This window comes from Chamaea fasciata, unplaced genomic scaffold, assembly GCF_029207755.1.
Source record: "Chamaea fasciata isolate MVZ Bird 193981 ecotype frontalis unplaced genomic scaffold, bChaFas1.0.hap1 SCAF_8, whole genome shotgun sequence".
Classification (NCBI taxonomy): domain Eukaryota; kingdom Metazoa; phylum Chordata; class Aves; order Passeriformes; family Sylviidae; genus Chamaea; species Chamaea fasciata.
Window position 1 is genome coordinate 9,890,340 of NW_027094093.1, and position 60,948 is coordinate 9,951,287.

The 60,948-nt window shown below is 38.8% G+C and overlaps 1 long non-coding RNA gene across 1 annotated transcript; it reads left to right on the top strand.

Moving 5' to 3' along the window:
* Positions 1 to 32,275: 32,275 nt before the first annotated feature.
* On the top strand, positions 32,276 to 60,504 carry LOC136292954 (uncharacterized). Its single transcript, XR_010722018.1, has 3 exons — positions 32,276 to 32,360; positions 32,567 to 32,681; positions 60,097 to 60,504. It is a non-coding gene; the product is annotated as an uncharacterized lncRNA (long non-coding RNA).
* Positions 60,505 to 60,948: the final 444 nt, after the last annotated feature.

Sequence of the window (60,948 nt, forward strand, 5' to 3'; positions counted from 1 at the left end):
GTTATTGTATCACAACATGGAATTTGGCATATTCCAAAGTTATTCCTGGCAAGTTACTTCTCAGTCTCAATCCTTTCCAGCCTGGCACTCCATAACTTGATAAATACTTTAGCACTTGGTCTCCCAACCCAATATCCTAATTCCGCCTTCGCCTGCTGTAAGCTCAGTACCTCAAAAGGAGGCCAAGGGTCCCCAACAGAACAACCAATTAATTGCAAGGAAACAGAGGACAGGGCTGACCAGTGCAAGAAATAACTGAGCACTGAAAAGGTCAAAGCAGTCTGATTTACAGTACTGTCATGTTGTGCAGGATGCATGAGGCATTTCAGTGCTCATTTCACATTCTACAGTGACAATGTCTGTAATGAATAGGAAATGACATATTATGAATTCATTCTTGTGATGATAATTGTAATGAGAATAGTGAATTGTACAACAAATCTAATCCATCTTCATGACAATTTAAAAACTGTAATCTGATTGCCATTCTGGGGTATTCTTCAGACACTTTCTAGAAGAAAACTAAATATGATAAAGAGGCAAAAAAAAATATATTGTCTTTCCTGGATATGTTAAACCCATGTATCTTGGAAAGGTGTGCGATCTGTGTGAAACTTACACAAAAAAACTCCTTCCTTTAATTACATGGAAACTTTGATTTTCCTTTTATTTCAGCATAATACCTTGTAACTTTATTAACAGAATCTTAAAGGTCATCGACTCTAAATCGTGCATTAACAGAGGATAAAGAAAAGAATTGAAAAACCTTGAGTTATTCCAATAATAATCAGATGTTCTGTATGTAAGATAATAGGACAGAGTGATGCATTGCATTTAATAAACCTAAGTGTATAGGAAAATCAAATTCAACATAAAGCTCAGTTACCTTGCAGATTTCAGAACCTTTTTCTTGGCAGGAGGAAAACAATCTTTCAGTTCAAGATACAGCAGTGCACTCACTGAAACTTCAAAAGCAATAATTTCTGTCCCCACAGTTTTACTGGAAACAGGAACCACAATATTTGCTTATGCCAAGCTAATAAAAATGTTAAGCCCTCCCTCTCCCAAGCATGCTACCATCTGATTTCAATGCTCAGAATTAAGTACTGTCTCCAGAGCAGGCCCTTACAAAAATGAGATTGTGACCCTGCAGGGACCAGGACATCAGCATTGCTTGCTCATGGCTTCTGTCATCCCCTCTGTCTACCACTGATGACACACAACACAGCTGGCCTAAAGTTCCCCAAACCACCCCCAAAAATCTGAAATTCAGTCTAAGAAATGCTGCTCTGAGGTATCCTTCCTCTTATTCCCCATAACACAAACATCATTGTTTTAATTTTATTGTTGTCTTAGTGTCTGGGTAATTGAATCAAGTGTGGGTCATAGCATCGCTCCTAAGCCAGGCTTGAAATCACGTAGAGGAGGGCTCATTTAATGGATCATTGCTTGCTAACTTTATATAGCATTGCTTGGACTGCAAACCAGTTGTGTATCTTGTTACACAGCTGATGGTCTTGTAACCATGCTGCTGTATCAACTGAAATTTATGGTTCTGCTTAAGATTTACTTTGGGAGTGATTTATTTTGTTTTCAAGAGTAATTTGTATTCTAAGAGGGCCTGTTCTAGTAGAGGCTGAAATCATTCTCCAAGAGGTTTACATAAGCAAAAATAAAAATTATAATGACAGTCTGTAATTTTCATGGATGAAGTTTTAATAGAAGTGCTCTGGTAAACGGCGACAATTTGTGTTCGCTTGTAGAAGTAAATCACTTGATATGTTGATTGTATTGAATTAGTCACCTGTAGAAGTCATGGGTGTTGACTATTGAATTTTTTTAAAAGGTCTTTATTGACTTTTAAGGAGAAAATGTATTGAATATGTGGCCCACTGTTGTAATTCTGCTCATTATAAAGTGCTAAATAGTTGAAGGGGACTAAAATAGTATTTGGGAAAAGAGAATCTATTTTTAACTAATTAGCTTTGAATCATTTGTCTAGCTAATCCATGTTCTCAATCTACAGCAGTGTTTGGAAGGTAATTGAAAACCAGTCTTCTAATAAATGTGGTGAGTGCCCTAACTAGAAGAGATTCCAGCACTCAGGAAAGAGAACAGAAACAGCTGCAAATGGCAACTGCAGGACCAGGACATGACTGGTGTCTGAATGGTCACTTAGAGTGTGTGCACATCAGATCAGTGTTCACACTGCAACAGCCTCTTAAAATCACAATTCACTGACCATAGGGTCACAGTCATTAAACACCTTGAACTGAAAATATACACCTAGTCAATGTAGTCAATACAAAAATCCTTGATGCCCCCCCAAATATTTTTTCTAATTTGAATTAATATTTATCTTGTTCAGTGTTAGTAATTAGAAGATTTTTATAATGATCTAAATGTTATTGGAGTTTCAACACTTAACTTCCTTCTTTAGTTTGCCTATGTATTTAAGGTGTGTAAGAGGAAGCAGAGGAGATTCCTAGTGGGGGGGGGGGGATTGTTTGGGGTTTTTGTTTGGTTTGTTTTTGTTTGTTTTCTTTTTTATTTGAAGACCAGTCAATATTGCAGTCCTGGGACAGAATGAATAACGTATGGCTCTTAGAAATAGTGTGGTACAGAGAACATGATGCACTAACTAGCACTGAACAAATGTAAGCAAACAGGCAACACAAAACCCTTTATTGAGTTAAAGCAACTAAATGGACAATGTTCAAAAAAAGAAGTTATTCAACAGAGAGCCAAGAATTGAACAGAAATTTAGAAAAATATCATGGTCTGCCAAATTTCATTTGGGTCAAAACAGGAAGACAGTGCTAAGGAGATGAGGCAAACCTACCTGCAAACAAGGCTCTGAAAGAACCCAGCATATTTCTTTCAAGTTTTATGTTATCAAACTACTTTATTTAGATTCCTGAGCTTTTCCTCTGCCATTTCTTTGTTCCTTGAAAATCCTTAAAATTTTTTTATTATAGTAGATTTTTTTCCTAAGAATCTGGTGAGTTAATTGCTTTCCAGCATGACTTTTATACCCTTATCAAATGTACTTGGAAAGTGGGCCTGTTGTAAATTGTAATGTGCAGTTTCTGGCGGATTGTGCAATTTCTATAGTCAGATCTCACTTCCTCTTAGATCGCTGTTATCTGAAACCTTGTCTTGATGAACCCACCAAGTTGGCGTGTTTCTGAAAAGCCACAGCTGAGCAACGGTTTGTTTTCAGCACCAGGGGATACAGCCTGCAAACAGAGATAATGTCCAAATGCACTGGATCCCCTTCACATAGAAAAATCTCTCTCACTCTGTATTTCTCTGTTCCAATGTGAGTGCAGTCTCTTTATCCTTTCAAAAAAAGGCAGGAACATAACAGCAATTATTTTTGGAGCTTTGGATCTTGTAATTGTGGTTGGAATCTCCACAAAAATTGCTGTGCAATTTCCTGATTAGAAGCATTTTATAAAAGATTCTAATTGTTGTTTTCTTCCACAAAGAAAAAGAAAACTGAGTGGATATACTTTTAATTATCTGCTAAGATGAAGGAAATGTTTTTGAGAAAGAGTATCAAATCAACTCTGCATTAACATGAGAAGACAGAAAACAAACAAATAGCATTTACTTAATTTTATTTGTATTTCTGTACATCTTGCAGACTAGACAGTCCTATTTTAAGTCACCTCACTTAACATAAATGTGCAGTTCCTGTAAATAATTCACTAAGTTCCACAAGCCCAATAAAATAAAGCTGTACAGCAGTAAATGAAACAAAGTAAACACTCCAAGACTTTTGTTCTAGCTCCATTTCTCCATGACAATTTCCACCCCAATTTTCAAATAGGAGAATTTTAATGTTTACACACCCCTTACTTTCATCTACTGTTCTGCTGCTTCTCCAGAACTACGGATTTCTACAGAACTACACACTTATTATACCACTGAATTAAACAGAAGTCAGGACCACAAAGAAAGGAGTAGCTGAAATACTGAAATGCTTTTTGTCTCCTTCCTGTAACTTTCCCCCAAATAAATATTTGTCTTCCTCATTATTTGAAAGATGCTGATGCTTGGAAAATTAGCTCCTACAATCTAAGCTGCAATGAACAAGACTGAAAAATCCATGCTGGTCATGATCTATTTTGATCAAGCCCCACTGAAGTTAATGGAATTATGCTTGTTAGGGTATTTCAATGAAAAATGTTTCACCAGATACCCTGAAAGAAAAACTACTTTATTGCAAGGCATTAGTGTTGATATATTTAGCAATCTATTTTTCTTGGAGTGAAGTGACTAGTATTACATTATTCTGTGTATTCCCCAGGAATGCAATTTTTTTCCTTTTAGGTCCTAAGGAATCCATTCACATACAGAAAAGTAAGCAGCAGTGGGGCTTTAAATTAAGGTCTAAAGTAATTGGGTGGTGAGCACAACCTCCCAAGCAGAGGCTGTAAGGAGACCTTCTCCTTTGGGCATGCTCCTGCCACAATTCTGGTTTTCCCCTGGGAGTTATTTCTATTCCAACACCTGCAAGGACATAGCAGGGCAAAAGAATGCTGCAGTACTTCTGAAGACCAAATGTTATGTGAAATTCTTCCATTTAAAAGTTCTCTCAAGTTCTCTCTTTGAGAGCAGAAAACAAGACATTTTAGTGTCTTAGGAACTTCCAAGAGGGCTGGGCAGTTCTTCTTCCATGTTCAAGTTCATATAATATTCCTTTTCTTTCTGCCTCCATGGTGAAACTGCTCATAGTGAGAGCTTCAGTTTTAAGTTTGAGTTTGGGATTTGTTTTGGGTTTTTTTAATCTTCTTCAAGTAGTTGTTAATTGTTTAATCATTATTTGGTTGGTCGGTTTGTTATCTGGTCTGGGTTTTTTGTTTGTTTGTTTTATTCAGAAAAGACTGTCAGTCGCATCATTAACCCTGTAATTCAGGAGCCACTTGAATAATAAGAGGTTGTATTGTTTTGTCATTTTTATTGAACAGGATCTCTCAGCACGCAGCAGGCAGATTAATGTCACTGGCCATCATTTAACTACTCGTGCCCTCTTTGATTCATTCCCCGAAGTTGTAGAATTGATATTAACTTTTAAGAACTGGACAGTAAGATAAATGATTTTGGTTTTGTTTTACCTTGAAATAAGAAAAAGGTCAGAAATAATTTATCTTTGCATGACAGAATCTGACCGAGGAAACAGAACTTTTTGACAGTTTGCTTAGGGAAAACTCTCACTGCCTCCAAGCTGAAACACCTGGATGTTGACCCTTCAAGCCCTCTCCCCAGCTCTGCTTTTTAAATTCTCTTTGGTATGCACTGATTTAAAGGGAGTAAAAGGTGATTGAGCACAATGCTATTTTTGACAGAGGCAGAGACATTGGCTATTTCCCTCTGGTTCAGTCTTCCCATCCTTTGCAGTGTGGGGAGGACTTGGATCTGCTCTGATGTTTGGACTTATTGGACAAACTACAAAGCAACACTAAAAGCTACCTCAATAAAATTAGCCTCAGTAAAATCTGCAGGCCTGTGTTTTGCCATGCTCCACCACAACAGCCTGTGCACTGCAGGAACACACTCTCCAGATCTCCCATCCTGTGCTCAAATATGACAGTCTACTTCCGTTCAGATTTTTTTGTTTGTCTGTTTATTTGTTTGTTTTGCTTTTCCATTAAAATTTGCCTGAGAATTGCTATGAATGAGTCTGGTTTTGTGAGAAGAGTCACAGTACACTCCCAACTTTTTAATGATTTCAATTATTTACTAGAACTGGGGGAAAACCTGACAGCCTGTCACAGACAATGCTAGCGAAGTTGTTTAAATCATCTCTAGGCATGTTCTAATTTAGCTCATTATTAATTTCCTGCCAGGAAATCACTGCCCTAAACCTCTCTAATTCAGACATAAGTCATTCTAAACTCTCACACAGACAGCTGATTGAACCCAAGACTTTTGTCTCATTACAAAGCCCAGACGCTTTCAGGCAGAAGACTGTTCTAGGCATTTAATATTTTGAAACAAAATGTACTGTATAATTAATTGAGTATGAAATGCGTTGTTCATCACAGAATTAGTTTATCTTTTCAAGAGTTTTCTGGCTGTATGCAATCATTCACATTTCACAAACTGCTGTAGGTTTATGAATTTTCACTTTTGATACAATTGAGTTCTAACTGTGTTTGCAAAATGAATACAAAATGTTATCTGGAGGCAAACTGAGTGAAACCCCTCTTGTTCTATCCGGTAAAATAGAATGTTAGGTCATTAATCACCTTCTTCTTCATCACTTCTCATTTTTTCCAGTGAATGCTTTGTATTCCAGCCATGTGGGGGATACTAGCTGAGAACAAATAAATCTGAACTGACAAAGCAGGAAATATTTCCTAATTATTTAGACTGCTGAAGAGAGATAGAAAGCAGAGACAAAGAATCCACGAAAGGATTATTTTGTGAATCATTTCCTTTGCTGGGCATGAGATGTGCCTGTCATGTTAACTTTAGTTACCAACTTTCTTCAAAAGACAAGGAGATGGAGACAAGGGTGCCACCAAAGGGGAGGTACCCAAGTGCCCACTCATTGCACCTGAGAAGAGTGAGCCTCTCCTTGCCCAGTGTCAGGCTGTTTGATTTGGCCTCATTTGAAATAGAAGGAAATTTGGTCAAATTCTCACCCTTTCCTGCTTTCTTGTATTGGCCAAATAGACTGAGAAAACACTGCTTTATGACACGGCTTTCTGTTTCAACCCTCTTTTTGAATTACTAGAAAAATAACTGACCACAGCTAGAATTGGATTATGCTTTCCAGCATTCAGTCTGTCCTCCCAGACCATGTGGATGTGTGGGGCATTTAGACACCTTTTTTCCCCCTTCCCTAATACCTCCTTTATTAAAAATGTGTCCCCTCATCAATACCAAAAGAGCAAAGGATACCCAAAAGTGTATCAGCAGTCCCCTCCTGAGGACTGTATTCCTGTACTAGCACTTGGTATCACACATATTAAAAAATACCCTGTGCCAGCTACTGAGGTATGATGACAATATGAATTTGTCTCTGCTGTTACTTTATACAAGAAATACTGAAGAACTTTCTTTAACCAGGACTGCCATGCCCTAGAGAAACCGTGTGCTCTTCTTTCAGACAGATCCTTTGTTACAGAAGGAGTGACGGCTGTAGGAAAAATGCCTGCAGAATAAATAACATTTTATACTCCACTAGGTGCTATAATAACACCCTATAGTCTTTCAGGAGATCTTGCTGGTGGATTTATGCTGTTTTGATGATAGCTGTCGATTCACAGTTCCTCAGACCAATTGACAATAGGGCCCCTACTGTGTTATATAAAGCATGCACTTTAGCTTTAAAAGCTCAAACCTTTAATCAAATTCAAAATGCCAGAGTAGAAATTTCAAATCACTGTCAGTGACTTCGCTCACATCTTCAAGTCTGGCAGTCTCAAAAATACTTTCTCAGCTATACAGTATCAAATGGAAGTTGCTTAAACACAGTGGTGAGAATTTTTAATAAGGAACAACTTGTGGTTTTGTGTTGCTTTATTTCTCTGTTCAAATGAAGAGCAGTATGTTGAGTCATGTTTTCATTGGTTTTGCTTTTTTCAGTTAAAGCCTTAAACCATCTTAATCTTCACTATTCTGTTTTCACTGTCAGAACAGCCTTTTTTAGAATTTTTTAAATGAAATAGACTGACTGATAAAATTATACTAAAAATACTGAAAACTGCTATCTGACATTCAGCTTTTGAGTTCCTCATGACTAACACTGTATTGTATGACAAAATCATTAATGGCCAATCTTTTACACTTTTCCCCAACAAATAAATGCAAAACAGATTTCATCAAGCAAAAAAACAGATTTCCAAATTCCACATTTCCACTTTTCATTCAGGACCCAAACCCCACAAGATAATTAAGGTTCCTATCATCATTATCAATCAGAGAGGAATCCAGCTAGTATTGAGCCAATGGACGTTGGTGTTTAGAGTTCATTTTCTTTGCACTGCTGTTGCAATACTCTGCCAGAGAGGAGGACATGATGCACATGGCAATAAATTCTCTTGCAAGTGTTACCAATTTCTGAGTAACAGCCATAAAATCATTATCCTGAAAATATGATGTAAAACCACTATGGCCACAGACCTGGAATAACTAGGTTTGTAGATCAGCCTGATTTCAGAAGTGGCCCCAAGTCTTCATCAAAACTCTTTCTTTTCCCTCAGCATTCCAATTCCCATGATGAAATCAGGAACCTCTGAGAGACTTAAGGAGATCAGCTAAAGGGAGCAACAACCAGTTCAGGTGCAACATCCAGTCTCAGAGGCTTCCCATTGAAATCCACATAGTCATTCATCTATATTCCTTACTGTGCCTGGGATAAATAACTCATCCCATTCTTTACATCCATGCAAAAGAGTAAACTCCCAAGCTGAAATTCCTGCCTGGGTTCAGCGCTAGATTTTTGCAGTCGGGACAGGGTGTTATATTATAGCTGCCAGAGTCCAGCTAGGGTGACTCCTCTGAAATACAGTTTCAAGCAAAAACTTAAATCCACTGCTCACCTAAAGTACAAACCTCTCATAACAGCATTATATAACAAACATAAACCTCTCAGTGCACCAATGAAATTCACAGGTGGTGCTAAATTAACAATTCTAAACACTGTGAGGGTAGAGACAACACAACTGAGTACCCTAGATTAAAATTTTCAGAAAATAATTAAAGGAAGAACATCAAAGAATGCAAACAAACCATAAGAGGAAAGAAACTGAAAGATGAAAATCCAAGATGTGATATTGAAAGATAGAAAGGAATAATATATGTAGACAGGAATTAATGATGTAGCCTGAGGAGAAAAAAAAAAAAAAAAAAAAAAAAAAAAAAAAAAAAAAAAAAAAAAAAAAAAAAAGGGTGGATACACCTTTTAAGCTGCAAAAAAGGGATATGGAAATGCAATGGTGAAATCCTGTTTTCCAAAGTTACAAAATAGAGTTTCAAAAAAAAGTGTTTACATAAAAAAAAAAACACTGAAAGAACCACAGCAATGGATTCACCAAAAAAGCAATTACCTAGTAAAAGCACAGTAGCAACCCACAATAAAGTCAAAGAAGGCTAATGCAAGGAATAATCATCATTTACTGTATTACACAGAAATTAATGAAATTAAACCAGAATCAGCTTTCAGTGAAGGCTGGATTTTAGGAAACAACTCTGAAAGTGAGTTTACTAGAAAGCTTAGCAATGCTGCAAAGGGCACATTGAAATCAGCCCAGCAACTGGGACTTAAATGTGAAATATACACGTGTCAGTGGCTTTTCCAGTACATTACTGAGTCTATTTTGAAAGCTGTATGCAAATATCTGGTGAACAAGTGAATCTATATCCCATTTAATGAATTTTATCTTTAAGTGAATAGTCAAGAATCAATTATTTCTCAACAATTTGTAGGTAAAGATAACTTAATGAATATGCATGGCAATATAGAGTGGCAAATACTCTGATGAATATGCAAAACACATGAAGTGTTCACAAGTATTCCCTGAAAACTTTTAATTAGGTACTCATCCAATCAAAGAACAGAAATATCACTTAGTTATGTGATCCCAAACTGCAAATCATGATCACAATATGGAATAATCCCTGCACTCCTTCTGTAGGTTAAAATAAAATAATTTAGAGAAAAGTTACACCAAATTGAGATCTGGTTACAGATAACTGTGGTATTTGATAGACTGATGATTTCCAGAAAAATTATGTTTGCTTCTCTCTCTCTCTCTCTTTTTTTTTTTTTTTTTTTTTTTTTTTTTTTTTTTTTTTTTTTCCCCTTTACTGGCAAAAAATACCCCATCCTTTTTCTTTGTGTCAAAGCTCCTTAGTACTTCCTGAGCCTGACTACCTCAGCAGAAAGCCATGTCCAGCTCCAGGTCAGCCCACACAGACCAGGTGTTGCCTGGCATTTCTGAGCCCAGGAAACCCAAAGCTGCTCCCCGGCAGCACTCGGGAGACAGCACGTATGCAGGGCCCCAGTGAGGTCCTGCTCTGGCTGCCACTCCAGTAAATTTGAGACAGATTATGTCACTTGGTCTGTTAGAGCAAAATCAACTTAAAACGTTTATTTCAGGGGACAAACTAATAAATCACAGTAGCTTCAGATGACCATTAAACTTGTCAAGATTTCACTTTCCGACTTACATTTCTTGTGACTTGACTCCACACAGGAATTTTAATGATGGCCACATAATGTAATGCCAGGCTGACCTTTCCAGTCAGGAAGGGCTCACCAGTAAACATTGTGATGACCTAACCTCTAGAAAGGACACCAAAAAAAAAAAGAGTATGAGCTCAGGCCAGGTGATGGGTGCTGTGGAACAGGATCCAGGCAATGCTGTGTGCACTGCCCAAGCTGGGGATCTGACTGAAAGCTGGCACTGCAGTTTATTGCCATTTTCCATGAAATTACATGGTTTACTCATGCTTCATCCTGACATGGGTTCAGAGGGCTGGCAGAGGAGCACTGAGATAACCTTTTAATGAGCAACACAACCATCAGGAAAAGAATGATAAACTGAGCTCTTATAATTGCTAGTTTCATGGTGTATAAGATACGAAACACGAGATAAGAAGGATAACAGGATAAACCTTTTAAAAACTAGACCCTCTCACTGGGACTTTGGTGGAACGGTTCTGCAGAAGGTGAACTCACACTTCAGCTCCCAAACCATTGTGGGACAAGGAACTGCAGCAGTGAGAAAAAATAGAAGGTGACAATGCTCCCGTGGCAGGGCTGGGCCAGCCCCTCCTTGTTAGTTCCTGGGGGCCCTTCCCTTTCCTGGGAAGAGCAGAGCCAGACAGCCTCTCTCCAGAGCAGTGAGTGTACTGGGACCCAGGGCAGGCCATAGCCAGGTAAAGGATGCATTCCAGGAAATGCTAAATTGGCCATTTGTCAGAGATTTCTTGTCTGAATAGGTAAATTGCAGTGAAATTCATTGTATGACAGTGATGAGTGAAGAAAAGAATACCATGTTCTTTCTGAGGAGGGATTTAAGGTCAGTCCTGGTACACTGCATTCAGTGATATGTGCTAGGAAGTCTTAATAAAGTAAGAGCAAAAGTGAAGTCCTGTAACATCCAAAGCCATCCTGCCTGGATTGAAAACCGTGCAAGGCCTCGTTTGCTCTTTACATCCCTCCTCCCACATTCTTACCCAGGAAAAGTAGCACACAGCCACTAAAACCATCAATTGGAACAGGGAAAACTAATTTTCCTCATGAACCCCAGGACTTCCCATGGCTTCCATGAAACAGGAAAAAATTAGTGATGTTGTTTTCACTCTTACATAGAAAAATAATTATCTTAATGAATATTGTGCATTTATATTATAACTATCTTTGACTATCACTTAATGATCTTTCTGTAGTCTAAAAAAACCCTGGTGATTGAGTTTGGATTTGTCTGGTTTTGTTTCTATTTACACAGGAAAAAGCAGTTGCCAAGCAGAACATAATAAATCGAAATTCTGACATAATAAATAGATAATGTATTGTAATTGGATTATTTGTAGGCTGTCTCAGCAGAAATTTGCATAACACTCAGAAAGATTGCTGCAAATATCGAAAATAAGCAGCAGAGCTAATTAGGGGTTTGTTTACACGCATCTTCCTGAAAACACAGTAAAGAAGGAATTAAAAATATACTCTCTCAGTTTTCAGGGTGAGATTGCCACAAGATTAAAGAATTGATCATTCTCATAACTTTGCTTTTCCATCAAACCCAAAATTTAAACCTCCATCACTAGCATGAAAAAGATAATGCACCCAATTCCATCAGCAAGGACTGAAACTTATTGTAGTGGATAGACATGTAGCAACAGATCAATAGACATCTGAGTTCACGCAGATAATCACTGAATTAAAACAGGGAAGTCTATTATGTAGTCATCCTGGCACATACCAAAGAGGTATGGGTCTTTGTGCCTTCAAATGCTCATGGTCTGTAACCTAAAGTGTGATTTCTGACACCCTTTTTTCTTGTCTGGATATCTGGCTTCAAAGATGAACAATGCAATGAATGTGCAAGAATAATTAGACCTGAGAAGGACCTCAAGATACCACTTATCACTTGCAGGCCTTTAAAAAAAACTAAATGTTGACTCTAGTTTGGGGGTTTTTGTCTTTCAAAAACAGAATGAAATACAATGAAACAAACTAAAGATGCTAGCGATGATGTAATCAGTCATAAGCCTTGACCCACATCAAGATTTCCCAAACAGAGTCTTCTGGCAAGGCTTTGAGCTCAGTTGTTGGGAAATAATAATAATACATAACTCCTAATCCAAAGAGCATAAATTATCACACTGATGTCTGATTTGGTTGGTTCTTCAGACTTTCAGGGAGAATTAAACTGTAGACACATATTTTCAAAAAGAATCACTGACTTTTTAAAGGTGTTTAGTTTTGATTCCTTATAGAGTTGGTTTCTGTCTGCTGCTGTGGGCATTTACCAAAGGAGCTTTTGCAGGAGAGAGGTACTCCATGGCAGGACATTAAAACTACTTGCGTCAGTTGTACAAATGGATTGCAACTCCAGTAACAAAAGGATCTTAACCTCCCACTATTGTAGCCCTGGCTCATGCCTGAGATATTTTGGTTTTCTGAAATTCTTTTCCCAGAGAATTTTCCGTAAACAAGAGACATGTTTTTGTAAACTGTATTTTGTTTTCATTCCTTTTCCTAGAAGGGATTTCTTCTTGATGTCCCTCTGGTCTGACCAATATGATTGAAGAGGCTTGTTATTTGTTCGCCAATCAAATTGGTCTGTGTGAAAGGGTATATAAGGAAGACACATCCCAAAAATAAAGAAGTCATTCTCAGCCTTCTGAAGTTCAGAGTCTGTGTCGTTGTAGTGTAAAACAGCATCACACTATTGCTGTAATTTAAATCAATCTTTCAATCTTTCAATCTTTTTAAAAGCAATCTCTGGGGCTGGAGAAGCTGTTCCAGTGACATGGCAACATGTGCATCATAGTCTTACTCCATGTAACCTCAGTTAGGTTGTGTCTTTTCTGTTCTCTCAAGGGCCATGTTGAACTGGAGATAAATAGTTTTGTTATCATTTTTAACTGTCTTAAATTGTGCTATTTGATATAAACTTTGGTTTATGTATAAGCAAAGTACTAAATGGGGCTAAAAGGAAGGTTATAGTACCTCTCTCTATGTGAAATATTCTGTTTCTAAAGCTTTTGAGAGGAATAAGCAGCTGGAGTGAGGGCCTGGTCCTTGAGAATCAATACAGTGAGGCACTTCAGAGATATTGGGATACCACCCTTGCCCTCCTGCTGCCTCCACAAAAAAGTGCAGATCTCTCCTGTGATCCTTCAAACAGCTGGTGTACTGCTTGAGGCTTGCTAGAACAGCACTGTGAACATACATTTTGGAAACTCCATCCAGTCCAAGGATTTCTGTTCAGTTTTCTAATAATCCAAGCAAAGCTATACTCTTGGAATCTCTGTGTTAAATTTTTGGCCTGTCACTTCAAGAAAGGCTTTGAGGTGCTGAAGAAGGTGTCTAAAGAAGGGAAACAAAGCTGGTGAAGGGTATGGAGCACAAGTCTGATGAGGAGGGGCTGAGGGAGCTGTGGGTGTTCAGCCTGGAGAAAAGGAGGCTCAGGGAAGACCTTATTGCTCTCTACAACTCCCTGAAAGGAGACTGGAGCCAGGGCCTCTGTCTATTTCCCCATGTAACAAGAAATGGACTCAAGTTGGGCCAGGGGAGGTTTAGGTTGGATATAAGGAAAAATTTCTTCAGGGAACGGATGGTGAAGCCTGGAAACAGAGTGCCCAGGGCAGTTGTGGAGTCAATACCTCTCAGGATAAATGTGTAAATGTGGCACTTGGGGACATGGTTTAGAGGTGGGTTTGGCAGTGCTGGGTCAGTGGTTGGACTTGATGACCTTAAAGGTCTTTTCCAACCTGAACAATTTTATGATTCTGTGATTCTATGATTCTATCTCTCATCAAAATTGCGTCCCACGAGTATCCAGTTTCAGTATAGTCTCTAGAGGGGAAAACGGTGTTAAATAGGATTAAAAGTTAATGAAATATTTTATGACAATATTTTACCATAGCAACAGAAAGTTAGATCTGAGCATTGTATAAATATTAATATTACTCTCCTCATCTCAATCACTGAAGGACTTGGGGGAAGTGTGTGGAGGGGGAAGAATCTCATTTTTATGATTCTAAAATTCAAATGTGAAAGAGGAAGAGAGATTAGGTTATAAAAATAAGGTGCTGCTAACTTACCTAATGGCCTGTAATCTGCTGGAAGTACAGCTGCACTGGGCTTTTAAACAGGTGCTCTGATTACAGAGCATAACAAACATGTTAGGCTTTGTAGTGCATTTAATATCTTCTAAACAGCCAGGCTAATTTAGGCAAGGCTAATGGGTTAGCTCAAATGGTACTCGTGTAAAAGGTGTGCCATTATTCCTGCGTACATTAAAGCGACAATTTCGGTGCTCTGAGCTCCTCACCCTGCACATCTCAGAGCAGGGGCTGCAGCAAGTTCCCAGTCAGTGCAGCAGGGAGATCCAGCTGCTCCTGCCTCTGATCACTGGCTTAACTTTGTGATTCTGTGGCTGTGTAATCTTCCAAACAGGAAAGAAGTTGGAAATGAGCCTGGTGTCTTGAGAGAGCCTGCTGTCATTTATATTTGCCCTCTCTCCAGAAACCTGTCACTGTGGTTTTTCCAAGTGCAAACCTAGCAAGTGTGATATCCCAACTGCCCCTATGCTTTGTATTTTCTGAGGTTCACTTTATCAGGATACTGAAAGCCTCTGCTAACTTGAGACTAAGAGATTATACTTCCAAACAAGAAATAAAAATCTAAAAAGGTGAATGAAAACTAACTCTACAGTGATACAGACAGATTTCAATATGTTAGGACTAATGGGGGAAAACAATTAGGGTATTTTTGCATGTGTGAAGAAAACAGAAGCAAGAACTCAGTGCAGTATCCCCAGCAGCACTGGTCTTGTTTGGGGTGGCAGACCCTTGGGTTGTTCACATCTTTAACATTGGCCAGATGCTCAGTCTGAGACATCAGTACCTGTTTCTGCCCCTGGAGCACATCTGGGAAAGACAGCCTGCATGTGGACCTGCTCATCTGTCTCTGCCTTGTGCTGTCCAAGTAACACTTTATGCCTGTGGTTGCAATCGTGCTCCGTGTGGGCATAAAAACGAGGTGTTTAAATATTTTATTAACTAGATCATAAAGCCAACCTCCAAGGGGGTGATCCTACCTGAGGCAGTGAGATCACTGCCCTGCTCTGCTCTGCAGCTGCTCCTTAGCTAATTAATCCTTCTGAGAGGTCAGCACAGCCACAAGAGAAAGGAGGCATTGGTTTAGGGCAGACCATAAGGCAAAAGCAGATTTGTGGGTACAGAGGGGAGAGGGCAGGAGAGGTAAATGTTCATAAGAAATTACACCGAAGGCCCAAGCTGGAGCTGGAGCCCCATGTTTGCTGCAGTGCCTGCAGATACCTGTATAGTGCACAGTTGTAGCTTTGGGATTTGTAAAGAACTATATGCTTTAAAAATTTACTTTTTAAATGAGATTTTATTTTTAATCACTGTTGGAGTATCCTTTTTTGGTCATAATGAATCTGTATACCTTAGATGAAATTCAATCTAAATGTAATAATAACTTTCAGTGTACTTTTTCAAGTTCATAGCACAGTCAAAAATATTTAAGTGACTCAGATATTTTTGCAGGTTCTGGAAGTTTTTTTAACAACTGACACATTTAAGTTTTAATATTTATGCTCAGTTGAATTTTGACACCTAAAGTATCCAACAGTGATGTGACCTTTTAGGCTTTCTAGTTTGTTTTTATTTGAATTGCTGCTGTTCTTTTGAGCATCTGTTTGGTGGCATACTGTGGAGGAACACTTATTATTAGACTGTTTATTTTAAGAATAATGATATAACAGACATGCCATTGTTAGCAGAAAAGCAAAACATCAAAAAATAGCATATGAAGCTGGCAGCTCAAATACATCTTTTAGGGAGTCATCTCAGTGAATCCATTTCTTACTCCACTTGCTCCACTAAAGAAGAAAAGTAGGGTTTTTTATAGCTATACTAATGCCACATGAGCCATTCTGATTTAAAAATGTAGAGTTTCAGATCTGATGCTGAAATCCAAAAGAACAGTAAGATTAAAACATGCCACATCTTCAGTGTGGCATCTCCCATTAAAGGAGGAATACTGTAAAAGAAAGAGATTAACCTTCTCATGCTGCAAAAATTCAAAGGCTAAGCCCAAAGCTTTTAGAGCAAGCACACACGGTGGTTTAAGCCAGAAAACATTTTCTCGCAGTGAATCCCAGAGTTGCAAAGACTCTATCTCGGCCCAGTTAAGTTCCTTGAACTCTAGCTGTCTATGGATGTATACAAATCTCCCTGAAATCCCATAATAAACCAAGAGCAGAGAATCCGCCATTCTAATGACTGAATGATTTAAGTTGTGTGTCTTCCCACAGTGCAACACTCAGTCCCGGTGCTGTATCACTCTGTAGCATATTCCATCATGGATACACCACTCAGGATCACTTTAGATTTTATGCGTGCTTCATTATGCAATCCTAAAAGCCTAAAATGTGATATAATGGAACATTTAGCTCAAAGATAAGGAAAACGGCACGCTGCACTTTGCAGCCATCTGATATCCTGACAGGAAAGGGAACTGACACATGATAAAGAAGTAAATAGTACTAGCAGTGAGTTATGGCTTGTGGGGATTCAGTCATGCATTATTAAACCGGTATCACGACACAGTTCACTTTGCAATTGGCCAGGCCACCATTTTGCATTCCTTCAAACAGACTGGTTTCCTGTGCAAGGAACTGACGGGAGCCAATGAAATGAAAATATACATGCAAATGGTAGGCAACAGTATGAAATAACAAACCCAAGGGCAATGTGCACATCCTGTCAATTCCCAGACCATAAGGAAAATAAAATATTCAAGCATTGTGGTGATTCATAATGTATAAAAGGCAGGTAATGTAAAACAGTTGTGGTGACCCCCTATCACACAGGACAAAGAATTAGCCCAAATTATGTTTTCTTTCTTTCAGGTAAAGACTTCCATGAAAAACAATTTTTAAAATGAACGCTGAGGGAAAATCCAATGGTGTCTATGATAAATCACATTCTGGTTAGTTATCCTCCCTGTCATGACCATAATTCTGTAACAGGCTCTTTGGTTAACAAAACTGCTTGAGTACCTGGATTCCTTCTGTTAAATATATTTTCTATTTCTTCCACTGTTCCCATAGCTACAAAACTCCCTTCAATTTATTAACACCCAAAAGTTCAGAGAAAGCAATAAGCCGTTTAATGATATGTAAAGGAGAAACTCAAGAACATAAATCCAGGAGGCCCTTCCTGGTGCAGAGAAGGGCTCTACCATAGGCTCAGGGCTTCAGAGCAAAAATCAGAGAGGAAAAGAAAAAAAAAAAGCAAAAAAGTTTAGCTAACGTATTCAAAATACAGAACACTAATAGTAGGAAACTCTCTTCTTGATTAATTTGTCAAGCATGGATCTTTGCACAGAGTATCTGAGGTTTCGTAGTATTAATCTGAGTTGCTGCTGATAAAATAAGAATATGTGACGTTTCACAAAAAGAAACATAAATTCTAATTATCAACCAAAGTGAAGAATTAATTCAGTAGGTTATATACACCAAAAGAATGCTGCAGTTGTGAATGTTGAAGTAATAAATATTATAAATATTTTTTACATTTTCATAGTCTTCACTGGCCGGTATCTAAACAAGGTTGAGAAAGAAGAATCAATATTAAATTACACTCTTTGCAAACACTAATAAATATTGCTGTTACATCTACGGCCTCTATATGAGAACCCAAACTAATAAATCAAAGATTGCTCCATTTTAATTTTGGCCCCCTCCCAGACAAAAGCAGGTGCAGACGTTAAAATGGGTTTTTTGCAACTTTTATTTTCATTCAGTTATCTGTCCTTTTATTGTTTCCCTGGCAGTGCTACTATTTTGATTTTGATACAGAATAAATGGCACAACAAATTTGTCCAGTAAGAGTTGTGTCATTTATGGAATACTAGCTCTGGAAAAAGAGTAGGACTACACACGTGACAGTGACTCCTCAGAATAAACAAAAGCAGTTAAGAATGGTAGTATTCCCATCTAGAGGGCTTTACCCTGTACAGAAATGTTGTCTGTGATATGATATTTGCAGTTAACTCCAGACAAATCCACAGGAGTTCCTGGTACTCTTCAAGGTACATGAAGGAAGAAGCATTGGAAAGTGGGTGGAAGGAATTCTACTATACCATATCTATGTTCAAAAATATCAAGTCAGATATATATATAAAACTATATTAAGTCAGAATAAATTAAATTAAGAAATATTTAATTAAATTAAAATAAAATTAAGAAATAATTCAATAAAATTAAGAATATTTGGGCCCCATTCTATCCTGGATTAGTGTTTATGGTGTCAGAAACTCAGGACCAAGCTCTGAATTTGATGTGAATTCTTATTTTCTTATTACTCTCTTCAAGAAGGAAAGAGAGTGTGTGGGTAGGGAAAGGATGAGATGAAAAGGTTTTTCTTTGTTGCTGTGTTAATTGTCTTGAATTTCTAGCTGGTTGTCTGGCAGAAAAAAAAAGAGTTTTCAGGAATATTTATTATATTTTTCACCCACTGTTGCAGCAGGAAAGAGTTTTCAGCTTGAAGGGTTAAAGGGGAACCCTTTTTACTGCTGCTTAAATGGCTGAATCATGCTAATGGCAAAAAATCTTTCAATCTGCTGTAGAGCTGCCCATGTTTTGCACAGCCTTTTTTTCCAGAGAGTGGGACAAACAAATATTAGTGCTTGTATTCCACCATAACAGCAAACCTTTTCTCATGCTCCAGCCTGTTCATTATCTTACAGTCCTTGGAGGGGGAAACGAGAGGGGAAGATTTGAAGAAATAAAACCTGAAATCTCATTGTTCTGCAGAACATAAGCATTAGGAGGGCTATCTGAATGTAAGGAGAGGCAGTTAATATTGTGGTTCTTTGCAACAAATACTGTGCTTAAAGGTCATTCCTGACAGGGGCTTTGAGAGCATCTGTTGCTAGGAACACACAGGCTGAATCTCATTACTGAAAACTATTTGAGTGACAATCATCACAATCCTTCACTATTCATTATCTTTTCTGCCTTGCAAGAGATCTGTACCCTCTCTCCCTCATTCCTGTTACCCAACAAATATGTCAGACGTTTTTCAGTTTGACAATGGTGACCTCAAAATCACCTGTTTCAGGGATTATTTTATTTCTGTTTTGCACTGCCAAGTGGAATACTTGTTATCTTGAAGCAAATTATTAAGGAGATATTCCCCATGAATATTCTAGCCACTGAGCCTGATAAAGAGGTGATGTAGTTCAAACATTATGACCAAATAGTTTAATTTAAGCAAACTTAAATACTGTTTGAATGCTTCCTCAGTGTCTTGAGAATGACAACATTAACTGCATTTGCATCTTCCCTTGAAATGTAGTTAATGTCGTTTGCTTCCCGTTCTGTTTAGAAATCCCCACTGCAGTACAGAATGGAAATACTGGCTATGAGGAGGAAAGCTGTACCGGCCCTCTCAAAAGTCTACACTGCCCTCATTTGTAGGGAGAAAGAAGTAAGTACTTTTAAAATCTGATGGAAGTGAAAATTTTATGAAGAAAAAATTTTGAAAAATCAGGCACTGATTCACATTCTTTCATTTATTAAATTATGCAGTCTTATCTCTTATTGTAAGCATATTTTTTAATTCTTTAACACATTTAGTAATATTTATGTTAATGTAAAAGCCTTTAAATTCTCCATACCAAAATACAGCTTCCGTAAAAACGTGATGCAATAGCATCAACATACATCTCTCTTGGTGTTATGGATTTTGCTAGTTCTGCTACTATTCATCCCTCAGAAGTACTGGAAACATCACCTCTTCATCTGACAATGAAAACATCTTCTCTGGCTAAGAATTTTCGCTTCTCCTAGAGCATGAGGGTCAACCACTTCTGCCATTGGCTTGGAAATTTTAGGTCTAGAAATGACTGTGTTAAACATTCAGCTGGACATGAGAAAAAGCAATGCCTGTGAGCTGTCCCTGCAATACCACTGCCCTTTAAAGCTGATCCTGTGGAGGAGCTCTTTGCAGTACCTGAACCATGGACCAGGTCAGTAGGAGTTCATGAATCTCTGAGCAGGATTTTGGAAATCTGGCTCCTCTCATAGGAGCTAGGAGTTCCCTTGGAGTACAAAGACAGTGAATGTATTCAAACAGAAATATTGTGAACCACAACAACACCCTGAGATGTAGAACAGATTTAAATGCTGGTGTCTTGCAATCTACACCTCAAACCACATTACCAATAGACTGCACAAATCTGGTTTGACACTTACATATCTGTCATATTTTATCTTTGTTAGTTTTGTGTCAGATTTTGTGTTTGTACCAGTGCAGGGATGACATATAATAACTGAAATTTGCCGCATCTGAAATAGCCTGGGTTTCTAGCAGCTAACATATAGGAAATATTGGGAGTTCGAATATTCTATCATTTGTTATAAAAACCCAAATTGGTATACCTAATAGAAATTTTTCTTCTCCCTTACCACTTAAGGTATACTTTCACATATAGCATTTTTGGAAAGTCCAGGATAAGAGTCCAGTAGCGTCAGTAGTATTACTTATCTATTAATCTACTGATTATTACATATTATACATTGCGAAACTTTGTTACTTCAGTGTTCATCACTCTTAGTTGGCTGCCACATTGCCACCATACATCACTGAAAATCACATTTGCTGATTTTTACTGACAAAGGCAGCAAACAGAGTTTTCCCATTTTGCTTATAATACCTGTATCTGGGAACAGGATAGCCATCCTGAATTATTTAGTTTCTCAGTATATGGCATGTTTTTGCAAACAACAATCAGCACATGGCAACACAGATTTGTTCAATAATGTATTGGTTTCTTTTACATGTGCATATAATGTCTTCCCTAAATATCATTCTGTCCAAAGGGAATGAGAGCTCAAACCCCAAACTGCCTAACAGTGCAGACATAAATCCCTGTGGGCATATTCCCCATTGTCTTCCTACCTGTGTCATCCTTCATCCTTCTGTAAAGTGGGTACACAGTACAACCAGGTCTGAAAAGCAGATGATTTATTCCTCTTTTCACGATGGTAAATGATGATACAAGATGCAGAACAGCAAGAAATTTGATCCTTGGTCCTCTGTAAGCCTCTTTTGTTTGCTCTGAAGTAGCAGCTGTATTTCAGGTCGGAGATTAAAGTGTATTGCAGTAGCTAGAGCAGTTGCCATAAAATGCTTTCATTTCCTGGTAGCTACTAAAGTGATCATCTATTACCAAGTTTTTATGCTGTCCCCAGGAAATAACTAACACCTGAAACAAAGCTGCTGGCAAATACTGATCCTTTACTTTGGGAAAGTTGCATATGCACACTACTTCCCACTTATAAATACAATCTGCATTATTCTCCTCATTACTGGCAGAAGGTGCTGTCTCGGAGCTGGTCACCACTAAACTTCTGAATGCATAAAATTCTCAATTAAGCCTAGATTTTCAAGAGTACTTGGTGCATTCGAGCTCTCTTGGAAATACAATGGTTTTTCAATTGAGCTACTTTACATCTGCCAGAGATAAATGTAACAGCAGTAGCAACACCCACTGAAGAAGAAAAACTAACTTGAACTTGGATAGTTTTCCACTTGTTTAATCTACAGAGTGATTATTTTACCTGTTTGTATTCCATGCACTAATATGATAATCTTGAATTGCTGTGGAGCAGTTATTAAAAGTACTGCTTTGCAGAAAATGTCATCTGAAGATATCCTGTCCTATTTGTGAAGGTGACAGTGGTGTCTGAGCTGTTTATAACCTGCGGCCCTCACCATGCTGAATCCTTCGCTCTTACCCAAGCTACATCTGATTTCTTTTATCTGTGGTTTTTGCAAACAGAAATATTCGCTTCCATACGCAGTAAAGATTGTGTGCCACTTACACACATCCTCCTTCTTTTGTCACTGTTCACAAAAGTGCTTTGTGGAGATTCCTTTCCTTCGCAGGGTAAGTTCTTTTAGCTGGCTTTTTTGTAAGTTTTTGAAAGTACTGTAGGAAATGTAAAATAATTTTTTTTAAAAAGAAAAAGACCAAAACAACACAACTGTCTTCCCTTTCATTAAACCCTTTCAAAATCCTTTAAAAATAATTTTCCTTTGCTTCTGCTTTGAACTGCAGAAATCCAACAGTTTTTAGTTGGGACAATATACATCCAAGACCAAAAAAATTCAGATTCTTGCCAGACTGTTCTGCAAATAAGTTTGAGTAATCATCGTCTATGAAATTAAGGGAAGGGGTTTTGATTCTAAAACATTATAACTGAGAGTTGTTCAGGAAATGCCTCATTTGTCACAAACTGCCTGGCACAGAGAAGGAAATCACATTACTGATTAAAACCAGCAAATATAATGACAATCTAGTTTTCATAAAAATAATAAAAGTGGTGAAAGTGGAATGAGAGAATAATATTTTTATTTGTGACTGTAGCTACACATTAAAATATGAAATATTAATAAGAGCTACAATAATCATATTTCATATTTCTTCTGGATTTTTGCCACCTCACTCTAATTCAAATAAATATCAATGAGCTGCATTAAAAATAAATTTTCAATAAATGGAACAGCATGAACCTTTCTCTTTGGAATGACTTTACTTAAAAAGATTACTACTATTTCCACATGTTCCACTTTGATTTCCACAAATAGTGTCACAGATATAATCAATAAAGATATGTGAATTGGCCTAGAAAACAAGAAACAGCTGATTTTACACAGAGAAGAGCAGAGCATTTTGCTGCCCAGCACATAAACACAACATAACACCAGAAAAGGGGGCATGGAAAAAGGAATCAAACAGCCAATGGGGCTTTTTGCACTCCTGCTTTTGGTGGTTTCTTGTTGTTACTTTACTACTGAACTCTTGGCTGAAACTCTTCACTTGTGAAAAGGCAAAGAAAGGGCCTTGAGAAATGCCTTTGTTTGATTCAAGGTGAGATTTACCAGCAGCAGCCAGAACCTTGCACTTACCTGAACATATCACTTCACCTCTGCACAGACTCCCACCAGGGTTCAGCTCATGAACAGCTGCAAAGGAGCAGGAATTTATTGGATGCAAGGAAAGGTTTCTGCATCAGATACGAACACCAAAATAGTAGGTGCAGGGAAAGCTTTGTGTTTTAACCTGCACTGTGTGACACATGCAGTTTCAAAGCAATGCAGGTAAAGAGGGGAGGACTTCCTGGCTGCTGCGTGTGCTGGCTGTACAAAGCCCTGTGGGCTGGATTTTGCTTTAGCCACAACATCTCACTTCTGGTTTTCGTTACTGAATGGAGAACCCCACCTGTTGTGCTCTGAGCTGGACTGCACCTCCTCTGTCTTAAATCCAACCATGGACAAGGCCACTTCATTGACAAAGGTGCAGTATTTGACAGCACCTTGGAACAAAGAATCAGGATTTATTTGGGTTGGAAGAGACCTCTAAGATCATTGAGTCCAACTGTTTACCCAGCACTGCCAAGTCCACTGCTAAACTGCGTCCCTAAGGGCCACATCTACACATCTTTTAAATACCTTCAGGGATGGTGACTCCACCACTTCCCTGGGCAGCCTCTTCCAATGCACAGGAAGAAAAATACATATTCCATCAAATATTTATTTTGTATTTCAATATATCTCCATCTCCTGCTATTTTATTTCTGTAACTGTGCCACCTTATTTTGTAAAGTACTTTAGGGATTAAGTGTCAGGAAAGACAAAAAGAGAAAAATATATATCTTGATTTAGAGATTTAGATTTTATAGAGGGAGATAATTATTAGCATCACCTGTTACATTGTTCCAAAATTACTTCCAGATCCCAAAGAATGAATTAGTTACAGGAAATTAGAGTCCATTAAATAGTCTTGTTCACAAAGTAATCAGTAACCAACAGCAGTCCTTCAATTTAAAAGCCCATCTTCCTAATGGCCAATGTAATGCTGGCTTCAGGTTAAAAGAGCACATGTTCCCAGTTCGTCTGTCTCAGCAGAAGATGATGGTGTACTTGCAGTATACCAACACTCCTCCTTATCTGCCTGCACTCCTGTACTTGGAGAAAATCACTAGCAGCTGAGATAAGCAGGTACCTGAACCCAGAGCTGACAGATTGTTGCCTTTTACAAGGTGAATCATATTTCTTAAAATGCACAGCAGAGGAATTTTACCCTGTGAAAAGTGAAGCAGCAGGCTTAGAGTTCTGTCTCAGTGGTGGAAAACTTGGAAGTTGCACTGACCAAAACTATGACTTTAGTGTGAGTAATAGGTAATGTTTCCATGTTATTGTATTTCAGTAAAATTAAACATTTTAGTAAAATTAAAAAAATTAATTTTCTTTCTTCCCTCACCTCCTTCACTCAGCAGATGCCTCTTAAGGGACTCACCATGTACAGTTGTTCCTTGGTCTTGTCTGTGCACACTGGTAGTATCTATTTTGATACATCAGATCATGGTGTAGAATGAAGGGTGGCTGGGAACTCAGCACTCTGGACATGCAAAAAAAAAAAAGCAAACAATCCACCCCAGTTCATTAAAACAAAAACTGTGAAAAGTTGAGCAACAATTACAGTAAGATTAAAAGCAATAAGCATATCAAAAAGTAATGAGTTGTAATGCAAGCATTAAAAAAAAGTCCTATGACTGACTATACTGCATCCAGTGTTGAACAAGGATTAATAGTTCCCATTGCAGCTGTGAACAAGATAAAAACGAAATACCACCTTCCTTATGGATGGAGGAATAGACAATAGAGAGCCAATAAAAGGAAAATAAAAGCACACCTCAGTATAATGAATCTAAGCTCTACTGCAGCTATTTGTACAGGAGTGTTAGTGTGGGGAGAAACCTGCCCTGCTGAGCTGTATATTTTTTTTCTCCCCACATCCTGTAGTTCCCATGGCTTGCATTTGCACCAGCAGTGACAAGGTGCAGCAGAAACCTCCATTTAGCTCCATTTTCTGACCTAACAGTGCATTTACTCCAGCTGTGCATTCTTTATCAGGATTTGGCCCTTTATACAAAGGTGAATGCTTTTTTGGCTGTGGTCCCAGTGGAGTGTTTGATAACTTTGTCAGAAAGAATCAAGAGAACGTAATGACTGAACAAATAATGGGCTGTCAGGGAGACTTGAGTTACAGGAACCGAAAGACAGTCCAAAACGCTTTGCTCTTCAAAGAAACATAGAGAAACTTTGTCTTAATTTGGCCTTCAGAACTTTGACATCAGCCTTTGCTTGTCTGCAAGCATCAACTCAAACATGGGAATTTATATGGATAGTTAGTCCTCGTGAGAGGTTCCTGGCAGGCTGCTTTCCCCCAGGTCAGTTGTGTACCATGTACAAAACTACCATCACTGCTTTTTCACCTCCATTCCTTTAAAAAAAAAAGGTCTTACAGATTGTACTAGAAAATAATTCCTCTTTAGCTTTTTTTGGAACCAGTTGAACAAGGAATTATCCCTCTTATGGAAAATTAAAAACACACAGAAAAGCTATAGATTTCAATGGAGTTTCAATATAATTTTAATGCCTGTCCTGAAGCACATGTTAATCAGCAAATTCATCAATACTAAAGTCAATGGATATTCTTACAGAAATAATCCATTTTTTTTGCTTTAGAGGCAGATATACAGCACAGAGGCAAATATACTAATGTTCAATGCTCAATATATTTAGCCAACTTTTCCCTTTGAAGACCAGAAAAAAAATCCCTCCAAGCCCAGGAGGCCTGGCTGACACCTTCCCTCAAGCCAGCCAGGGGATGTTATGGGAATGGCAGTGGGGCAGACATGCTTGCTTTTGTAGAACTGGGAATGCTCTTTTGGAGCTGCATCACCCCTTGGCTTAGACACAAAGCCTTGATGGTGCTGTGATGGGCAGCCAGAGGCTGATACAGCTCTTCTGTAAAGTGATTGCCACTCACAACAGGAATTTAACGAGGCCCGGCTTCGAGCTGGTGGTTGGTGCAGTTGACCTCCAGAGGTTCCTTCTGTGACTTCAGAATACTGAGTACTCTGAAAGAACTTCTGCATTCTGCAAAAGCACTGCAACTGCACAATTGCACGGACTCCTCCAGGGGAGGGGGAAACAGGGATTTTGTTTACTTGTCTTCATGACACAGCCATCATCTCAGTCACCCTTAGCCACTAACCCAGAGGCTGCTTCACCCAGAGTATCCCCCTCTATCTGCCCGTTGAGGCTGCCACAAAAATGCACAGCTTTGTTTGCCCAGAGAAATGAGAAGACACTGGTAACTGGGGCAGGTTTATAGCCAGCTCTGCAATGGTGGATCCATAGGTCCATAGGTCCTGTCTTTGGGGATGAAATTATGAAATACAAGAAGAATCCTTGGGTGGTGGCAACAGCACACAAAAATAATCCACTCCAAAATGAAATATTGTCAGTTAAAAAAGGAAACTTTATTTACAGAATATCTTTTGAACTTTTTTTGAGATATTTTCAGCTTACACATCTCCTGCTAGCTCAGGAACTTAAGCTGTGTTTATTTTAAAGAAGGCTGTCAGTGCATCTTTAAATGGTTCATCTTTTCACATCATTGGGTCTCCACTATGGAAACGATATCCTCTCTTTACATCATGATTCAGCTCAGCTCAAAAAGCTAAATATGCAAAGGCATGACACAGACATCTCCCATTTCTCATTCAATACAATAAACAAATGGAGAACAGGAACAACGTGCAGCACAAAGATTAAGAAGTTGAATTTCTGTTCAGGTCTTTTTCCTTGCTACTTAAGGCAATAAATCATTTCAATCAGACATAATTAAAACAGTTTGCATTTGAAACGTGAATTAAAATTGAAATCAGTATTGCCCAGTTTCCCCCTTTCACATTCATCTCAGCTATCAGGAGGATATTGCATATCTATCTACTCTTGGCATAGACTAAGTCATAATTTACAGTTATTTTTATATAATCTCTGGTTGTAATCAAGCACTGGTATATGGACTTTTATCATCAATAGCACAGTTACACAGTCCTTTCCAAGTTCCTGTCCAGATACCTCTGGGCTTTAAATCCCTTATTGTCTTTTCTAATTTTCCCATTTCATCTGAAATTAATTAGAGTACAGACTCTCTTGTCTTTTTGTTATTACATTCAGCTTTTTTGGGTGTTTTTCTTCTCCACCTAAACAGCAGTTTTCAAAGATTTAATACACTGGCCTCATGTCTATGAGTGTGAATTCAACAAAAAGAATGCCACTATAGATATGGGCCAAAAAATAAGAAAAGAAAAATAAAAAAATCTTTTGTAGACTGTTATAAAAAATATACAACATTATGATATTAGAGTGCAGAGCAGTGGACTGATTAATTAAGATAATAAAACTGATATAATTAAACATGACTTGGATTCTGTTTATTAGCCCTTCTGTTGTCAATGAAATCTTTCAAACCCTGTAAATAAACAGGCTGAATGACAGGTGTAATTGGTATGCAGGGGATTCAAGTTACTTAATGTTGTAATTTTTTCCTGGTTTTCACTCTTTTAGAGCATCAGGACTAATGCCTGGAATAAACACATTGATCTGGTCGTACTGTCAGTGGGTCACTAATCAGAGAAATCATTGATTAGACAGTAATCTGTCAATTAAGTCTGACATTGTCTCTGGTACCTTGGCAATGGGGGGGCTGCATTCTTTAAACTGAGACATTGACCTTGTTGTTTTCACCGTCTAGAGACTGAAAGGAGGATTCACAGTAAAGACAATGCTCTTATCTTTTGTTTTATTCCCTTTGTCATTTTGGTTGGTTTCTGTTTTTTGTGGTCTTTTTTTTTCTGGGTGGGTTGTTTGGTTGGGTTTTTTCCTCAGCTCAGATCTGATTGTCATGTGTTTTTCTGCATTTCTCTCTTTTTAAAATGAACACATGCCATTCCTGCACATAGGTGACATTTTGACAGAATGTTAAAGCACTTTAACAATTTCCTCCCCACCATTTCCTGAAAACTGATTTTTAGGATTCATTCATTCAAACGATGAAGTAACAGTCTGTAAAACTTCATTTTGGGGGGGGTCAGCCTGATTGCCTGTTGAGGAACTCAGGACATCATCACTCGCTGGCAAGTCTGACTGTGTGTCAATATTTCAGAACTCCTCCAGCCCATGGGCTCAGCTCATCCGCTGTGTACCAGCAGCATTCATGAAGAAAGGGAAGTGAAATGTGATGTTAAATCTCCCTGGACAGTACTGGAATGAGTAATTCTTCCAATCTAGCAATAAGACACGTTAGCCTTGAAATTAGACACTTGGGCTCCAGTTCATCATTAATCAGAAAGGCACTTGAGCATGTCTATACCTTTAGGCATGTGCTTAAGTGTTTTGCTGCAGTGGGGCGGACTAAAGTAAATGCTTAAATGATTTGTTGAGCTTGTGTTCCAACATGTTGTTGTTAACATTTGTGTGCAGCAGCAGGAATGCACATTGTTTTCTACAAGAGACTGAAGGCAGTTATCAGACTCTCATCTCAATGAATTAAATCAACATCACTTGGAATTAGTTCAGTTACATGAAGCTGTCAGGGCTGTCTTAAGAAAAGATCCATTGCACTCCATGATCCAGGGGAAGTCTGTGACACCCTATCAACTCACAAGAAACAAGATTCCACTTTGTACCACAGGATGCTCATCACCACTCATTCTCGGAGTGTGTATTTCAGATCTATTTTCAGCTGCTTTATTTATATCTTAGAAACACAAATGGAAGGCTGAATTAAGTAGCCAGATTTCACTAGGCATTTACTTTTACCTTAGAACAAAGCTGTTGATAAGAAAAAACAAAACTCAACACTCAAGTATTATTTTTATTTTTCGTGTCTCACAGGTTTGCATGACATATAACATAGTGGTCCCTCATTATATACTGCGGGACCTGAAACTCAAAGATAGAACTGTTAAACTGGTATTTAAGGTGATATTTTAGGGAGTTTAGTCTTTTTTCTCTCCCTTTTTCTGTCTTAAAAAGTTTTCCCATCAAAAAATAGCCTTAGAAGCTAAAAAAATTTGGAAAAGAAGAAAATTTAGAGGCTTGCAGTAAATATACTCAGCTTCACAGACCAGTAATTAACTTAAAAAATCTGATATTAGTAGAGTGAGAATTTAATAAAATAGTACTTATCTCCTAAGAAGCCTCTAGAAACATTAATCAGGCTGTGTGAAGGATGTTCCCACAAGGTAAGTTCTCAGTGTGCAGGTTTTCCCTGTGAACAGGGAATGACTGGAAGAAGAGGAGAAGGCTATTTCTACGCAGAGCAGTTCAGCAGAGAGGGGTTCTGCCAAGGGCTTCAGGCAGAGGCAGGAGATGAGGGAGTCACAGGAGGACACCAGGTCCTCAGGCAGCCAAGTGTCCCCTGATTACAAAGAGAGGAGCCCTAGTTCATTTGTTAATAACACCAGGCTATTGAGTCAGTGACTTCAGACTGCTCTGGGCAGTTCACTTTAGATGGAGAACTAGGCAGATCCACCTTGACTGTCTGATTGATTTGGCTCCTGTGACAACTGATGTACATGCAGAAGTAGGGCTGATTTTCCACACCAGAAAATAAACCAAGTCAGTACAGGATTTCTGCTTAAATTCAGGGAATCTGCTCCAATTTATTAAAACCCAGGGCAGAATCTCTGCACATATGCAGTTGCTTCACTTCTCTTTTTTATTAATGGAAAGCCGTCAGAGCTAAATATTTGTATTCAAAAGGAATATGTATGCTTGTTAATTACTGTAAAAAAAAAAAAAAAAGTCACTTTCTTTAAAAGATTCCTACCTTTGTTTTCCTCCTTTTCTTTTCTGTTCTCTTTCCATTTCCCCCAGCCAGCATCCTGTTGAAATTGTTTACAGCCCTGACACCAGAACACTGATCTGATGGAGAGCTCTGAAGTGCTTTGGTACACATTTCTCCAGTGGGGAAAAAGCAGTATCCAACATATTGTGCTTGCTTAACCTCCCTTTGAGCAGCTGTCCCTCAATGGAAAGCCATCAGATTTCTGTTCTTTTTCCTCAATGAGATGTTAGTGGCCTTCACAGCATTTCTATCTCCCACAATGAGTATCTGATAGTAGAAATGTAACGCATTCAGCACTATCAATTTCAAACACAATACACAGGAGTAATAGATGATAAAAATTGTCTTGGCCACACAGTATATTGTCAAAAAATAGATTCCTTAGAGCAAACTCTGGGTTTAAAAGAGAGGTGACATTGTTAACGAACGTCATCAGAGTGATTAAGTGATAGATGCCTGCCCATTCCTCTCCATGGGCCTTCCTGAACAGAGGCTGTGCCAAAGAAAAGGATATTTTTTCAAGGAAAACTGGATGGAAAACTAAGGTTTTATGGCATTTACTGTCCTTTCCTCAGCTTCTGTCTGCTACAGTAGAATACCTAAATATTTGAATAACTTCATATTTCGTTTAATTTTAAAGCTGATAGTGATGAAAGGTATAAGCGCAACTTGGAAAACTCCTCCTCAAATTCATTTCGGCTATATTGCCCTAACTCTGTCAGTGAAATGAGAAAAATTAAACCACATGTTTAGGAGGGCTGTATTACCTTAGGGAACTGCACATAGAAAAACAAAATAGAGATGAAAAAAAAGCACTTCCCCCCAAATTCATTTCTGGAAGGAAACAAAGTTTTCATGCAAAAAGATGTTTTCCAGAAAGCAGTGTTTACCATGGAGTAGTTTAAAGAAGTGATTATCTTGATGCACACCTCACATCAAATCCTGGTTACCAGATAACGGATGATAATACAATGGGGACATTAAAAAGTGTTTTGTTCTTGCACTTTTATGTAAATATTTGCCTTCCTGCATGGAGCTTTGAGGATGGAAAATGACAAAAATCACCATCCATCACTCAAAGAAACCTAGATACCCCTCCTTGAGTGACTCTTCCTGTAGTAGCTGGAACTCACCTGTACTTCTGTCTGGCTAGTACTTCTGTCTGGCTACTTTTGACCAAAGTCCCTTTTGAAAAAGAGAAACCAAAAAAAATCCAATCATTCTCTTGGGTTGTACAAGCTCTCAGATATCAGCATATATTGATAAAGACAATAGTTCTATACTGGTTTTCCCTGTACTGTGATTACATTAAAATTACAGAAGAAATGTTATTTGCAGAAATATGCAAACTAATAACAGCTCATCTGTAATGTTCACTGATAGGCAGCACTGGCAAATACCCACTCATTTGCTACATGTAGTCATCTTGATATCTGGCTCTTCCAATTCACGAGCCAAAATGCTTAAAATTCCAATTGACAGGTCTTTGTCATTATTATTCATTATGCTTTGTTAAAGCCATTTAATCATGTGCAGGCCCTACAAAGGATTTCTTCCTCTTTCTCTTTTAAACAAACATGCTTTTGAAGGTAAGCTTGCATGGCAAATAACTTATCCGATGAAATAATTACAGACAGCAACAGGGAAAAAAAATCTAATCTGCTGGGAATTGTTCTTTGCTTTCATTGTCCTGCAGCACCGTTTTACCGGAAAGTGCTCTGAATAATTTAGGGACTGCTAATATGATTGCAGTGTCTTCCCATGTTCATCACAACTGCTGGAGGTCAGCGTCCTATGTGGTTATATGTGATGCTCTAGGAAAAAGGGGATGCTCTAAAACTGAAGGCAGCTTATCAACTAGAAAGATCACTCCAGCTGGATTTTGTAGGTCGCTTAAGGTGGGCAGTAGGAAGCAACAAATATTCCAGTGATATTCAGAAACACAATGGATTCAGAGGTCTATTCCAGCAAAAACTCAGAATGAGAAAACTGATTATTATATTCTTCCTACCATGTTTCATGTTAGTGGACAATGGGTTGTTACTTTAGAGTAAATATAAGGTATTTGGAACACTGAGTTAGAAATCCATCTTCTCTGCACTAACAAATTAGCACTGTGCAGCCAGAGAAAGCTGAACTAGGACCTTTCAGATCTCTTCCTCCCTCAAAGAGAGTTTAAACTGAAAAATCACACCACCTGTGTCTTGTGGCTGTCTTTTAATGAGGGCTCTAATTATCACCAGGTGAGTGCAGTCACTGCTAACACTGGCCTGGGTTATTTCAGAGGTTCCTGGGCCCCAGAACAGTTCTTTGGAGCCCCAGCTCTGGTTGGTGCCTGTGCTGCTGAGCTGCAACAGTGGTGGGTGTCTGGGGTGGAAATCTGATTGTGAGGGCATGCTGGGGCCTTTTTAAAAAGGGGCAAAAAGCCTTGAGCTCTAGTGTGAGGGGGGAAGCTGAAAAAAGTAAAATAATTAATAATGATGGTAATTTAAAAATAGTGTGATCACTAAGGCTTGAGAAGAAGCTGTAGTACAGGTTTGCTCACTTTCTTCTCTCTCCTCACAGGCTCTGGAGGGCTCTGTAACACAGCAGGAGCTGGTTCCAGTAGGAGCTGGGTCCCATGGAGAGAAGCCCAACATGAAGCAAGAGAAAATCCTGAGGAGCAAGGAGCTGCAGAGAGGTACTGACTGCTGTGTTCTTACCCTTATCCCAATGCCACTGCGCCACGTGGGGAGAGAGAGGAGATGGAAATGAGGGAGTAGAATTGAGCTTGGAAAGACAGGAATGGGGCGAAGTGTTTTATATCTTCTGTTTCATTTTTTTCCTGTCCAACTCTATTTTAATTATCAATAAGTGAAACTAATTTTCTTTAAATTGAGTGTGTTTAGCCCTGATGGTAACTAATAGCTAATCTTGCTGTCGTTATTTATTCTCATGAGCTTTTGTTAATCCTGTTGTTGCTGGGGAGGGAGGAGTGAGAGATGGGCTGGAGGGGATCTGGCAGCCAGCCAAGGTCAAACCACCACAGAGAAATCAGTCAATTCAAAATTGCGTACTTGAGAGATACCTTTGCATCATTAGGCTCTTGTTCATTGCATTCATTGTCCAGACTCAGAAGCCAGAGAGGCCTATTTTGGCTATTCCTGGGTTTCTGTAGATAAGAACCAATGGATTTAATGTCACTTAGTTACAGACAAGTGAGAATGTTGGAGGAAGTTTCACAAAGTGAGTACCCTCTAACCTTCAGGATGTTTGTAGAATAATGTTGGTTGCTTGGATCAATTATGACCAAAGAAAAGCATGGGACAAAACTTGTCCTTGCTGCTGCATGTGCTTCTGCATCCACCTGCATGCTGGGAAAAGGCTGGGAGTCCTCATGGAGAGTGAGATCAAAGTGAGTGAGTGTGATAACTTCTCCCTTAGACGTTGCAGGCTGTATGTAAACCTCTTCCTGCATCACCTAATCTAGTAATTCTATGCAATTAATAAATCTGAAAAAATGCTGCCTGTTATAAATGTGCAGAAACCAACCAAACAAAAATTAGAATATGCAATTTAATAATTCCCTCAACTGAATGATGTGCTGACAGAAGTTAGAGCTGTAAATGTAGTTAGAGACTGTCTAGAAGTGAATGAATGATATTTTATGTGATGTGTTCAGACCTAGCAACTGGTCCTGAGTTCTGGATGTTGGTATCTTGAAGCTGCACAAGAGCAATGCAAATCTTCCTTGTCTTCCTAGACTTATCCCTACAGGTTGATATGTGTAATGTTGGAGATGTGGAGAAAAAAAGCTTCCTTTAATATTCCTGGGATTTCTTATAAGGACTTCTCTGACTAGAAGCTACTTAGGTGTTGTTTTTCTATTTGATAGAAAGATCCAAAATGTTGTAGTAGGGACTTCAGGTCATCCAAAACATCAAGATATCTTCACATATTAAGTAGCAATACTTCCAACACATACTTCCAGATAAAAATAATCCACACTATGCCTAATATTCACAGGGTTTTTGCCTTTAGGGTTTTTGTTTTTCATGACGTCTACGTCTTAAAAAAGGAGGTTTGAGCTGTGAATCCAAAGGACTATAAGGAGAGGTGCAGGAGATGGGTATGGTCCTAAGAGCAAAACCTGAACCTAACAGACGTTGCAATGCACAATTTAACACTGCCATCAAATGGCCAAACATATTTCTTGTTCTGCAGTGGCATCTTAGCTATCTATCATGAGCACTTCTCATTCTAAACAGCCCAGTGGAGTCACACAAACTTAAAGCAAAACAACAGTGACTTTCTGTTTTCATGTTTTGATGGAATATAGGCCTGATTTGGTGGCCAGCTTTGGTGGGAGGGGTCAAGCCTTAGGAGGTGCCTTGCTGGTGCCTCCAGGGCAGAAGTAGGTTTACACTGGGCTCTAAACACTGGGTGAGTGAGTCATTGCTGACAGATATCACAGGTCAGGTAAAGCCTATTTGATGGGTGTGATCAAGCTTCTGCTTGATAGTGTACACTAGGGAAGTGATTTCTATAAACTAAAGCATTAGAAGTACATCTTTCTTTGTCTTTATAATTCTGTAAGTCATGTGGAATTAACCTGAACTTCTTCAGTTTGTGCAGGTCCATACATTTCTTTTACTGCATACAATGAGCCTTAACAACCCCTCAATATTGTTGTTAATTTGAATTCACTATAAAAAGCAGTCTTTGAACTTCTTGTGGATGATTTGATCTCATGCCTTCTCCATCGTCTGTAACATTTATAATAATCTTATAATCTTAAACTAAAATTGTATTTAATATTGAAATCCCCCACTTAAATTTCCAATACAGTACTTCTTGCTGCTTTAATTCAGTTCTGAAGGGCCTCTTCCTGGGCAGATGCTGTTGCAATCACAGTTCCTTTTTTTATCTATCCTTGGAGAATTCTTTCACACAAAATTTATATGAATATAGTGTGGATATGGACTTTGTTCACTGCATTTCTCCAGCTGCTATAGAGAAGTCTTTCCTAATCCTTGCTTTCCCTATATAACTAAGGCTGAGGGAAAAAAACACCTGTTCCAGATCTGTCTGCCACATGGATTTTATCAAAGACTTATATTTATAAGTTTTATATTCAACTAAACTGGTTTATATTCAAATAAACTGAGTCTTCCCATCTTTTTAAATCTGTTTATGCCCAAGAAACAGGTTTAATTGTTTTTTCGTTGTGTTTTTTTTTGTTGCTGTTGTTTTTGGGTTTGGGGTTTGTTTTGTTTTGTTGTTGGTTTTGGTTTTTTGGTTTTTTGTTTTTTTTTTTTTTTTTTTAATTTAGCTTTGGTATTTTTGTGTTACTGGCTTTATATGGTCAGGGGGTTTGGGGTTCTTTTTTAATTGCCTACATTCCATATTCTGTTCCATCCTCTTATCAGACTGAAAGAAGTGGGCATCTGCCCAATGTTTGATGTTATTCAACGCATTTGTACTATTAGTTTTATATTTATTATTGTAGCATCTGATCTCGTGGTTGCTTTCAGTTAGTTCCCAAGCTGTGAAGGACTTGTATTCAACATCTGTTAGACATCTGTGTGTTTGGACATGTTTGTGTGGTTGTGCACCGTGCTGGTTTTGGTCTGCGCTCCCTTTCTCTACAGTAGCTGCTGTGAGGCTGTGATTTGGATTTGTGCTGGAAACAGAGCTGGTAACACAGGGATGCTTTGGTTATTACTGTGCAAGGTTTGCAGATTCAAAGCCTTTTCTGCTTTTCACCCCCCTCTGGCCACTGAGGAAGCCAGTGTTGGAAAAGTTGTGTGGGGATGCACACAGAGCTGGGACAGCTGACCAAAGGGATATTCCATATTGTGCAGCAACAACTCAGCCCATGGAGCAGGAGGAAGGAGGGGTGCTGGAGTGATGACCTTCATGTTCCCAGCAACCATTACATTGTCTCTCAAGTGCATTATGGTACACACAACTTGTATCTTAAGCTATAGCTAGCTTCATGGATTTAGATCAGTGGTTTGTAGATTTTTGTTGTTGATCAAAATGCCACCTTTCTAAGGTGTATGCCTTAAAACTAATCCAACTGTCAGTATGAGGAAACAACTGCTTGTGTTGTGCATTTAGTCCACATAATGAGACTCCTTATTTACTGTAAGTTATGAGTATTACTGACTCACCTCTTTCCTCCAGTTGCTTTTCAGTGCTAGTTTCACTGAAAATGCACTTTAGTGCAACTCTTAAGTGGGACATGCTTAAGTGCTTAACACTTCTGATTTAAATTATAAAAATAGAAAAATAGTGTTTAAGTATCTTTTCCCTTTTCCTGTACTCTCTAATTGAAACGGAATCCAAATTTCATGTCGAAGTCGGTAGCAATTCCTCAGGTTTTAGGAAATCACATCAGCCCGCTTTAGCTGCCATATATCTTTAGCTCTTGAGGTTTCATTTTAAGTCATCACCTTGTACACTGCACTGAGCTCATGAGAAACAAAATTAATTAGCTTTGTCCATCTTTGTCCTTGTCATCTATTTATGAAAATGATGGCAGGTCCTCTGAGGAGTTGGAAAAGTGTAGATTAATCTGTGGGCTGAGACTGCCCAATACATTATAGTTCTGTCTTTAAGGTCTCTCTACTCCTGATTTACAATAATAAACCAAACCAAAAGTCATAGGAAAGTCTTCCTAATATTCCATAAAGGGGTGGTTAACTGGTTTTATCTTTATGATTTATACGCTGTTGAGAGAGTAACCTTTCCCTGCAAATCCAGAATTTCTCCTCTGCCTGGACCATAGTGCCCTTTGCTCAAATAGTGACTGTTCAGGTAATTCATTTTTACTTTGCACTCTCCTGGCTATTGACAAGTGAAATGATCTTCAGGAATAATTGCAATGAATAGTCCTGTCTCACTCATATTAGGTAAAACATGCAATGTCTTTAAAGCGACAATAGGCAAATCCCATAAATATATAAATGTCTCTGAAATACTGCTATGTGGAAGTCAAAGGGAAAGCTCAGTGCAATGCTGGCATTGGCTTATTTAGTCAAAGAGAAGGGGACCAGCTAGTTCAGGGCAGCCTAATTCCATGAAAATCAATAGTGCTGCTCCCCTCTTGTGTTAGCAGAGCACCTTTTATTTCCCCTTCTGCTCGGCACACTTCAGTCTGACTTCTTCCCAAGCTGTGGATGTGAGAAAAGAGACACTCTCCTTGCCCTGCTGGAGTGGAGCCCTTCCCTGAGGACTTAAATGCCTTTCAGGGGCTGGACCTTCAAACCCAAACACTGCAGCACCTGAGCCCCGACTCAGCACACAGGGGGCTCATTTGTTGATAATGCTGCTCCATCGATTTAGTGGTGTTACAGGAGCTGAATTAGGCCCATTATGCCCTACTCAAATGACAGAAGAAACTGCAACTATAACTCAGATTTCCCTGAGCCATTCTAACTACTTAACTCTGCTTCCAGACACCCTTCTTCCTGCTCTCCAGGGCGTTGGGAGTCGAGCAGCACATAAAGGTGCAAGGCTATTTTCTCCACAAATGAGAACTACAGTTTGGATCTATATGGGGAGTACATATTACATATCCAAGCACAGAGAAACATCATAGAGCACCCATGAGAGCCGAGAATGGCTTCAGAAAACAATCTATAAATCTCCGGTGTTATCTTTCTGACAGCCTCCTAATCTCTGCAGGTTGTTGTTAAGAGCTGCATTAAACTAGCCTGTCATTGATCCCAGCTCTCACTGCTTCTCCAAGAGATGGACTTCCTGTGATCAATTAGGAAAAGAGACAACAGCTTCTTAAAAGCATCTTTACAATAGGATCCTGCAATAACATATCTTCCCAAAATGTGTATCTCTGACGTTTACATCATACTTTGTCAAAGTGCAGCCAGCATCTGCACCAACAACATTATTCAGTCTTCTGAAGTAAGTGAAAATCTCAGTTTCCTCATGTTGAATCATCATTTTTGCCTCCAACTTCACCCCAAGTAAAAACAGTTATTTTAAAAAGTTCTTGCAATTTCTTGCCATTTAATTAATTTTGAGTCAGGCTTAGATTAGCTCTGGATAGTAACTACTTTACTCTCAATGACTTCCTGGGGGGAAACAGGCTGTGAAGCTGCCTCCTTGTTAAAACTTTGAGAAGCAGCCTGCTTATTGCCCCAGTGTGGCACAGAAACTTAGAAAAATACTCAAAAAAAGAAAAACGCATTAGCAATATGGGCTTGGCATTGGATTTCTGCTATGGAAATTGTGTTTCTCCTGACTTGTGCCCTAGGTGGAAAAGGTAAAGGTCATTTTTACCCCCATTCTAGCCTAGGTAAATTCCCCTTTTGCGAATGAACTTAAATTAATGTAATTATCTTTAAGAGGTTACTGTCCAAGTATTAGAAAATGACCGGCTCCCTGGTGTCTGTACGGGAACCTGAATGTAGGGTAGGCAAAAGGATGTGGAGAAGGACAAGTAAAGCTGTCCCCTGTTGCTTGGTATGGTGGCTTTTATATTGGGTTATTTAATTCCAGAATAACTTGTACCGCACCTATCAAGACTGGGCTTTCATGTGCCACTCCTCCTGTATGTATTTTTTAAATGTTTTTAAGCTTAAAATTATGAAGAGATTGGCCTTTCAACTACTGTGCTTTTGTAATACTTTTGTAGTGAGCAGTCTGTCACCTTAACAAGGGAACAGAGTGGAAGAGGAAGATAATGATCTTTTGAATTTAGAATACATATTCTCTGTATTTTCTGGACTACAGGAGGATGGAGTGGCACAAATGCTGCTGGACTAGTTTTCCACTTCACATCTTTGTAGCCACTGACACTGACAAAGAAAGCTAATTTTGTGTCTTGGCTTTCAGGAATTTTAAGATGAGAAGTTCTAAAATCGCAGCAAAAGGATGGCTCTGTTTCGGTGTGCGCTCGCAAAACTCCATGTAATTAGCAGGCTGAGCAGGAGAGCTGTATTTAGCTCACTAGCTCTTAAATGGAGTTACTTTCATTTGTTTACTGAATGTCTCTACCCACCAAAGGCTAATGATCTGGTAATGGATCTGTCAGAAAACGGAAAAGACAAATACCTCTAAATGTTGCTATTGTAGCCTAAGAATGTGGCTATTATTGCTCCTCTAACTCACCATCTTCATAAGAAGGAAAGGGTGGGAGGTTTGGTATTCAATGGGTGTAAGGAAGCACAAGCATAATTTATGTACTGATGGAGTGGAAGGGAAAAGAGTAGTAACCCTCAGGAAGCAATAAAATAAGCAAGCATATTCTTCGTGCATATTTCTGTGGTGACTTTCCCATCTACATCCCCCTGCTTCTGTGTCAAGTATATTAATCTTCCCAATTTTTATTTGTGCTAGAGAAAACCTTAAGAAGGGAAGCACTGCTTGAAGTTCATCAGCTGAAACCAAGGGCCAGTCAGGTTATCAACTTCAGGTGCAATGGGGAAGTGAAGTGTTCAGAGCAATGCCCAAATAATAAATTCAGGCTGATTGAAACAAAGAAATTTCTCTCTGAAGAATGTGAAGAAAGCATACAGTCACCACTTGCCTGAAAATTACACTTACTGTGTTTTGTAGTTTCAGCATTTTTTTTTGTGAACTAAGATTCCAGTCTTCTAAATCTGCATTATTCAATTTGGCCCAAAATTTTCTCTGGCTGAAAACAGCTTAGAAAGCTCTGGGCAGGCTGCCTTTGCAGTTGAGTAAATGTAATATTAAGTGCAATCACTGAGAGATCAAAGCTTTTATGCTAAGATTGCTATGCTAGTGCAGGCAGACCAATGTTTATGTATTGAGTAAACAGCACTGGTAAATGCTTTAACAATAAAATGAAATTATTTCTCCCTTTAAGAAATAATAATTACATTTCATAACATTTACATATTGGAAGGGCTCTTCTGTCTGATTTTTAACACCTCTGGCTTTTGGAAGCAAAATATGTACATATGTAAAACTTTTTTTTATGTAGTACAGTTTCAGGGTTTTGCGGGGCTTTTTTTTCCCCTATAGCCTGTTGTCACTCCTTCTATATAAAGCTTAATTTTTTGTCTTCAGTCTCCTCTGGTGGTGTTGTTCTGCACTTGTTAAAATTTTATGAGAAGACTGTATTTGTGACCCATGTTACATTTTATCTGGTGTTATTTCATTCCCTCTGCATCTGGAGGCTGGGACAGGTTCAGATTGTTCCTTGTGTCAGGGTTTGACTCTGGACAAGTGTGGAGGAAGCAGAAGAGACTCTTAACTCTCAGCTCAGACCTTTCCCTAGAATCAGAGCTGTTTCTTTGCTCTTACCTAGCAAAAGCAGTTTGCATTTTGAAATGATTTGTGACTGCAGGAATAGATTGGTTCCAACTCTGCTGCTGCTGTTTGCTGAAGCAAGGGCACAGAGCTTCACCATCTACATCAGTTCTTTATTCTTCTCCTACAAGAGGTGTTTCTGCTGCCCATCTGAAGACAGTTTTCAGGTTCCTTACCAATGTTCAGAGTAATAGGTATAATACGGTTAGGGGATGCAGATTAGCACAATAGGTTTTTAGGGGCAGTGATAATTATGGCCAAATTTTTTTGCAAGTAAGGGGTAAATAACCTAATCAGTTTTCAGCTCTGGCATGGCCATTAGAAAAAGTTCAAGCTATGATTTAATGACCCAAAAAGAGGTAGACTTGCCTTTCTTTCTGGGGGCTGGGAGAACCCAACAGGCCAAAGCAAGTTCCTTTTCTGTTGAAATCTAGCTATTGGAAGGAGAGTCACTCTTGAAAAACATAAGATTGAAAAAAAAAATGTATTTTTGCTTTCTCAGAAAACACTAATATATCCTATGTAACTATGATTGCTCTTCATCCAAATATGTGCCCTGACTGTTTAAGAATCAGGATAGGATCTAGGTGCTGTTGTGAAAACGAAATGTCATTTTAGTTCCTGAGCAGACTGTCATGACTCATTCAAAAATTAGTCCAGTATTTTCTGTAAGAACACTGTAGTATTTCATAAGTTATTTTAGCAATAGTCCTTTCTGAAGCTCTCCTTATTTTTAACATAATAGGTGTAGGTTTGACAGGAATTAGGTAGTGTTACACACCCCTGTGATGTGTCAGTCCTAGCCTTAGCCTGACCCTGACCAAATCTTCCTTTCATCTTGTATTTTGAATACAGGAAAAGGGGTTTCCTGCAATCTGGAAAAGTGATGTCTTTACAGTATGTGACTTCTTTAATGTTCAGATTTTAGTAACTTATTCTTCTCTGTTTATAAAAGATCCAAGCTGTTGAAAAGTAGAGATTATTTTTTTTTTAAGAATGTATACTGTAAAAGACCAGTGTGCCTTTTTAGATCCTTAGATCAACAGAGATGACCAAAGACAGATGATGTCTCTATAGTAACATGGAACTTGTCAGGAGATGTCACCCTTTTTTTTTTTTGAACATTGCTTTTAAAATTAAAAATTACATTGCAGTAATAGATTTAATTTTACATGCATGCAAATTCCCTGTTAGACTATTTAGCTTCTATGTCTCATTTAACATATAACATTGCATTTTAAAATAAACGAAATTATATATACAGTATAGGCATTTGTAACTCAAGCTATTTCCAAAGCAACACCTTTGCTTTAACCTGGGAAATATCCAACCTGTTTTGCAAAATCATTACTGCCACTTCATAAAGACTTGTTGAAGAATACCCGTATTATTTCTAAAGTAGCATAAAAAATGAGAAAGAAAGTTATTTTTTTTTCTGGAGGATCCCTCACAGTTTTGAATTCTGTGGTTTTTATCGTAAACAGGCTGTTGTTTTCATAGCATGTTTTGAAGTTTGGTAAATAGCAGATTCCTACCACTAGGTTTACACGCAGTGTTTCCAGAGAGAATTGCTGGTAGCACAAGAAAATCCTGTCTTTACAGCCGACAGCTGTATTCACTTTGTGCCTCACAAAACAGCCCTGGAATTGATGTGTCAGCATGTATTCGTGTCAGGGATTACTCTGGAAGGGACTGGTAGCATGTGTGCCCCCCTATGCTTGTATAATTCAAATAAAATTCATATTGGTGTTCAGGTTAGGCAGGTTACAGCCACAGCTCCAAATGATTCTGCTCTTAAATTTACCTCTGTTCCTCCTACCCACATCTGAGCTTCAAAATCCTTCAGTCTTGGCCCATAGAACTTGGATGGCTGCAGAATTTCAGGGATATTCAGTAGAGCTACAGAAGTTGGGTTTCCAGTGACCGACTGCATTGTGTCAGGAGCAAGCTGCAGGGTTCCTTTGCTGATGTGACTTTATTTTGTGATCCACAATTTAAACTGTGGCTATCACACATGCAGAATTCTTTCTTTTCTTTTAATGAGGATAGAAGGATAATTGAAATTGTGTGAAGTTTTAAATACTTTACTTGGAAGTGAGAGCATAGATGTAGTTTTAATAGTTTCTATCCTCGAAATTCATTGCTGTATTTTGATTTGCATTTTTTCATGGAAAATACAAGGTGTTTCATGATTGATTTTACAAAAGTATTTCTGGTACAATCTGCATATGTTATCAGAATTTTAAAAATGCTTGTCTGGACCATGAAGTTCAAGATTTTCAGGAAAATATTGAGGAAGAAAGATTGATTGTGTACTTAGACAAAGCCTAAAGTATTACTGAAAGTGAATGTATTATACAGCTATTTCCTTATTTCAGAATAGAGGTTTTAATTTTTAATGATTCTCCAGTACTTTTAGTTAGCGATTCCTTGTCATGTTAGTTTTAATAATTTTTCCTTGCCTTTTACCTCCATGGATATTATGAAATTTTCATTTTTATGTACTAGGAAGAACAAATTTCTTGAGTCACTTAAAATCTATAGAACTTACGTAGTTAGATCTTGCTGGAGGTTTTTTTTTTTGGGGGGGGTAGTAACAATTAAGTTGTGCTATATTCTAGCAAGTATTTTAAAGGCCAGTTCAAACCAGAAATTTAGCTAAGGCTCATAAAACAAAGTGAAGATAAAAGTGTTGCTATAATATCCCAGTTCAAGGCGCTGCCTTTTTGAGGATTTAGTGCCAGACCATGAGGAGGTTTGATGTGCCAGATCAAGCACTTGGGGAGCGCTGAGCCCTTCCTAGATGGCAGGGCAGGAGCTCCCCTCTGGCCACGAGGGCAGAGTGCCAGCAGAAATCAGATGTGAAGCCTCATGATGAGATAGAAGCAGTGAATATTTCTAGCAGAGGGAGCAGAGCCCAGCAGGACACAGGCTGTGTTTGCACTGATCTCACTGACGCTGATTGCACTGCAGGGCGGATGGAGGGGGCTGGGGATGGATGGGGCTCTGCAAACCCCAGCACCCTGACCCTGTGTTTAATCTCAGGGTTCAGGCTGCACCAGCCCTGCACTCAGCACAGCTTCACCACAGCTCTGCAAGGATCCAACAGCTGACACGTGCAAGAGGGAAATGCCACTTTCTAGTTCTGGTGGAACCACGATAGCTGAAATTGTGGAAACAGATGTCACTGTACTTCCAAGGCTCCAGCATGTTATGAGCATTCTGGCATTTCAAAGCTGGGAAGGAAATGTAGCTGAGGTCAACAAGGTCAATGCACATGGCAGTCAGTCAGAAGCTGGCATTGGGAATGTATCTCACCATGGCCACACACATTAATTAAAGAAGGATATGTAATGGCAGAAACCACAGATACATAATGACAGGTTGCACACACAGCATGAAATGAGTGAAATCAAAATTAGGAAAGGAAGTGGAAAGAGAAATGCATTATAGAATCACAGATTTCAGTTTGGTGTTTAGTACATATCTCCAGCACAGTATGGATTTTGACAGCATGGCAACACTAAGAGAAGAAATCAACAGGTCCTGAAATCCTTTATTTGCAATACAAAGACTACAGATTTTCAATGTGGTGCTTAGATTAAAAAGCTCTGGTAAACCAGAAATGACTCTCCTTGCTGTGTCTGTTTCCTATTCTCATTAGATCTTGGTAGTAGCAGAGACAAATCTAAAACCTTAGCATGATTGTTCTCAGCACACATTATATTGTCACCCACCTAGGCCTAAAAATTTTAATTAACATAAAAAATTTAATCCTTCTAGCACTAAAGTAAAATTGTAGTTTAGAGTGACCAGAATAGCAAGCCTTAAACTAGGTAAATAGTAAAAGTAGAATAGTAGTTATCTTTTGTGACTATGTTGCATATACTTCCAGATGAGACTAGAAAGCTGTGAACTAGTTCTTTTAAGATGGTCCAACATAGATCAAGTTTGTCTTGAATATCTGATGGAATTGGAGGCTTTGTGCTTGTTCTTAGTCACCATCATCTAAAGGGTTCTGAAGAAACCTTGCTGTTAACATCCTTTTTTAACCTTCCTAAATGCAGGGGTAGAAAGAGGAAAAAACTCCAAGTTGTCTTCCTAAAATTTTACCTGAATTTGGATATACTGTGACAAACTATTGTCAAGGATTGGAAAAGGGCACAGGTGAGAGCTGCACAGAGATTGTCCCAGTTTGTGCCAAGGGCTAAACAACCCCTGATTAGCTCCTGGATTAACTGGAGCTCCATAAAAGCATTGTACAATTATCTTTTCTCCCTGCTCAAGTACGAGAGCTTTACAGCCAGAGCCAAGGATCTTACAAGGATACAAAATGCTGTGATTAAAACCTGGGTTGGTTTTGTTTTGTTTTGTTTTCCAAATAGTAGGCAGGCAGCAATTTCTATCAAACTGCTCTGTACATGAAGATCTGTCTTGACAAAGCTGGAGTTGACTAAACACATGATGCTAGTTAATAATGAAAACATGTCCCAAACTTGCCTCAGACAACTACCAATTTGTTTTTCAGAAACAAATAATGTCATTTTCTCTAGAAATCCCTCTTTTCTATAAGCTTCTGTGATACTGGTGCTCAAGTACCCATATTTCATCAGCATATGGAGCAATAATAAACAGCTATGCTGTCTCCTCTTTTGGAGCTTGATTGCAAAGAGCCATTTTCTGTCAGGCACTGGGAGCTTGTTTAAATATTGTGCTCTGCATCATTGTATCTTCCCAAGAAGCAGTTTAATTTTGTCTAAACATTTTAATTGCCATCCTAAGGGAAGGGAAGTCATTGCCCATATTAAACATGAATCCCATTATACTAAAACGTTTATGTTTCTCAAAGGCTATTTATAGATGCTTTCCTAGTGTATGAAAATGTAAAACGCCAGAGCTGAACAATCATCTCCTGGCTGCGCTTGCCAGGCTGAACCTCAGCTTGTTTGTTCCAGTGGTCATGAACTGGGCTCCTGCCAGCATCGCCATGAATTCCTGGAAAAAGTGGTGAGTGGCTTGTGGAGCCAAGGCAGGTGCCAGGGAAAGGGTGTGCTCAGCAAGGAGAACAGAAGTTGGCCTTGCAGATGTACCAGGGAGAACAGTGTGTGGATGTAAGTCCCAGAGGGACAAAACCGAACTGAAATTGAGTAAGTGATAAGTCTGCCACAAATCTGTAGTTAATTGCAGAAGGATGAAGGCACATTGCCATATTCTTGCAGAAATGTGGTGCACATGTTCTTCAACTTGGAGCAGATTTGTTTGCCTGCTCGATTCAAAATACCCTGAACCAGTGTGAACCACTGGTCGTACAGAGCCCACCCGTGTCTGCAGGGCTCTTTGCAGATTTATGACAGCAACCATCTCTTCCTCCCCACAAGTGGCCATGGAAAACTGGAGTACCAGAGTCTCTACTGCTAATAACTTGCATAGCACACTGATGTGGTTTACAGATGCAAATATCTTTGCATTTTGCTCTAAATGGAACCTGGATGTACCTGTGGACCCGTTTCATGGTTTCTCACATTTTCAGGAGTGCATGAAGCTGGTGAAAGCACAGGTTCATCTACAGGAAAATGAAACTGGCAAAACTGTAATCAAGGAAATGTGAGGATTTAACACTCAGTACAATTGCTGTTACCTTAGACATGCCATCAGGAGAATATTTTTTTCCATTATTATTAGTGAATCTCATGCTTAATGAGAATGAACGTAGTTTTTCACATGTCACAGAAAGTATCACCAATAACAACATCAATACCACAAAAACCCATTACTTTCCTGGAAACTACTGAAAATGCAGCTTAACTTCTATCAAAGGCAAAAACATCTAAGAAAGAGAAAGCCACTATATATTTCTCAGTGTTCAGCGTAGTCTTATGTTTTTTGTGTTATTGACAAGAATGAATTTTCCTTCAAAAAACATTTTCAATAAAGAAAATAAGGTTTCTGGGAAAACAACCTGATTTTTATGAAAAAAAAAAAAAGAATTTAATAACAATTTAATTTGGATTTGAAGACTCATAGAAACCTGAAAAATATAAATGGAAAAGGTTTAATTTTCTTTTTTTTTCCTCCCAAAACTATTTATTTTTATAAACTACTAGTAATTTTTTTGAGGTTATTATAGAACAGTATTCACAGGAAATTTTCTCCTCCCTGAAAGATGTTCCCCCTGTCCCCAGTATACTGAGACTGGCTGTAACCATCTCACTGAGCTAGCTAGCTGTAGACTGAAATTTCTTTCTGTTCATATATCATTACCTAGGAATATACTATAATAAAAATGAAAGAGCAGTAGAAAGTGCCAGTAAGAGCCAAGCTGTGTCACCAAAACTTGCTCTTCTTTTCCTGTCCTTTCTCCTCCTTGACAGTATTTAATAGACCACCTGACCCTGCTGACAACAAAACTGTGAAACTGCATTTTCTAATATCCACAGCATCACAGGGAGCATCCATTTCTAGGAACCCCTGAGTGCGGAGCTAATATTGCAGGCTTATTTGGTCCTACATAATTAGTTATAATGACAAAAAGTACTACCAGAACATAAAGCCTTTCCAGCAGGCACTGTCATTTCTGGGTGGTGTTTTATATTGTCTAGACTGTGGCTCTCCAGCTCCGATGGAACCTCAATTAATATGCGACATAAAATAGGGTGAAACATTTTGATTACTTGGAGTGTGGAGAGAAAAATTGCTGCTAGCAATGTACTTTAACATATTAATCTTGCCTTTTTTAAAATAATATTGCAATTTTTTTTTCTTGATGTTAAGAGGAAATTGGTGCCTTACTAAGCTTACACAGCAAATTAAATAGGAAAAAGACAGACACGTATTGTTTTTAGTATGTTTTTAGCCCAAGTAACTATGTATGTCTATGTGTACGTGTGCATGTTCATGCATACATGAATAATTTAGTCAGCTAAATAGTAACAGGATGTGAAGTTGGAATTGGACATTGTAACAAGGGACATTTCTAAGTGCTATTAGTACTTGGACCTATATCTACATAGCAAAACTGACAACAGGCAGAACTTAAAACCTTTAATTTAAATGGTGCTAAACTTGCCCATTTGTTGTGTAATTTATTAACTAATATTCTAGAAAATTTTTGTCACTGTCAACAGATGTGTAGATTTTATCCTCTTGGGCCTGTCTAGAGTCATCAATTTGCCGAATTTAAGATCAAGAGAAGTCAGTCATTTAATGACATCAGAAAATGCCTGACAGCTACACTAGTCTAAATGTCTGCAGGGAGTGGTCAGGAGAATCTTTGCATTGGCAGTCAGATGTATTTCTTTTGGTTAGTACTGTGGATATTTCCTTTTTTATGCTTAAAGTTAGCCTGACTTGCAGAAAAGAGCTTTTGGAGAAAAACAGGTAATGGAAGAGTGACTAAATACCATATATATTCACCACAGTATAAATGGTATCTACTGGCAAGCAGTCAACACACTGTGCAGGAATCCAACATTGCTTTATTATATTGGCTTTAAATATTGCATATTTTATTTGTTGTGGATTCCTGTGGCCATGTAGCCTTCATGTGAGCCTAGTTCAGAGACATGGCTCAGTCAAGTTCTGTTTCCCATGCTATATCCCAACAGGGAGCAATGCTGAAGAGAAAATTGCCAGTTTCAAATACAGACTGTTGGCCAAGACAGGAGACACTCTGAGGTTGTACAGTTTTAACTCAATGTCCTGATTAAAGAGGGTCTGAGGCTTTTCATTTCTCATTCCTGTTACACCTGAGAATAACAGCAGAACATGTCACCAAACATTCACTGAGTTTCTGCCTCTCTCTTTTCCCCCCCATATTAATATTAAAAAAGCCTTTTGCTATCTGTAGATATTTGGTGGACTCACTCTATAATCCATTATGTATATTGAATTATTATATTCATGTGTCTTCACTGTAAGTTGCAAGTTAATACTTTGTCCTTCAGAAAAATCTGGCAAAAATTAAGAGAGAAGGAGAGAATCTTTGCTTCTAAACCTCTGCAAATATGTACCCCTTTCCAGCTGTGATACCGGGATAATTTAGTGCTTATCACATACTCTGTGCTTTTCTCAGTTGTATTTTTGTGATTATTGTAAGAATGGTCTAAAATTGTGCTGTGCCCTGCCAATTTCTCATTTTTTATGACAGAAGCAGTGTCAGACTTGAGCAGTGACACAATGTTTTGACTTCTTTGAAAATTATTTACCAGTGTAAGTTTTGAGCAGTTCACATTTGGCTGGCACTTCTGTTCGAACCCAGTGAAACCAGCTCTGTGCTAAGATCAAAAGGAATCATTATTCTGATTCACTGAGCATAAGGAGTCATAAAGATATTCTTATAACACTCTGGCAAGGACAAAAAAAAAATAGCTTGGCACTAAACCATGTATAGGGCTGTGATTATAACATAATGGTAGATGATGAAAATTAAATCCATTCCTAGAACATGACTGTAAAGATTTATCTAACTGTAGTCTGTAACGGGTAATTTGCTTGCTCTCGTTTGGCAGCAGGACCCACGAGGTGCAGAACCAGGCAGAAGGGTGGGTTATGTCTCAGGGTGACTTGCAGAAGAGTTCAGCTGCTGTTTCACCCTTTTAAGCCTTTGTGCCACAGATACTCCTCTGTTTTTCAGTTAAGAGCAAAGCCTCAGATCTGTAGACTCAAAGAGCAGTAAAAGGCACTGGCATACCCTGACAAAGGGGTTGTCCTGACATTTAAAATTCAGAAACTTTTTCTAGGCACCTAAGTCTTCTTTGGATTTTGACAGAGAAAGTTTCCTTTGTACTTTTCCTGAGAAAACAGTAAATTAGAAATACGCACATGACTTACAGACAATTTTCCTAGAACCCTTAACATTGCAATTCTGCATTTATTTGTAGAATGTTATTAAAAAGATGCAGAGGAGAGTCACCTCCTTTCCCTCTTATTTCTCTGCCTGTGGTAGCTGACTGTGGCCTGGAAAATCACGTGTGCCTCAGGTCACAATGAGGACAGCACCAGTTGTTTTTTCCTCTTCCCTGGTGGCTTTTACGAGGAAGAGATTTTGGCAGCTCCATGAGTTGAGCCAGGACAGAGGAGGAAAAGCAAGCTATGTCAGAGACAGGAACTGCTTCTTTGATGGCAGATTATTTTCTCATTCAAATGTACTTATTCTTAGCGATGGTCAATCCGAATTAAAGTTTTCCTGAGCCACATCAGATTTGATCCAGGGAAGTATAGTTTCAGCAAAAATCATAGTTTCAGGAGTAAAAAGGATTTTGCATTTGGAACATGGAAGCCGGTACATTGTCTAGGAAATGGGCCTCTGGGATCTCAACCTATCATCACTGAAGTGTGAAGTTCTAATTGTATTGCTTTTTCATAATGTATCTGCTACATAAATATTATTCGATACCTGCAAATTTGCACTAGTGGGAAATGGAGAGGTTATAATGCAGGGAAGATTTATGCCAGCTAGATGCTGGGCTGTCATGATTAAAAATTTTCCACCCATTATGTGAATCCTATTGATCATTGCAGGAAGCAGAAAATTGTGCTGTTCATTGATTTTGCGTGGCTGCAGAATGCATTAGGCCTGATGCATTTGATGGGTAGCCAGGTTTTCAAAGGAAGTTCAGTTAAGCTAATCTTAGTTCAGAGGAATATGCACAATGGAATAAGAACGCTTGTAATTGCAAGAGCAAATAGAAGAGTCAGAGGACTATATTATGAGCTATATCAGCATAAGAATTAGACGTGAGCCTTCCCAAGACACAACAGTAAAATGCATCAAGGCTTTGATGCTGTTTTTCATGAACGTGGCAATTACTGGATGAATTGGGTTTTAGTTTCTCACCCATCAGCCAAGATAGTGAACAAAAAGCAATTAGTTCTTCTGCCTCCTTAGCAAAGGGGGAGGTTATCAGGTTTTCATTGACTCCTTAAAATAACATGGTGAAGAAATGAGTTTGACTCCAAAAGTAGAGCAGGAAGGGTACAAGGGAAAAGGAGAGAGAGAGAAAAAGAAAATTTGCAGGCAGAGGGAATTTTACCTTTAAAATTTGTTTCTACTGATTTGGTCCTTATTATCTCTGTCTTTTTATTAGCTTATGATAATGCTTAGTGTCATCTCTGTATCACAAGCTGCATTTCCTATGAATAAAGGCTTTGAGCAAATTTAATCCCCAAAATAAATTCTGTCAGTATCTAATGCAGGGATTAATTCCAATCTTAGAAATAAAGAGAGGAAAATATTATTTTGCATCCCAGCTGGATACTGTCTTATTGGCATGCTAATACAATGCAAAAAGTTATATCTCTGTGATAAAGGAAATATTGAAATTGCATGTATCATTGGGTAGTACATTAACTCTTCCTGGAAGTCCAAGACATAAAGATCATTAAACATCTGAGTCACTTCTAATAGTGACACCCAAGCCATTTGGATCCTGCAAAACTTTTGAAGGGTACATACCCTTAAGACGAAGAACGTATTTAGTCCAGATTTTTGTTCTTTACTTTAGTTCTAGTAATTTAATCAAGAAAAACGTGTACTGAAATTACTATCTACAGAATATGTTAATGCTTCTTTTATATTAAAAAATGCCACCAGCAATATTAAGAAGTATTTTTAAATGTAATATATGTATCTGTGTTTACTCAAATAATATCCTGGATTAGGTGAAAAAAGCCCCACAAGGGTATTATCACATTCTTACTGGTTAATGTCTTACAACACCAGATTTTCAAAACAGAGTTTCTGCAACAATGCCAAAATGTAAAGGTGCTGCTCTTTTAGCTTTCACATATCATTAAGTGAAAAAAGCTGTATTTGACCTTCCATGTGTAAAACCAGTAAGAAGTGAGGTTGGAGAGTTCTGTTTATGTGTTTACTTGTGGTTAGTAACCCTGAGGGGGAAATAGAAAGTTTTGGTCTTAGTACTGCAAAGATGCTATAGCTGTAAACATGAGTGTAAACTCTTCAAAAAAAAAAAAGACACTGAACATACATTTATGATCATCATCAAAATCTTTGGAAAGTTTTCACTCTTTTTCTTCTCCATTAAAGGCACAGATCATAGTGAGTATTTAATTCTGCCAGCAGACTAAGAAAACTTCAGTTAAAAGTTTATCTGTGACTGAGTTCTACAAACACTTGAAGAGTAACTCCAAAACCCTGCAAAGATGTATCCCACATATGAAGCTCTGGAGAACTGAAATCCTAATCTGTAATGAAGAAGTAAAGCCCTGTACAGTAGTGTGGTTATTCCATTGCCTTCTAAATATAGCCATGTCTGGGGGATTAAAGCAACAGCATCAAAAACAGGGCTGTAACATAAAACGTCAGGATTTGAAAGAATGGGAAATGACATAAGGAGCAACGATCACAGCTCTGCTCTGAGGTCTTTAGCTGTGCAACCCAGAGGATAGATTTGCTCTTGTCTGGAAACCAGCCCAGCTCAATTTAAAAGACCAGGTTCAGGAATCACTCAGACACAGCGTGTCTGACTAGACTGGAGCAATTGAAATATTTGCCCACACAGATGCTTATCAGACAATGTATTTTTCTTTTGACAGACCTTTCATCAATATTATTTAACAGTTGTTTACTCCTAGAACATCCAATTACCAATTAAATGTTATTAAAAGCATTGCATCACTTTTCACTGATTTAATTCTGCTCTTTCCTCAGGAAGATGTCACGTACCACAGGCTTTAACTTTTTCCAGCAGGCAAATCTGAACTGTAATTCTGTACTGTGCATCAAACTGCATGGCTATAAATAATGAGGGGTGACAAATGAGCACATCCGGAAAGCCAGGGGCAAAACCAAAAAAGAAAAAATGCTGATAGATAAACCACCTGCTAGCTTGAGGTTCTCTGCTGCAAACCAGAGGGTTCCCTCTCTTATTTTGCACAGTATTTCATGATGGCAGCCTCTGAGATTTTGGGCCTGTAAGAGCCACTGTGCTGCCCTTATTCCCTGTATTCACAGTAGTTGTCAGAAATCATTGTAAGGCAATTATGGTAAGTACCAAGACAGAGGAAAGAAAATGAGACAAAATGCAAATGAAGGGAGATGATTCTGAAGCTGTGGGGTATGATCTCAGTGACCTCCTGTGGGGCTGTAAAGAGGCACAGAAAGGAGTTATACAGTCTTGCTGTTTCATAAATTTTTGCCATAAGATTTATTTTGCTGACTCCTAAAAGCATAATTTTCAGAAATTAGACATTCGTAAGTCAATTGACTCCTACTCTGGAGGGTATATAGGAAATTCGGGAGGGGTAGGGAGAGAAGCACCTCTGAAACTTAAAATTAACATTTTCATTTTGTGTTGCTAAATACAAAAGATTTTTTTCTCTTGTGAACCCTGTGAATGGAAGCCGTCAAATATCATAGCCAAGTCAGTAACAGGCTTAGACCACAGTGGCTGCCAACAAAAAGAAGTAAAAAAACATAAGCATTGGCTTTTAAACCATGTCCCTGGAATATGTCAGTTTATCTAAAATTTATGGCTTCTTCTGCTACAGAGACAGGCTCAGCTGCAAAAGGTGTCCTGCATCCCATCTGGAAATTCATAGCTCTTCATCTGTCATGACGTCATAAAGGAATGATGTTTTGGATAAAAAGCCAAACAAGGGTCAATATTATTTTCAAAAAGAGTAACGTACTAGTTTGTTGTTTTGTTTGTTTTTTTTGTTTTTTACAGGCATTTTTGAACAGGAAAAAGAACCAGAAAAACACAAAATGGTTTTACAAGACCATGAAAAATTCACATAGAAAAAATATTTTTGATGAGCTACATAGAATCCATTTAAGGGTCCAAGATCATGGTCATTATTACAGTTCACAAAATTTGGGTAGTGTTACAGTGTCTAGTCTCCAGTAACGGGATGTCTCATTTGGGTCTTCCAGCAGGGAGGGAATCTTACCAGTTTGTCTAAGACAGGTGAAGCAGCAAATATTATCATTATGATGAGAAAAGAAAGTTTAGCATAATTTAAACTGAAACAAACCATTTCAGTCCTTCTCACAGGATTTGTTCTCTGGGCACTGAGGTGTTCCACTCCCTCTGGATGGGATCTTGTCACTGTACCAGGACAAAATCCATGTGTTTCTGCAGTCCTGGTGAAAACATCAATGCTATTTTTTTGACTCTTCTTTTTTTTTCAATATAGCTTTCTCCTTTTCTTTCCTGCAGTCTCATCTCTCTCCAGCCATCCTGCTCCCCCCTCCCCATCCCATTGCCCAGAGACTTGTCAGCTGTATCTAATACATCCATTCAGAGCATGCACCATGGTACAGCTGCTGGGGCTTTTAGGAGATGGAAGAATGAAAAGCTTTTTGGCAGAGTCCCTGAAACACAGGTAGAATGAATTGTTGAGGAATCCCAAACAGCTCATATCCATTTCTGTGACTCTCCTGTCAGTTCACATATATAATCTGTTGTATTTCCTGAGCTCCAGCTTTGCATCTGGGGTGCGTTCTATAGCCCTAGAAATGCCTTTTGTTCACCAAACACTCTTTCTTACAAAATTCTGAAAGTTTTTAGTTGTCTAGGTTCACTCTTCTTCCCAGTGTCATGGTACATCACAGTGTTTTAAAGTACTGCTCATTTAGACAGCTACATCCTGATAAGTACTGAAAAGCAGGTTATCATATTCATGGTAGGTCATGCATGAGTATAATGTGTTATTTGTGTCCCAAGTAACTTCGATCATTCCACAAAACATCCTATTAAATGTTTCCTATTTAATGACACAAATAAAAGACAAATTTTCATATCTGAGACTGGTTTTCCTCCCTTTTGATAGAAATTGAGGTTGTTTTTCAATTTCCATTAGATCTCCTTTTTAATTATAAACCATGGTTTCTTTTATTTCAGACTGCTAAATGCAGTGGAACAAAACTGATTTCAGAGAATTAAGTTCTATTTAGGTTCATTTTAATTTTATTACCACTTTACCCATAGGGTTTGCCTTCTGTGTTTGGTAAGAGAGAACTACTTTTTAAAAATACACTATTATAAAAAATACATACTAGAAAACAGTAAAAGGTGCATGGATGGGGAGGTGGAAGAGAGAAATAAATATCTGTTTCTAGAGAAGCTGAAATTAGCTGATAGCTATTTGCTTACCCCAAAATTAGGTAAGCTATGAACTGATGAGAGTTGAGCAGAAATTCCATGCCATGTCTCTATATCATGTGTCAATCCGGCTTCTTATAAATCTGCTCTGGTGAACACACCTCCAACGCTGTGAGGAGTGTCACGCTCCATTGCTCTGCCCCTTCCCCATCTCAATGCTTGCTTCTCTGGGCAGCATTATTTACCTGAGCAAATGGCTTTGGGCTGTCCTGGCCAGCTCATCCCCAGCTGCTGCTGCTGCAGTGCCTTGGCAGGAGCTGTCTCTCCAAGCCCTGAGCCATGCAGCTCTGGGGTGACCCTCAAGGAGATGTGAGCACATCCAGGGAGCTCATTGACCTTGCATTCCCTGTGGCTCGGCATTGAAGATTTTAACTACAGCGTTTGACCTTGATTTCTTTAGAGCACTTGAAAACGACCTAAGGTTTAATACCTGCTTTTGTCCCTTTCTGAAGTGCAGCCACTATGAATTGCTTAATTAACTCATTAGGGCCCTAAGCCAAGCAGGTGTCTAAGCCAACCGTGCCTTTAAGACCCATCGTGAAAGGGCTTGGAACTATCCAAGCCTAAACCCACATGTTCTTTTCCATGCTTGAAAACGTCAGGCAACACAATGTAAAGTCAGAGTTAAAGGCTGTTTGCAGACAACTTGACACACTATTTTTCTTTATTTTAAAAATACACATAGCTCTCCATTTCCTTGCAAAATGAATCAGCTCTGCAGTTCATTCTTGGTTTTTATTAGGAATTTTCGTAGCCTTCTAACCCCATGTTCCCTAATTTACTTTAGGATTTCAGATTGCCTCAGTTTACCTTGTTATCTAGATTCCTTCCATTTAGCCAGAAGCAGTATTAAAGGTTGCAGCAAATTTTATGGAGCTCTATTACTTCTCTTGTCTTTTGCTGTAAAAACTTTCTCTGGAGTACGGGTTTTTACTGTTTTGTTGTTTCACTTTTTTTACTGGTTTACTTCTTTATTAGCAAGTGAAAATTAAACTGGAAAGTGGCAGTGAGAAGCAGTACTCACAGTGAAAATTATCCTTTGAAATAAGGTTTTGTAATATTTTCTAGGGAAAGAACATAACAAACAGTAAGACAGGGAAGCAGACCTGTTATCTGAATGTAACAGATATAAGTAATAAATAAAATACAGAACCCAAAATAACAAATGGTACATTGTAAATCACATCCTCCTTTATCTTGATGGCACAAAAAGGAACTTAGGCGTATGCTTTGTTTGTGCTAGGAATTTTCTCAGCAATTTTAACAGTTTTGTAAGTTGCTTCTTTGCTCTATACAATGTGTTAATTTTGTCAGCTAATTGCATCTTAAATTCCAAATTCTGTGGAGAAAATCTGCTCTTTTGTGCAAGTAAGCTCCAAAGGATTAGAAGAACATAGGAAGAGTAAAAGACCTTGGCTGGAGAACAAAACCCTATTATGTTTCCCATCATGGAAAAAGTGAGATTCCATAACGTTCTACTGTTCCATTTTTTGCTCTTATGCAGGAAAAAAATACTCTGTGCTTCCTTTCAATGGTAATTGTTAAACAGTCTCTTGCCTATCCCCCAGAATAAAAATATTTTATCTCTAAGACTTGAATTAAAAAATGCATTTCAATAATTTAGGTTAGTTTTTGTCCTTTTTTTTAAAGGATTTTGTTAGCATACAAACCAGTATTTTCCCGTGCAGTTATGTTTTATTCAACCAACAGGAAGATCTCTTTATCACAGAAGTTTAGATTCTACCATAAGGTGACTTCTCTGTGATCTGCATGTCAGCCTAACCCATTCTTCCTGTGAAATGCAAGAATTGGGAGGAAAAAAAAAGGGAATTAATGCCTTTTAATTCTGTTATATAGTGACTGTATGGGAAGATAAATGCAGACCTTTTTCCATGAGCGTCAAGTAGCCATAAAGCTGGAGCCAGCAGCATTCCCTGGTTCTCCTGGAACTACCTACATCTAACCTGCTTACTCATATTCAAGGCAGCTATTGGTCTTGAGAAAGGGAAGAAAAAAAGCTAAATTCTTTTTTTTATAAATATGCTCACAAAGTTTAGAAATCAGTCCAGATGGAGGGACTATTTCTTAAGTATGCCATTAACCACCACTTTTAAAATACTGAAATGAGCAGAAGCATGCTGATTATTTTGTAGTAAATCTCATTGTCAGCTAAATTAATTCTGCATTCTTAGAAAAATTTTCCTGCCATACCTATATATCAAAGAAGTAGTCTATTAGACTAGAGAGTAATCAATAGTGTTTCCTTAGGAAATCTATGAGTGGCTTCTTTAATAGCCTTCCCCCATGTGGTAATTTCTGTCAAGTTTTACCACGTGTGGTCAATACAAGGGCACTGCACACACTCTCCAGCAGCCATGGAGCCATCATATCCTGCTGTGAAATGTCTAATTTATGTACCATTCATAAAACCTATGTAAACATGGATTGAATATTCCTATTTTGTGTTTCCATTCAGTATGCTGCAGAGGAACCTGTTTCAGTATTTCACAAAGCTGTTTCTGAAGTTTTTTGTTCTCTGGTTCAATTACTTCAGAAGCCAAAATTCACGAGGTATATGCAAGTGTTTGAGATGGCTATCTGACTGAGCACATTTGAAGGGTTATCTCCCTTTTCTCAGAGAATTTCAAGCTCATTTCTTTTGTATCCAGTAACACACTCAAAATGCAGTGTTTGAAGTTAGTGACAAGACAGACACAATGGCAAATTGGAAGGGCCATAGGAAGGATCTTGCAGCATGGTAATAATTTCACCTTTTTGGTGTAAGAATTCTTTCCGTAGCAATACAGAAATACTTCATTTGGTGATAAATCCCTAGGGCAGAGCACCTTGAATGCCTGCATCTAGATGAATCAGGTAATTTTACGGACTGACTGGAAATTTCAGATGACAATTAAAACCATGTAAAAATTACATGCACTAAGAAGCCAATCTAGTCTTATCAGCTCTCAAGGACTTGCAAGACAGACTCCTTCCTCTCATTTTTCTCATACTTGTTCTTTTTTTCATTCTCTGTGAAGAGATAAGCATTAAATTAATTTTGAAGATACTCTAATGGCTTTCCAGAGTAACATTTACCTGCTCCATGTACAAAGGGTTCCCAGAGCATTTAAAAAAGATCACAGCACTATATATTTTTTCCATTCATTGGAAAATTTAGAGCAAAGTTTGGTGACAGGGAACAAAGAATAAGATCTTGAAAGTTTTCTAGCTTGGGCTGAAGAATGTGGGATGAAGGGGGTTAATAGATAAAGCACTGCAACTGCACTTTGGAGATGAGTAATTGTGAAGTGAAAACCCCTGCATCATCACAACTAAATTTAGATAAATTTTCTTTTCAGATGATAAAGGTTCATCATTGACCTGTTCTTCCTTTGCATTATTTGTGCAGCTGCCTGTGTTCCTATTAGTGGTTATGAGTATTTACAGCCTATCTACCTCTATCTCTATGATTTTACAACATTCTTTATATCCAATTTTATGAAATTGCCCGGACATAAATCTTGCAAAATAGGTCGAACGTCAGAATGTGTTTTTAAAAAGGTATAAACTCTATCACATGGTGATTATCACATTGACTATGTAACATAATTTTTTAAATAATTAAGCTGTTCAGATTAGTTTTACCCTCTGCTTGATTGCTGTATGGGTAGCTGTAATTAACCTCTACTGATGTTAATTATGCACAAAGTAGGATCTTGGAGCTGCTGACCATGCAATTTGTTAAACATCTCAGGAGGTGATATGGCTTGCGCAGTGTTTCTATGCACTTTTTCAACTTATGACACAATGTGAAGTCAAAGTGGTGAGAGTCATGCTTTGAAAAAAAAATGCAGAATTTGTTTGCACAGTAAAGTCATTGAAGTTCGTCTGTCTTGGAGTCGAAATGAGTAGAGGTGTCACCAAGGTATCTCCGTAAGGGCTCTGCTGCAAAAAACTTTAGTGGAAGTTTATCAAGCCAAATTAAACGTGATTAAATTCCTCAGAGGACTCTTTTCATGAAGGCCCAGTTTCACTAAGAGCCTGTACATAACAGGAATACGATTCCATGTTCTCCTTCTGTACTGACTTTACAGGTGCTGGCAGGAACCTCACAAAATGCAAGAGTGAGGACGGGTATGATCTCATTCACGTTGTAAAGGTGTTGGTATTTCAACAGAAAACTGCTCAGGGAATTATCATATGTAGAGATGAACTTTTATAGGTTGATTGTAAGATTTTTAGGAAAAAAACTCACTACATTACTGACAGGAATAACTTCTGTTTCACACAGGGATCAAACCAGTTTATCAATGCACAGCTTCTGCAAGCTGCAAGCAATGCTAGAATTAGAACTGCAAAATAATTCTACAAACATACCAAAGCAATTAGACTGAAGCAGGCCATTTTCTGTTAAAAAAAAAAGAAAGCTTAACTATCTAAAATGCGTGTTTAAATGTGTGTTAAAACAAAACATCAAGATGGTGATTTGTTTGCAAACAAGTTCAGCAAAAACCCAGGATAGAAGCTGTCCAGTAACAACTGGGAACTGAAGGATTAGTCTCTATCAGGAGGAGGGCTGGAGCCTGTGGGGCCTCTGAAAATATCTATTCTTTGATAATCACTTTATGGAAATATAGTCTTTATCACCCAGTTCTGTCAGACAGAAGGAATAGCCATGAGTAAAAATGTTGTGCTTGCGATGCTGGTCTTGTGCTGAATTCTTATAGTCCACATGGCCATTTAGATCTGCAGAATTCCCTGGTGCAAAGAAACTTTTCCAGAATTGGTCCCTCACTTGTGCACTTTCTTGCCACTGAAAATATCAAGCAAGAACTTGATAGTTTGATGTTGTTTGCAAACTGACTAAATTGCTTCAAGAGCACCAGAAAAATAACCATCAATGTCTCATTAGTATCATTTTTTCATATTACCATATTTAATTTCACTGATGGTTTTCTGTAACATGGAATGAAAATGACCAATATTATAGTGGGACTAAGTCAATATTATATGAAAACTTGTTCAGAAAAATGTATTTGTAATTTTTAAAATACATTTTAAAAAATTTGGTGAGTCAAAGCCTGAAAAACTGTTATTTGAGACGTTTCATTAGATGAACTAGAAATCAGCACTTCAATAAGGACGACAAAGTTTCAAAAACTTATTTTCCTTTAACCTAATCAATCCTACATAAATGCAGTGTGTGAGCAAAATAGTGTTCCAAAGCAGTGTCATTACGTGTGTCACAACAGAAGAGTTTGGCAATAAAAAGTAAAAAAATACCAAAAACTAGAACTAGTTCAAAGTATTTTCCACTCAGTTCTCCAGCTGTAAGACTCAGTGGAAACACCCTGGGTACTCCCCCTACAACACGGACACCTCGGCACTAAGCGTTGCCTCGGGACTACCGGGCCAGCTGCAAATCCCGGGCACGGAGCTAGGATCCCCGCCCGGGCTGCGGAGGGCTCCGCTCCGCTCCCCGTGCGGCCCAGGGGCGGCGTGGGCAGAGCACGGAGAGCTTTCAGGGACACGGGGGGGATCCGTGGCCAGCACCTTCCGGCCCATGCCCTTGTCTCCCGCTCCCTCCTGGCCGCGGCAAGAGCTGCGTGGGATGGCCCTGGCAGGAGGGTTTCCTTGGATTCCCGCAAGCCAGCCTCTGACCGTGGCTCTGTTCCTCTCCTGCAGCCCTTCAAGCCCTGGGGCAAGACGAGAGCCCCTCCTTCTTCAGCCAGTTTATCCAGCTGAAGTTCCAGAGTAGACTTGCCGAGCTTCGAGCTTCTTCATCTGCTGGATCAGAAGAGCTGGTGTCCTTCAGCGACCTCCAGGTCCCATTGAAGATGGGACCACCTGCAGAGCAGAGGGGACCAGCCCGAGCTCCAGGCAGAGCTGTCGCTGGTCACAGCTGAGCCTGTGGGAAGCTCCAGGAGCTCCTGCCCTCCTCCCTCCCTGTTGGCAGCTCCCTTCCTTCCTTCCTCCCTCCCTCCCTCCCTCCCTCCAGCCCTCAGACCCTTGTTTGCCCATCCCGTTTTTTGTCTCCCAGCTCACCTCTTTGCTTCGCCTTCCCCCAATAAACAGTTTGGTTTCTTCACTTTACCCGCGTCTCTCTCTGCGGGAGCTGAAGCGGCGCAAAACCTCAGCCCTGGGACACACGGGGGGGGGGGGGGGGGGGGGGAACGGGGCCTGCTGCTCGTCGTCTTCCGCACCGTGTTCTGTGCAGAGGGGAGCAAGGGCAGCTCAGGCTGCAAAGGTCCCTGGCCTGCAGGTCCTGTCGCACAACACTGTGCACTTCAAGGCTGTGCTGAGCGCACTGAAGGAAGGGGACAAGGAGCCTGGCTTTTAGAAGAGCCAACTCGAGTGTGCTCTGAAGCCAGCCGTGAGGGATTCCACGGCGAGCATCCACGGAGGGCAAAGGAGCTTGCAGTGCTGCAAGTTTTCGCCAAGAGCTTCCTGAAAGCACACCAGTGCTCCGTCCCTACGTGGGGACAGGAGGAGGGCAGAACCAGAGGCCATGGTGGCCTACCAGTGAGCTTTGGCCCT